Raw genomic sequence first — 60,948 nt, forward strand, 5'->3', positions numbered from 1 at the left:
GTGAAAGTTTGTGAAAAATCGGACAACAAATAAGAAAGTTATGATTCTTTCAAAATCGTGAGAATCGTGGAATCTTTGAGACTAATTGGCAAAGCGGTCGTCATCCCCTCACAATTCACCACTAATCTGAATGACAGAATGACCCAAAATCTCAATTTCTCTCAATGAAATATGAATAGTAAACCTATCCTATATGGGGTTACATGGAAGAACATTATATCAACGATTTATGATCCCAAATAGAGCTCAAGACGCGCCTGCAAAACACTGACCCTGCATGGTCTATAGGTGCGCTAAGGCGATAAAAGCATTCAAGAACATATTCGTACCAGATCCCCATTTGGAACACTCGGGCAAACATGGGAAAAACAGATCAAAGTCACATCAAAGAACATTTCGTGCTGCGGCGGGATTCGAACCCCGAACAATGTAATCTATTACCACGACACGTCTGATAATTATCTGATGGTATTATAAAAACATCTTTAACACGTTTATTTTAGTGAACACATATTGAAGGTCCTGAATTGCAAATTGTTCCTTGTTTGATAGAGATGTCAGCTCAACCTATTTTCTGTACTTTGGTATATGCAGCCATTATCTAGTAAATTCGCATTGTATTTAAGATTTGCTATGCCAAAGGATAACATTATATCTTTCGCTCGAATTAATGATGATACAGTTTCAAAACTATAAAAACTTGGTTTGTACAGTTAGCCAACAAAGTCAAAATATTTCCCTCTTTGCCAATCTTTTCAAATATTAACTACATAGTTTTTCTCTCATTTTAAAACGATCGCAAAGGCTTAAAAAAACGTTAACCTAAGGCCGTTTCAATAGTCATGACTGTTCCTCAACTATTCATGAATTGAAATATATACAAAAAGAGAAATCTGAACGTAACTTATATCAGTTAATGTTCTTGAAATTACCTTTGAGTTATTTTTTTTTTCATCTGTGAGATTTGTTTTTCTTTCCTTTGTGCACTTTTATGACTTCCAAGTTCATCAACAAGCCAGAATCCAACAAGGCCACTCCCCCTCCATGACACCGGCGCCTTTATCCACCAATCAGGAAGCAGCGTCTTACATCGTGACGACTGCAGTCGATCAGGCCCCACCTCCATCCCAACCAGTTCTAGGAAACGCCCAGCTTTCACCCGTCGAGCAACCACATGACGCGAAGAATTAATAGAATACAGACACGCCCCCTTCCACCGCCACACGGTGCATGGAGTGGGAATTATAATGTAACAAGTTGCAATAGACATTGTAGACCAGGGGGGTGTTTCACAAAGATCCTCAGTTGAACTTATCTCTAAGTTGGACTTAACAGTTATGGAAAGCCGTTAGCATCTATGAAAATATTTTGTTAAAGTTATTTTAAATGGCATAAAATGTTGATTCAAATCAATCATATTTTCTATTTTCTATTTCCAAGGAGATTCCATGTTCTTCACGTGGAGTTTATAAAAAGACTAAAATACTTGAATTCTCACTTTTGAATATATTTTATTTTAAGGCTACAAATGGTTTTCCATAATTTTGAAGTCCAACTTAGAGTTAGGTTCGACTTAGGATCATTGTGAAGCACCCCCAGGGCCCGGTTTCATGAAAGTTGTTATTAAATATAAACGCTACGATTATATGACAAATTATTTGTCAGTTTTATGAATCGATCTATTTTGCATTACTATTATGACGATGAAATAATTGTTACATATATAATTTATATATACATTGTGTTTCATATTTTACTGTTGAGAAGGAAATAAATGTTAATAAATACAAATACTAGTGAACAGAAGCTCATAATTTACATGCTACTTAAGATTCAGATGTAGATTCAAGTTCAGATTCATCATAGTTATATAATCTTAGCTTCCCCTGGTAATAAGGCCTTATTATTATTGTTATTTTACTTGTAGTAGTATCACTATTCAATTTGTATTGCTATGTTTTTTTCTTTTTCTATTACTATTACTTTAACTATAAATTACCATAAGAGAGAAAGAAGAGGGAGGGGGTGGTGGGGGGGGGGGGGGGGTGGGAGGGAGGGAGGGGTAGAAGAAATCTATGCGCAATACTTATTATGATGTTATTATATCTGTGTAATTATTTTATTTATTTGGACGCCTGAATCAAAAAGCTAACATAAGCTTCCTACAGGTGCTCCCTTTTCCTTCTACTCATTTTCACAGTTTGTTTAAATTGATTTAACATAATGCTCATGATTTGTATATCTTAAACTGTCTGTACTTAATCACATGTACATATTTGTTCGCTTTTTAACGGAAATAAAGTCTTTTGAACTCGTATTACCATTACTATTAATATTAATATTACTATTACTAATAATACTATTACTATAACAAAGCTATAAATATTAGTATTACTTTAAACGTTACTATTAGTATTACTATTGCTATCTAAAATACTATTACGATTACTGTTACTATTACAATTTATTTTACTATTTACGTTTACTACTTTTACTGTAATTACTGTTTTGTTATCGTAACTGAACGTGAACACGACGAGATGAGAAGATATTGCGAAAGCCTAAAATATTGATTTTTCACACTATGTAAAAGGTCTAGCTGGCTATTTTGTAGGATTTATATCAAAATAAATTAAAAATTTACTTTGTAATACATTCCCCGCCCAAAATGATGAATTGTATATATATTCCAAAAATATTTGATGCATGATAATAAACGATACTGTAAAGAAAAGTACAAGAAATCTTCTTCCCGCTATACCTTAAACACCTAGACTACTGTCAAAATCGTTGTCTATTCTTGACAATATGCATGATAATGTAGAGGAGCGACGAATGGGTTTAATATGTGTGTGCGTGTGCGTGCCTGTGTATGTGAGGGACCACGTGTCCGCACGAGTCATTTCATTTAAGTCCATTTATTTAACACTTTGATATAACGCATGGACATCGGAACAAAGAAAAACATCAAATTCCAAAAGCAACTAGAAAATAGACATTAATTGCAACAGTAACTTAATATAAAGTTTAACATTTTTGAGCAAAAATCGATCAGAAATAGGAATTCGTATGACTTGGTGAAGTTCTTTAATTGAAAGTCCATAATTTTATGAAGCAAATTCGTTTTCCCTGGCTTCCTGCCGTAGCAACAAACAACAAACTCCGTCTTCTATGTTGCTACGGCAGACAGCCAGTGGAATGCATTCGTTTAATAAAATTATCAAAATGCAAGCATTACTTTTAACAAATACAACTTTGTTAATCCTGGCTCATTCTTCTTCATTAAGGTGTCCCATGAAGGGGCAAAAAATGAACTTGCTGAAAATGTAATTTTCTCTTTGAAACTTAGATACCGTTTGCCAAATGACTTTTTGGTACTCTTTCTTCAAATTGTTTTAAATCACTCATGCGTGAAATATGCATCACATGAGTTGCATCAAATGAAAGAGGAGGATCTAAGCTTTACAACTATGTGTCATGAATTAATTATAATTTAGTTATGATAAAACACCAATCTTTCTTGGTTTTGTTTTATCTGGGACGCACTATATATAGGGTGACGTTTAATTGATTTTTTAAAAGGGAATTTATTTCTATTTTTATAGTACAGGATGATAAGGAGGGGAGCTCGCAAGATGCTTCACTAAATTACCAATTTTTGTTTGATTGATGGCACCTTCAAAATTTCAAAACTTTCTTATTTGTAATCAGTTTTATGCTCAAACTTTCACTGAACTGTTTCTCTCTCATTTTCCTGTTTCTTTCAAAACCAATTTAATATCAGGGTGGACTACCCCTTTAAACGTATTGTATCCCTTTTGCAGCCAACATCGAATGATGTAGAAATTTGCAGGAATTATGAATATGTCACGTATGTCCTATCTGTTAAATTTAAACGTTAGCAGTGTCCTAGTATTCAAATTATGCAAGGAAATCCGTTTACTTTCTAGACTTTACTGCCAGACACTATTAAGTGACTGACTGGCTTTTTTCTTCTTTGGGTCATAGAAGGTCGTATTCATGGAAAGAAGAAGAGGGGAAGACCTCGTAAAGGCTTTCTAGCCGATGTAATTACAGAATGTGGAGCAACAGGGTATGAAATGCTGAAACGGATGGCTCAAGACCGAGGAACTTGGAGAGACACTTGATATAAACTTTTGATTGGGTAACTGAACCTGTCATAAACTGACAGATCACTATTGATGATGAATCACATACATAAAATAAGCTGCAAAGGGTGCATAAGCATTTGTCTACATCAATAACCCACTTCTTGTAATGACCAAAATTAAACTGATTGAATCTTTGCGCAGCCCAAAATGTACGATCATTCGATACAAGAGTCTGAAAATCAGACTATATAATTAAACGACCGCGATCTCTACATCCGATTCGACAACTAAAGGTCGTTATTTTCCAACAAAAGGACATTTCCAAGCCCTTTTGTTTTGAGGGAAGTTACATTTTATTGTTATCTTTCAAATGCCGTTGGACTTTAACCCTTTTAATTTCGTGGCCTGCACTGGGTGTACTACACCAGGGAGGTGAGTAGTCCCACCATCCTGATTACACCTAAAGGTATAGGGCCTACGTTTATTCGAATGTTAAAGAAACAAGTTTAAGGGGGAGGGGGAGGAGAAAAAAATAGGGATCATTAGTCGGACGATTCGATATTCCGAAAATGAAACTGCATGTTCTTTTTTATCACTTTTCGGTATGGGAAACGGGGGATTCGACTATGAAAGGGGACCCCCCCCCCTCCCCTCCCCACTCACCCCACTCACCCCATTGCACCGCCACATCAAATAAACTCGTTGCAAGGTGCGCGGTTTTCAATGATTACAGATCGAAGGGTCATACATGTATACGAGAACTATAGCCTGTAATCACGATATTCAATATCAGCTACTGAATACACACACCGTCACACACGTTCATTTACCGTCTTGCAGACTACAGCAACGCTCTGGCAACGCTCACCGTGAGTTCTATAAACAGTAAGTACGATTGCTTTTATATTATTTCATTTTGTTGCGAAAAGACAAGGAGGAGAAGAAAAGGAACATAAAAAACGGAAAATGAGAACAAGACGAAAAGAAGAAGATGTAAAGAGAGAGGATAAAGAAGAAGAAGTAGAAGAAAGAAATAAGAAGGAGAAGTAGTAGAACAAGAAGAAGCAGGAGAAAAAGAAGAAGAAGTAGAAGAAGAAAAATAACAATGATAATGATAATAAGAAGAAGAAGAAGACGTAGAAGAAGTAGTAGTAGACGAAAAAGCAGAACGGCTAGGAGAAGAAGAAGAAAGAGAAGAGGAGGAAGATGGTCGACGACGATGAAGAAGTAGAAACAATTTAAGAGTAATGGAAGAATAAAGAAGAAAGAGAAGAAGAAGACGTAGAAAAAAGAAAAGAAGAGGAAGAAGTAGTATAGTATACTAATGTAAACACATAGGCTATTGCTTCTTTTCACAAACCATGATGAAACAATGAAGTCGGTATTGATACAAAATAATGACGACAGTGTAGTCAGGGGCGTCGCCAAAGGGGTGTGTGTGTGTGTGTGGGGGGGGTGCGACACCCCCCCCCCCCCCACCTGTCAGGATATTGTCGGTAAAATTACGCTGCCGTCGGGAAAAAGAGAAAAGGGGGAGGGAAAAAAAGAGAGGGGAAAAAAGAGAGGGAAAAAAGAAAGGGGAAAAAAGAGAGGAAAAAAAGAGAGGGACAAAAAAGAGGGAAAAAAGAGTGGGAAAGGGAAAGAAAAAAAAAAAAAAAAAAAGAAAGAAAGGAAAAGAAAGGAAAGAAAGGAAAAGAAAGGAAAGAATAGAGAAGAAAGAAAGAGAAAAAAAGAGAAAGAGGGAGGAGAGGAAAGAAAGGAAAAGAAAGAAAAGGAAAAAAAGAAGAAAAAAGAGTGAAAGGGAAACAAAAGAAACGGGGGAAGGAAGAGAGGAGAGAGAGGGGAGAGAGGGGAGATAAGAGTCTGAGAGAGGAGGAGTGGGAGTAAAAGAGAGAAGGGGGTTGTTGGGTGGAGTCGTCTCGTCGAGGGAGCAAGAAAGACATGGGTAAATATGTTGCTATGTCGGGTCAGCTGTGTCGGTATTCTTGCTCGATCCTCGTGTACTATATCAATGCAGAAGTTTGAAGTCGGTGAGATGTATATTGTCGGTCGGCCGACAAGTTTTTTTCCCTACGAACTGTGATTTCTTATCCGCTGTGACGACTTCGAGAGTTACTACAACTACAATACTTGTATTTTCTCGAAGTTTCACTTTCCTATAATACCAGCTAAAGAAATCGGAGGTTTAAAATTTTTGGGGAAACTAAATTTAAACAAGGTTTAAGAGTCAACAACGGTACGACGAATCGTCTTCCTTTCTTTATATTGTACTGTATATTCTTTATATTATATTGTGATGAAACGCCAAAAATTCCGGAGGGGGAAAAATTCATTTAGACGAGTCGAGAACAGTACGACGAATCGTCTTCTTTCTCTAATAATTTAAGGAAACGTCAAAGCTTCCGCGCTTCGCGCGAAAGCGGGAAACTGAATACAGACAAATAGGACTTACTTAAAGTCGAAAACGGTACAACGAATCGTGTTCTTTCTCTAATAATTTGAGGAAACGTCAAAGCTTTCGCGCTTCGCGCGAGAGGGGGGGGGGGGGGGAACTGAATTCAGATGAATAGGGCTTAATAAGAGTCGAAAACGGTACGATGAATCGTCTTCCTTTCTCTATATTGTGATGATAAGCCAAAAATCCCGCGCTTCGCGTGAGGGAACAACTGAATTCGGACAAAATTAATTGGGCTTATTTAGAGTCGAAAACGGTACAACGAATCGTGTTCTTTCTCTAATGATATGAGGAAACGTCAAAGCTTTCGCTCTTCGCGCGAGAGGGGGAAACTGAATTCAGATGAATAGGGCTTATTAAGAGTCGAAAACAGTACGACGAATCGTCTGCTTTCTCTAATAATTTAATGAAACGTCAAAGCTTTCGCGCTTCGCGCGGGAGGGGCGGGGGGGGAAACTTAATTCAGCCAAGGATTACCAGTCGAAAACGGTACAATTAATCGTCTTCTTTTCCTAATAATTTAAGGAAACGTCTTAGCTTCCGCGCTTTGCGCGGGAGGCCCATCACCCACACCCCCCTCATGAGCGCGCTTTTAAGTGATTCTCTTGCTCACTACCGCCCCTCCCTAAAATAAGATCCTAGCTCCGCGCCTGCATTAAAATATATAGCTTTGATGCTGACTAAATTGAAGAAATAATTCGTATATTTATGTCGTCGAGGAAAATGACCATTTTGCGCATATGCAAGTACTATAGATAGTCCATAGGAAAAACAATTTAGCCTTCGGCCCCAGGTTTATAGGGTTGAATTTGTAGATATTGGAAATTTAATTTTGTCGGTAATTGGTGGCTACTTTTTTCGGTAATCGTTGGCCTCTACACCCCCCCCCCCCCTATCCAACTGAAAAATGTCTAGCGACGCCCCTGAGTGTAGTGCATGTCTCAACAGCAGCACCCACTCCCCAATAAATTATACACATTATTAAAATAAAAGAGATTTTGACCACTAATGTCTCAATAAATAAAGCTCAACTTTTCTCGTTATAATTTCGTAGGCAATGTAGTAGTATTTTTCAACCTTCATGTGAAAATTCAAAAGGGCTCAAGCTAAACCATAACTGTATAAGACATGCCATTATGGAATGTTTTAATTGTGTACGTCAGAAGATATCAGGTCAATTAATAAGCAGGCATTGTTTACCATTCTAATAAGCGTAGGCATGAAGAGGGCAAAGGTCAAATTGATAAATACGAGATAACCTCTGACGTAGCAATGCATAAATTAAATAGTATCTTGGTACGTCATTTCCATTTATAGGTTTATTACACGCGCGTGATGTTTGTGTGCGTGTGGGTGTGTGTTCGACTTTCTATTTGCTAGAATGACCAATTGCTAGACTGACCAATAGTGCACTTTATAGAGTCACTCAGTCCGACATAAACTATTAAGAGAGGGCTTTAATCTTTTCAATCTACGTGCAGACTATCTAACTAGTTTTTAAAGTGCTATTGAGTCTTAATTTTCAAAATAAACAAAAGAAAAATAACGCAAAGTGATTGGTGGTGTATGTGAAAATGAAAATAAGTAAGTAAGTAAGGGGGGGGGGGCATTATGACCCCCTTAAGATCTCGGCCGCGAAAATGTGCACGCATGTCAAGTGAAGTGTATAAAATACTATGATAATTTCAATTTTTGGAAAAATCCACTCATTTGCATATTTATGGTAATTTATGCAAATAATGTCATAACAATCACATTTTACCCATAAATCATATATTATTCATATTTAAGCATTCTTTTCACTACATATATTCATTATATCATTTGGAATAATATTTTTTTTTTTTTTAACTTATGTATTTTATTGTTTTTGTTGTTTTATTTCATTTCTAACTACAATTCAACTAGTTTGACTCCCAAAACAACCGCCTAAACTTTAAACAAGACCCAATAACCAATGATTGATCTATCTTTACGAAAAATGACATTTCCATATGTTTTGTACACAAATCACAAAAATGAGCGATTTTCGGGCTGACAGGCAAAGACAAAATGTCACGTGACCTTGTATCTGTAGGTTCGATTTTCAAAAAAAAACTTTTAAAAGATGCGCAAGACTCGAAAGAAAAAGGTCAGCGAGTGGCAGCGCGCCATCCATATGCGTTCCCGAACAATCAGGAAAATCGTGGAGGGGGGATAATGCCCCCCCCCCCGGCCTTATTAGGGTTAACCTGTGCTTGAAACTCCTGTTATTTGTATTATTTCTCTGTTTCCACCAGGTTAAAGCTAGAGGACCAGAACTTCCCTTTGATATACCTTTTTTTCCCCCAACTGAAAATTCGAGGATGATAAAGAAATGACTTCGACCTCTAACCCCGCACCAGCGACGACATGTATCTATGGTATCCCTGAAGGGCAAAAGGGAGCTCGTTCTCCCTATCTTGCACGCATTAAGGTAGGTTTAATGATAAATAACACATCTTTCACTAGAATAGTACCGTTTCGTCTACAACCAGTTCGCCTACTACCAAAGTAGTCTATTCCTATATGGTCCTCACCAAGTCCGTTTACTATCTAATAATTATGTGATTATTATTATTATTTTTTTATGATAACATGATTATTAGCCCATGTGGATAGTAGGCAAAATTGGCATTAGACAAACCTATAATTAGACCGACTGGAAATAAGACTAAATGAGCAAGAGACAAAATGAGAAGTATTTTTATTGGAGATTAGACCAAATTGAAATTAGACCAAATGGCTTTTTGACATAAAGTCCTCGTAACAAAATTGAAATACCCCCTTGTTCCTTGCTTCGGATGGAGATATTGGGAGGCTGCCAAGAACCGCTGATCTCAAAGTCAACAATGTGCATGGTTGCTGGAAAGGAGAAGAGAGATTGACAGATCGCCATAGTAACCCCCATAGTAACCACTGACATCTAGGTCAGTGGTAGTAAACCTAACGTGCCTGCACTTGGTCATCACAAGATAATGGGGTCAGTGTCTTGTGCCATGGTGCAGCCGAACGCGGACGAAGTGTCCCCATAATAACAATCCGCACAGAAATTAGTCCTCCTTAAGAAGCTGAATTCCGTTGCATGAGTATTCACTGATAACAAAATTACATGTTAATATCAATTAAGATATAACAACCTTCTGACACAAGACAGAAAATCGTCAAACAGTGCAGTACGTGTTTAGAGATCTTCTTGTTACTATCAATGCGCGGGTGGTAAGGGGGTGTTTCAAAACCCGAGTTGAGGACTCCTCTGCAGCAGCGAGCTATACGAGGGTCAGACGTAATGGTTTAGCATAAATGGTCATTAGAGCATCTGGATAGTATACGGGCTGTGTGGACCATGTGTGAATAGACCTACAGTATTACAGGTCCTCTAAGAAAAAAACAGCCCGAGTCATACATATCGAAGGAAAAAAAGTTATTTGTAGTCATTTTGTGTGATGTAACAAATGGGAAAGTTGTCTGGCTTTACATTACACCACAGTCAAAGGTTCACATTCGTATAGTGATTCCAACTTTTTAAAATTGATAACTTTCTTATTTTTTGTCAGATTTCGTTCAAACTTTCACCTCTCTATTTCAATGATTAGTTTGCTTTCTTTTAGAGTTGTTTGTATTTTTCTGAATGCCAGCAAACAACAACAACAACAACAACCTGCTCTTGATCTGCCATTATTGAAAATCAATGCATAGATTTCCTGAAATGTTTGCCATTTAAAAAATAATTGATATGACATATCATTCAATGATTTTGAAGATAATTCAGCCCCAGCATCGTTTTTGTATTAATATATATGTACTTCGGTTGTCTTCCCAATGCCTTTTGAACACCACCGCCTTGCATTGCACGATGTTTCCCCCTATATATATTCACTGTTTGTTACTGTTTTCGCTGTTCTCCGTTTTCCGAAGATGTGTCTTCCTGATCAGGTTTAAAAAGGCCGCATGGGTGCAGTATTGGTATAATAAAAAGAATACACAGCAGTGAGGGCATTAGTAAGAAATACCCACACAAGGTACTTTTGGAACAGTCTAATACGCCCGAGGCGGTAGCCGAGGGTGTTTGGACTATTTTGAAGGTACCGAGTGTGGGTTATTTTACTAATGTACGAACAAAATGCTGTGTATTATTTTTTTTATAAGATAATGTTTTATTTGTTACATAAAATGATGTTTTATTACATGATTTGAATAATGACCGGTCATTAGAATTGGATAATTACCGGTCATTATCCAAATTACACATTAGGTAAAGTAAAAGCCTGGTCATGTGTACGCTTTCAACCAATCATTTGATTAGGATCCACGTCATCATCTTATAAAGAGCATTATAAGATGATGACGTGGATCCTAAATGATTGGTTGAGAGCGTACACGTGACCAGACAATGAATTACTTTGTCTAACACGTAATTTTGATAATGGCCGGTCCTTATCAAATGATAATGACCAGTCATCACTAAAATCATGTTATGAAACATCATTTTATAAAACAAATACTACACATCATTTTGTTCGGGCATTAGTCAAAATTACTCACACAAGGTAGCTTTGGAACAGTCTAACACGCCCGAGGCGATGACTAATGCCCTCACTGCTATATATTATTTGTAAACTATTTTATCGTTTCAGGGGACAGCAATCATACAACTGATTGGAGGATGTTTACTCGTTGCCTTGGGGATAGTAGCCATCATCCTCATGGCTGTTTGGTCCTACTTTGCTACAGCCATCTGGAGCGGAATACTGGTAACTCTCTCTCTCTCTCTCTCACACACACACCCACACACTCACACACACATATACACACATATATATTTTACTAAAGGCGTCATTAGAGGGACATTTGGAGTGAAAAATGAGTCATTAACTAGACTTTGTCATTAGGAGGACAATTTGGTTTCATCTTAACGTTTTTTACGTTTTATTCCCCTTAGAAGGCCCAATTTCTTCATATATATCTCTCTATATATGTAATTTTACTAAAGGCGTCATTGGAGGGATATTTGGAGTGAATAAATTAGTCATTAAGTAGACATTAGGGTTAGGGTTACGGTTGGGGTTAGGGTAAGGATTGTTATGATGTCCACTTAATGTACCATCTAGGGTTATTTATATATATCTCGCAGAAAATGTCATGATTAGAGATTTTTTTAAGAGCACATCACTTGATCCAACATAAATTTGCAATTTTGTTGACTCTAATTTTCCGATAAACGAGTTTTGTAATCAGCATGTTTATTTTGATTGTTCTCATATCTCAGATATTCGGAGCGATATTGGCAGGGAATAATGGAAACAAGTTTTTGGTAACCACTCTTCCTCTCTTGAAAGCCTATATATCCTAATTTCTTTCTGTCCTTTTCTTCACCCCCTCTGTCACTAACTCATTCTAGTTCTCTGTTTCTTATAAATTGTTAATCTCGTTGGGTTTGCTCCGTTTTGCCTATTATGTTAATTTTTGTTATACGCTATATTAATATCCTTTTCTTTGAACATTCCAGATTGATACGTAAATCGTTATGTATTTCTTCGGTTGTATCATGGGTATCGCTCTGTTTGAGATGTCTTTTGATATAAGCTACTGAAATATGTTATAAGCTACTGAAATATATTATAAGCTACTACATTAAATGTGTTAGAAGCTACTGAAATATATTATAAGCTACTACATTAAATGTGTTAGAAGCTACTATTAATAAACAATTGGTTATGAGTATCCCCTCCCCTTTTTTAGGAAAGTTCTAAATTAGTATTATCTTTCAAATGCCGTTGGAATTTAATCTTTTCATTTTGTTGGCCTGCAAATGGAACAAAGTACCTTTAAAGGGGTCGGAATGACCGCATGCGTGTTACCAAAATGTCCTGTAAAGGGCTACTTTTCACGCACCAAAGTCCGGCTCGTAGTACACAAAATTGACTTTACACACCGGACTTAGGGGGTGTTTTCAAAAGGAGGGAACACGCATATGCGTATCCTAAATAACACTGAGTGGGGGGGGGGGGGAAGAGGCGGGCTCTCTTTCCAAGGGCTCGAATCGCAGCCAGGCACTAACGTCGTGTGGCAAGACATTAATCCACATTTGACGCTCTCCACCCAGGTGTAAATGGGTTCCATGCAAGTGCCTGGGGAAATAGTAATTGCCGGCTCCTCATGCATGACAGCTCTGTTGCTAATGAGTCTTCGCTGGATAAAATAGTGATTTAAGTTTTTGTTATTATCATCATTATTACTGTTGTTGTTGTTATTATTTTTAAAATATTGTTAATAATAATTAATATAGTATTATTGTTAGTGTCATTTATTATCCTCATTTTAATAAGCAAGTGAGGCCTAATGTTAGGCTCGCTCACTAACTGAAAACTATGATGCAATCAGGAAATCTGTTATTAGTTTCTTACTAGTACATGTTTAATAGACTTCACGCAGTTAGGGGATAAAACTATAACCACGGTACCAGCAAACTTTCATTGCTCTCGACTCAGAACATTTAGAAACAATCTGAAGAAATCGTCGTTAAATTTTTTTTGTAAGCATTTTATTCATTTTTAATTTAGGGGACAGCCATTATACAGCTGATTGGAGGATGTTTCCTCGTCACCATGGGGGCAGTGGCCATTGTCATATGGGCCTTTTGGTCCTACTTTGGTGCAGCCATCTGGAGCGGAATACTGGTAACATCCTATTGAGTATCGTTCAGGGGCCCGTTTCACAAAGCCTTTTTTCAATGACAAGTGAAAATATCAGTGACATATCTGGTGATAACCAATCAGAAGCAAGGATTTCTGTAGCTTTTTACAAAAATTGTCATTTGTCACTGATGACAAGTTTTGTGAAACGCCACCCAGGAGATTTCATGTTATTGATTAATTTATTCAGTCTTCTTTAAAAACACAGAGTAGCCCCATTTAGTGCCCCAATGCCTGCTTTACAAGGGGGCCGCCTGTATCAAGTGGTTATTACAATGTATAAATTTTAAACATAACATAAAGACAAACAAATAAGTACATACAATACATGGCAAATAAAGGAGGCGCGATGGGTCAGTGATAGAGGAGTGGTTTCATAACAGGTCCCGGATTCGAAACCAAGTCGACGCGCTAGTGCCTTTTGGTAAGGCATTAATCCTCATATTTACCAAGTCCCTCGGAGAGGACTTGAAGCCGTCGGTCCCACGGGTGCTCACTTACAAGCATACACATACTTTCTTATCAATCTTTTTTTCTTCAAAATTTGCTTTAGGGTCCAAATTTGCTCCAGCAAAATAATAGTTTTTAATACTTTATGATAGTATGAAGGAGCCCAATGGAGGAAATATCCTTTAAGTGAAATGCTTCAACGGTCTCCCGCATGTGTGTGTATTTTATATGAACAATAACCCATGATAACCTATAATAGATTGTAAACCTAACTTCCGACTCACCATTTTGGTCTTATACAAGCCAATACGTGAACTGTGGTTTAAATATAGGTATATATATATATAGAGAGAGAGAGAGAGAGAGAGAGGGAGAGGGGGGGGGGTGGAGAGAGAGAGAAGAAAAAAAGTGTTTCACCATCACTTGTATATACATATATGTGTATATATATAGGACTATATATAATAATATATGTCAGCTATTTATATTGGTTTTTATCATCTTATATCTAAATGATACAGTCGGATATGCTTTGAAATTCTCCCTCGTTCTGAATTTAATGATGGACCATACCGGTAATTATCGTAACATCTTAACATGAAAAGCATGTCGATAGATACCGAATACCGATGATAATATAATGGTATTTGAAAGGCGGCCAAATCGACTTTAAATCGAATGCTTCAGTTCAGGCGTTCATTAATAAGGTTTTCAAAAGCATATTGGATGATATTAAACGATTCAATTCACATTTACCATCTAGTAATATCTATGTTTGCTTATACTCACATCTCAGGTATTCGGTGTGATTGGAGTAGTTGGGATGTCGGCAGCATCTACCGGAAACAAATGTTTGGTAACCATGCACAGTTTTGGTAGAGAAAATAGGAATTGGAAAGAAACGTGTTGAAATGTCGCGCTGCTCTCCTTGCATTAAAGCCCAACTGCACTACTTGTAACTACTTGCGCCCTCTATTTAGCACACAATAAGAAAAATCGGTGACAATTGTTCCCACATGATCCTCTTTTTTTAATGTTAATTGAGAGCTGATTTGATAAGATAACAACATGTCGGTGACCATGCAGGAAGGTCTTATTCCCCTGGCCAAAATAGTGCAGAGGGGCTTTAATATAATTTATGTACGAGAACATTTGGTATTCTGTCCATGATTTCAAGTGAATTATAGAGTAAAATTTGCAAAAATGGCTTGATAACGGTTACACACTCCCCTACGCTATAGGACAATTGCACTCTGATAGCTCCCAGCACGAAACATGTAAGCGCTTTGCCTGGTGAGGGCGTGGGTTTAGCCCGCAGCGCAGAGCCATCTAAACACAGCGTCTGGCCAACTTGGTTTCACTGGGTCACAATATAGCGTATATTCTTTTGTTTTGTGCTTGCCCAACAAAGCAGTAAGTCGCCATGGTGTGTCCAACTCGAACCGGGTTGGCCGAACTCTGTGTATAGATGGCTCTGCTGCAGCTTATACTCACAGTCCCTATGGCCCGAATTCACAAAGGAGGTTTGTCGACAAACCTTGGTTTTCGTGCGTCATAACAAACCAGGTTTGTAAAAAAAAACGCGTAAAAACGCGTCATACGACGCACGAAAACCAAGGTTTGTCGACAAACCTCCTTTGTGAAGTCGGGCCTATATGTTTTACGTTTTACACACATGTAGTGTAGGTTGCCGTTGGTGGAATATACGTTACATGCATGCTGGGTATCTGAATTACCTCTAATTTGTTTAATCCTTTCATTTGCGGAGGAAAACACTTTCACGGCATCTGCTAGTATGGTATATGTATCATATAAAATCAAAGAAATCTAACGAAAAGTTTTTGAAGGTTAACGAAGACGGACGTGATGCCTGCGTGACCCGGTAGTGTCACTTCATCTACACAGGAGTGACACGTGGTCTTTACAACGGTTTACGGTGTTAAAGATGAACTTCTATATTGCATATTTTCAAGAACAGTTTCCACAATAATATGAACCCTCATTTGCATAACCAAAAAAAATTAAAGGTTTTAAAGGCCCGGTCTCACCGCCAGAACTTTGCTAGAGCGTTCCTGGAGCGGAAAAAAAATTAATCACCGCTCGTAACCGTTCACCACCGTTTAACAGAAGTTGGCCTCCGTTAAGGCAACGCCGTATACGCTCGGCCACCGCTGATGGTCCCTCCTACCGCTCCGAAAGTTTTGAGCTGCACAACATATTGCGAGCGGTGAGGAGCGGGCAATTTTCCGCTCCGGCAAAGTTCACCACCGCTCCAACAACGCCCAGTCAAAGTTTGGCACCGCTAGACGCAAGTTCGTGGACGCTTTGGTCCGCTAGGCCAACGCAGAAATCTTGAACGCTGGACCACCGCTGCTTCGCCAGCTTTGCCCGGGCGGTGATTAAACGTTGCACAAACTTTGGTGGAGCAGTTGTAAGCGTTTAACGAGCGGACACGGGATTGCTGGAACGGTGTCGGGCGTTGAAGCAGCGATCCATTGCAGTGATGAACTTTGGTTTGGCGTTGGTATGGAGGTGTCGGAGCGGGACCAACGCTCGCTACCGTTAAACCAACGCTAAAGCAACGCCGGCTTCAGCGGTGCACCGCTAAGGCAACGCCCGTGTTTTCGATTTGTTTCCCATTTTGTGCGCGGTGACGAAATTCGGCCCCCTCTCCCTACCGTTCAAGGAACGCTCCAGCAAAGTTCTGGCTGTGAGACCGGGCCTTAACCCTACGTGGCTAATTAGGTTAAAGAAACAAAAAATTATGTTTGCAAAGACATGCACAAATACCTTATTCACATCTACAATCGTTATATATGTCCCATCTTTGTGAAATTTCTTACTCTTCCAATCTTGATAATAATGATAATAATAATAATCATAGTAATAATAATCATAACAATAATACTAGTAATAGTCACATTTGTTTATTGGCGCCTAATATTAAATTTCTAAGCGCTTTACATTGAAATTATTATTACCCGGTCGATGGATTCACTTGCTAATCCAGTGATGGTATTCCGTATTAAGCGCTATATAGATCCAGGGCCCTGTGTCAACAAACCTGTTATCAATAACAAAAAATTAAAACAAATGCTGAATTCATATGTCAAATTAGCTCCCAGCCAATCAAGGACCACGATTTAAATAGCTCACAACAGTTATTGTAACTTGATATTGATAACAAAAAGAAACGGGGCCCAGATTGATTGTGAGATAACTAGGCGTTGTTGCATGCGCCTGTAATCCAGTTATGGAAGTTACAAACTGATTCAGCCGAGGACGCAGGTTCAAAACTGAGTCACGTCTTTCGGATGGTGGCGTTTAAAGGTCAGTCCCCAGACTTAATTCATCACATCTGATTGATTGATACACGTCTTAAAAAACCCAATACACACAAACACACACATATAGTGAGATATGGTATATTTGTGTAACGATTTCATCCCAGATCCGGACCTATCTTGGCTTGTCCATTGTTGGCTGCCTCGCGGGGTTAACACTCTGTGCAATGCATATTTTTGCAGCTATTTCCGAGGAATTTAGTAATATCGACTATTACTGGGAATGCCAGCCCGGCGGAATAAATTCCTGGATTTTCAACTGCGCTAAATCAAAGGTAAGCAAGATAAGAAGGTTAGGTTATTCATCGAAAATATAAAACCCACTACCCTAGGATTATCGTACGCTAACCTTACCGATTGAGCCAATGATAAACCTAACTCATAATAATAATAATAATGATAATAATAATAATCTTTTAAAGTCCACTCCAAATTTTATTAAACCGAAACGGAAATTCTTTATGCCCAATTGATCGTGAGCCCGGCAGCGAATTTTTTTTTCCCAAACAGGTTTACCTATGAGAGTAAAATCGTGCCTCCTGATTGGTTCAGAGGTATACGCGTCATGAATATTCACGAGCTGAGTTCACAGCACTGTGGCTGAGCTGCAGTACCTAGTATATGTATTACGCATGCGCGTGGACTTCAGTTTTGCTGGCCATTTAGGTGTACAAAATGTATGTGAGCTAGCTGTGGTGCGAGGGGATTTTTATTGGGGGAAGGGGGGGGGGGGTCTGTTTGTTTTTGAACATTTCTGGTTATTCTGGTGCTTGGTTTATATAGTTTTACACTGAGGATTTTTTTTCTCAAAGAGTTCACTTACAGTACACACACTAATATTCCAATTTCACACATAGGCTATACATACAAACACTATCTTTCTCTCTCTCTCTCTCTCTTTCTCTCTCTCTCTCGCTCTCTCTCTCTCTCTCTCTCTATAAACACACACACCCACCCACCCTCATGTATTTACAAACACATAAGCAACAAATGCACACACTAGCTGTCAAGAATACACAATAGACACACACAAGGGGTATGAATTATCTTATCAGGATGGTCCGACATGAGATGGTTGGATGTGGGTCAAAGCCACTGTGTTGCTCCGAGCATGATATCTTGACAAACATTTAATATTATCACCCGTAACTGAAACCAACACACAATTAATATCACGGTATTAGTCTCTTTTTTGTTCCACCAAGCTAATTTTTGCACCTTGCACAAATGCACTTCTCAACATGAAATATTTCACTAAATTTGTTTTGTTATTTTCACTCAAAATTAATTCAGCCATGCTCACTTTTAATCACTTCACTTATATCTTGTTTAACATTGAATACAATGCAGTTGCATGGGTTGTTCTTTTATTTTGTTAACTCGGCAGAGGCCACGGTCATGTTCAAGCATTTACGCTTACGACATGTGGTCTCCTGCTTTTTCCTTTTGTATGAAACTTTTATTTTAACTAGAAACAAATTTTGTCAAACTTACATGTTATTCATTATATTTATTTGTATGTTTCTTTGTATTAATATGAAAAAGTGGAAATAAAACAAAACAAACAAACATATCAGTGGTTCTGGTTCCTTTGTGACAGATGAACCTGGCCAAAGAAAACAAAGGACATAAAGTAATATATACAGGCTCTACACACATGCCAAAGACAAGCTTTTATTATTAATATGCATACCAAGTGCACATTACACTGATTCATCTCTTATTTAAATATGAATATCTGACTAAGTCCTTTTCAATCTTTATATCTTCAAACTTCTTTTCTCAAGATTATCTTACTTAAATCAGAATCAAAACAATATTTAAAGGACATCCATTTCATTGCATTAATTTGAGCTTTCAACAATAAATACAAACAGCAGGTTCATAACCTTTGACCTACTTTCATGAATTTAAACTTGATATGACATGCACAGGATATGATTTTACATTTTCTGTTATTAAGATACAATCCCCACACACATTTATTTCACTGCCTCTGTCAACTAAATTTGAGACTCCATATAAATTATATTGCATGCATGTGTCACTGCTTTTGAGACTAATTCAGAATACATAATAACATAACCTACTGACACTATATACTGACAATTTCAAAGCATTAAAATAAAAATGGGATGGGCCGATTTACAATTTCACAATAATATTGTGGTACTTACATAAAGACTTGTATGGTTCTTGCAGAAGAAATCGGTATTCTCTTCTTTAGAGCGACCAAAATTGCAGAGAGTTGTACTTGTAGACTCCGCCATAATACTATAGCTCATGTAAAAGTTATAACTTAGAGCCAATCACTGCGCATGCATATCCATGCATGCAGTGTATAGCCTACGTACTATAGCTGCGCTGCATCAACGAACTCAAACTTGGATTTCGATGAGCTGCATGAGCAGCTTCGCCTGGTGTCACGCGCATGCGTAATACTACTAGTATCTTTCAGCTCAGTCATGAATATTCATGATGCGTATACCTCTGAACCAATCAGGAGGCAGGATTTTACTCTCGTAGGTAAACCTGTTTGGGAAAAAAAAAATTCGCAGCCCGGCAGCCACTGAGCAGCGCCAGATCGACGTTGCTCTATCCCTTATTGTTGAACGCCAAACAAGGTAGCAATAACTCCCGTCTTTTAACCACGAGATGAGAGGGATTGATAGTCTGTTTAAAAGATGTACTGACCTCAATTAGTTTCAAATTATATTGAGCTCATTACTTTTTGTATAATTATATTATGACAAATTGAAATCAATTTTATCTTGGAACATTTGTAATCTTGTTCCTGGGATATCGACAGTAACCTGAAGACATATTGAACTTAAAATATTATTTATTTATCATTATGCCTTGATAGGGACTGCGCGGGTGCATATTGTGCACCATCCAGCTTCTTCCACTCATAAAGGTGTACATTTTAATAAGCCGCTTTTAAAATATACTGCAGATCAGCACCCTCTGCCAAACACGCGGAGGTACATGTTCAAATCTACACCCCAATTGTACCTTTATTTCTTAGTGTGTGGGGGTAGTACTGTGAATTTTAGTGAATAACAATCCCTACCTCCCGAAAGGTTTGATTTAACGTTAATGAAATACACCTCATATCGCCAAATTTTATCGAAAATCTATGAATAAACCAGATTACTAGATAAATAATCCCAAGAGTTCGTAACAAAATGCTAGCGATCGACACTTCGTCCTTGTATGTCATATTTTCACAAATGTACATGTAAAAACAAAGGCTCTATTATCTCTAGGACCATTTTTGAATTAAATGTGATTAAGATGCATTCAATTTACTCGGCCTTTCATGAATATGGGTAAATGCTTTCATGAAAGTTCGTGTAACCCAACAAAACGACCCGACGCGAGAACAAGTTGAACGAAGTAAGCCGACAAGTTTATTCCTTTTTTCCAGTTTATCGTTATTTTTTATATCGATCATTATCATTATTGGCTAATCCTGACCATAGATTTAGAGAGATAGTTGTGACACGCACATGCGTGTGCACTCAAGGTTGAATTCATTGAGCGCTAAGTAGTTCCCGCCTACATACAATCTCGATGATGAGAACTATATTTGTGTTAATTTTCAGCGCTCCATGAATTGAACATTGAATGCGTGCGCGCGTCACAACCGGACAGAACTAACTATTTTTACGCTATGGGACTAACAAACCATTAGACTCATAATGTATATTTATGTCTACGTATAGGCCGCAAGGCAGGTGGTGGACGCCCTCATAGCGACTATTGCGTTGATCCTCTCAATTTCATGCATCGTTTCGGCATCGTTTGGTTGCGCTGCTACATGTTGTGCCAGCCAGGGGCGTACGCAGGATTTTTTCAAGGGGGGCGTTTTAAAATCGGGCCCAAAATTTCGCAACGACTCAGCCAGCCGCTGAATAAGCGGGGGGGGGGGGGGGGTTAGGGTTAGAGGACATTTTTTTTTCTTTTTTTTCTGGTCTCGCAATTTGGAAATTTGACATTTTTCTTTGTTGGGGGGGGGGGGGGGTAAGGTCACCTCTTTTAGGTCAGCCATGGGTATAATTTTTTTTTTTAATAATTAAAAAAAAAAGGGGAGGGGGGGTTTTAGGGGGGTTACACACATAAAAATACCAAAGGGGGGATCAAACCCCTAACCCCCCCCCCCCTGCGTACGCCCCTGGTGCCAGCTGCTGTAAGGGATGTGGCTGCGAAGAGGAAGGCTGCTGTCAAGGGTGTGCTCTACCGCCTGAGCCTGCCAAGGTAGGTCATAAGGTATGTCCTCATCAGCTCGAGATAGCCAAATATCGTGATATTTCAACTATCCCGATCGTTAATTATCCAGTTAATTTGCGTCTTCATCAGCCCGAAGTTGCAATTAGCGGGATATGTGGTCGAGACAATCATCCTAAGATATCTAGGGCTAATTTGCAAAATATCCTGCTATTTGTCCGGACAGTCTCACACTATGCTCGAACGCTGAGCAAAATATCTCGAGCTTATTTCTCGAGGTCGAGTCTCGAGCTGTTGAGGACGCGATTTTTAACTTCGGGATTATTTCCCAAATCAAAAATAGCGGGCTATTTGGCAATCTCGAGCTGATGAAGCCATGCCTATTAAAGTCAGGAAATTGATCCTCTTCATGTTTATTTATTTGTTTATTCCGCATATTGAAATCAATATGATTAATCTGGTCTTCAATCAAGCCCTGTAATATGCAACAAATATAAACATAAATGAAAAACATATTTGTAGAGTGCTTGGCTCAAATTCTTTGCTAGTTGATTTTATGTATACGAAGCTTAAAAATGCGATCCCAAAAATGTAGATCGAAAGAATTCAAGATGTTAATTACGCACATGACGATAAAACAAATTCACAATTCGAAGGCGACTTATACGAAATAAGAACACTTGATTTTATAAGACTATCTTCAATGAAATCTAGCCATTTCTATAGCCTATTGTGTGACTTTAAGAAAAGAGAACCAGCTGTATTAACATTTTGGGAAGGTAAACTGAACCTTGTCATTGATTTTGATTGGAGAGATACATTAAAATTTAAGTTTAAGACATTGAAAAACAATAAAATAAAACAACTCAACTTTAAGACATTTCATAGGATTTTACCCTTTAGATACAATCTGTGCAAATGGAAAATTGTAAATGAAAACCTTTGCATTTTTTGTAAAACAGCAGAATCTTTCGTTCATGTTCTTTTAGAGTGCCCGAGCGTAAAGCTTTTCTGGAAACGTATTGTGGAATTGATTGAATTGAACTTTAAAGAAAAAATTATATTAAACGAAGAATTATTAATTGCTGGTTTTGATTTCAAACATGCAAATGGAGCAGATATAAATACAATCGTTGCATATGCTCAATACGCAATCTATTTGATGTATATGTTAAATTATTTTCAAGGTAAACCATACAACAGCTTTTTCATATGGCATGTTTTTAAATACGAGTTACTCTTGGATAACATCTCGGATGTTGTTTCAGGGGCTCTCGGGACATAGTATTTTTTTTTTGGAGAGTTTTTGAGAGCTTTTGAAATAGCATCTGGGAACTAAGGAAAATCTTCGGGGATATTTTATATCACTGAAGATTTTCTCTTAATAGTTTAAGAAAATACTTAAAGTGAATGAAAAATTTTGTTATGATGTAATGATTTGTGTGTTGGTTATTTTTGTAAATGAATAAAGTACCTCTGACAAGAGGAAAAAAAAAATAAATAAATAAATAAACATAAATGAATTACAAACAAAGACCCCTTTACAAATCGACAAAAATTTCGAGGGCATCTTACCCCTAACCCTCTCTAAATAAAAGCAACAAATGCCCCTAAGCATACACATTTCTCTGTGTGTTATGAGACATACTAATAGTAGCTCTGTGGCCTAGTTATGTATATATTTCGTTCCAGTTCTTTTCCGGGGGGGGGGGGTTACCCCTTTTAAGCCTTGTACAGGATATGACGCTGCTATAACAGTAGGGACCTCCGGAACAGCGGAAATAATACCGATGAGGCTCTGAAATTAGAAGATATCGTCACTATCATTAACGCCTCGTTCAGATATGACGAGATAAACCGTTTTTTTTTTTAAGTGATGTAATAAAATAAAAAGTTTTATGCCTACCAAATTAGTTTTTCTGAATATTGTATTGGCCTCTTTCGTCAATATGCAATAAATATAAACTTGAATAACCTTGCACATGAAATTGAAATAATTGTTCTAACATCTTTTCATGAACGATTATGAAAATACGAATTACCCTGGAGAGTTTATTCCTCTTCCCAAAACTTTATTGTTCAATCTCTATGACTCTTCGTAGATTGATTGATCAATAAATAGAACAAGTTCTGAGAAGCTAATTTACACTTTATCTATCGAGAACGATCTGTATTGTCACAATTAGTTCCTGAAAAGACGTAAAATAAAACATTTCAACTTTATGAGCAACAGTGTACATTACAAATGTCCATTTCTTCGGATTTCGCTCGGTTAAAATGTTTTGTTCAAATGAAATTTGACATATCGAACGATTAACCCTTTTTTCCCTGGTACTTTTTCAGCCCCAAAGAACATCATGGAACAAGGAAGGTATGTGTTATAAGCTACTGTTATATGCTACTGTTATAGGCTACTGAGATTTCATGCACCGCTGTTCGACATATGTGAGGACTTTGATAATAGCTAAACAGTAGGCAAAATTTAATAAAACATTTTCGTAATATAATCAAATTTAATGCAAACAAATTTTGTTAAACGGGAAGTTAATCCTACAATTAAATCGGATTTAATTTAAACAGAAAAATTGGAGAAACAATTCGGTGAAAGTTTGAGAAAAATCAGACAACAAAAAAGAAAGTTATGATTCTTTCAAAATCGTGAGAATTATGGAATCTTTGAGACTAATTGGCAAAGCAGTTGTCATCCCCTCACAATTCATCACTAATTTGAATGACAGAATGACCCAAAATCTCAATTTATTTTAATGTTATTGGAATAGTAGACCTATCCTATATGGGATGCATGAAAGAACATGATATCAAAATGGAATTTAATAACATTTCTTGCTTTCAACAAAAAGTAAAAGGTAAGTGGCTGACATATTAATAGACCGCGTTGCCAAATTGACTCACAGATTTGATGTAATTCATGAAAAGTTAAGGATTTATAACCTTCTTATTTATTATCAGATTTTTCTCAAACCTTCATTGCTTGTCCTACCTTACAATACGAAATGTATGCAATTCATCTTCTGACTATTGGTATACCATATTCGTCACAAGTAATTGAACAAATTTGTAACGGTCGAGCCGTTTCACAAAGATTTGCGCATTAAATTTCATTAAATTACGAAAATGGCCTTTGGCACACATATCAATCTCAAATAGAGCTCAAGACGCCTACAAAACCCTGCAAGGCCTAGGTGTGCTAAGGCGATAAAAGCAATCAAGGAACAAACTCCTACCAAGTCTCCATTTGGAACACCCGGGCAAACAGTGTGAAATACAGATCAATGTCTCACCAAAGGACATTTCGTGCTGCGGCGCGAATCGAACCCCGAACCATATGATATATTACCCCCAACACGTCTAATTATGTGGTGGTATTGTAAAATCACCTTTATCAGGTTTATTTTAGTTAACACATATTGAATGTCCTAAAATGCAAATTTTTGCTTGTTTAATAGAGATGTCAGCTCAGTACTTTGGTATATTCAGCCATTATTCAATAAGTTCGCATTGCATTTAAGATTTGCTATGCCAAAGGATAACATTATATCTTTCGCTCGAATTAATGATGATACAGTTTCAAAACTATAAAACATGGTTTGTACAGTTAGCGAACAAAGTCAAAATATTCCCCTCTTTGCCAATCTTTTCAAATATTAACTACATAGTTTTTCTCTCTTTTTAAAACGATCGCAAAGACTTAAAAAAAAGTTAACCTAAGGCCGTTTCAATAGTCATGACTGTTCATCACCTATTCAAGTATTGAAATATATACAAAAAGGGAAGTCCGAACGTAACTTATATCAGTTAATGTTCTTGAAATTACCTTTAAGTTAATTTTTTTTCATCTGTGAGATTTGTTTTTCTTTCTTTTGTGCACTTTTATGACTTTCAAGTTCATCAACAAGCCAGAATCCAACAAGGCCACTCCCCCGCCAAGGCAGCGGCACCGTTATCCACCAATCAGGAAGCAGCGTCTTACATCGTGACGACTGCAGTCGATCAGGCCCCGCCTCCATCACAACCAGTTTTAGGCCACGCCCAGCTTTCACCCATCGAGCAACCACATGACGCGAAGAATTAAGAGAATACAGACACGCCCCCTTCCACCGCCACACGGTGCATGGAGTGGGAATTATAATGTAACAAGTTGCAATAGACATTGTAGACCAGGGGGGCGTTTCACAAAGATCCTCAGTTGAACTTATCTCTAAGTTGGACTTAACAGTTATGGAAAGCCGTTAGCATCTCTGAAAATATTTTGTTAAAGTTATTTTAAAATGGCATAAAATGTTGATTCAAATCAATCATATTTTCTATTTTCTATTTCCAAGGAGATTCCATGTTCTTAATGTGGAATTTATAAAAAGACTAAAATACTTGAATTCTCACTTTTGAATAAATTTTATTTTAAGGCTACAAACTTTTTCCATAATTTTGAAGTCCAACTTAGAGTTAGGTTCGACTTAGGATCATTGTGAAGCACCCCCAGGGCCCGGTTTCATGAAATTTGTTATTAAATATAAACGCTACGATTATATGACAAATTATTTCTCAGTTTTATGAATCGATCTATTTTGTATTACTATAATGACGATGAAATAATTCTTACATATATAATTTATATATACATTGTGTTCCATATTTTACTGTTGAGAAGGAAATAAATGTTAATAAATACAAATACTAGTGAACAGAAGCTCATAATTTACATGCTACTTTAGATTCCGATGTAGATTCAAGTTCAGATTCATCATACTTATATAATCTTAGCTTCCCCTGGTAATAAGACCTTATTATTCTTGTTATTTTACTCGTAGTAGTATCGTTATTCAATTTGTATTGTTATGTTTTTTTCTTGTTCTATAAATATTACTCTAACTATAAATTACCATAAGAGAGAAAGAAGGGGGAGGAGGTGGTGGTGGGGGGAGGGAGAACAAATCCATGCGCAATACTCATTATTGTGTAATTATTTTATTCATTTGGACGACTGAATCAAAAAGCTAACATAAGCTTCCTACAGGTGCTCCCTTTTCCTTCTACTCATTTTCACAGTTTGTTTAAATCAATTTAACATAATGCTCATGATTTGTATATCTTAAAATGTCTGTACTTTATCACATGTACATATTTGTTCGCTTTTTAACGGAATAAAGTCTGTTGAACTAGTATTACCATTACTATTACTATTAATATTACTTTTACTAAGGGGAGCCTTCCAAAGTTGCGACTGTGCCGCGACGCGTCGGGGCGCAGAACAGGATATGAGAACAAAGGAGGCGCCTTTATGCGCCCATTAGCGCCTTTTTGCGTCGGATAGGAGAGGACTTCAGTTGGTTGCCAGCTCATTAAAATCTGGCTATTGTTTGGAGTCTCATTGTTACGAAATTACCCCGCCGGGGCGCGCCCCGGTGAAGCACTTGACATTTGTGAATGGGAGCTTAAACTTTGAATAGCTTTCGCGCCCTTTCGCGCCCGGTCCGGCGCATTAGTTATTCATGTAGTGCCCGCTTGTGTGTCGCTCTCGTCTTGCGAGATTTGACTCTGAAAAGCATTACTTTGGCTACTGATTTGTTTTAATATTATTTTACATACATGACATTGGTTACAATGTTTGTTCTGATTGTTTATTTTCCTCTCAAAATCGGAGTTCTGTAGGCGTTAACGTTGGCATGATTGTTCATTTTTTTCATCTCCTCCTGTTCTGTTCATGATTGTGTTCAATATACTGTATCAATTTTAATACAAATTGATTTGTTCACGAAAAAAACAAATTTATTTTATACTTACCCCACTCTCTCTGACATTGTTTTCCTCGTGCATGTTTTGACACTTTAATTGTAATTTTATATTTCCTTATAGCGATGTTATCGCATGTTTCGATTTTCTTGTTTTTTTTTAAACAATTTTTGTTGCATCTTGTAAACAGTTCTGTCGTATGATCATTATAAATCATATAATTATATCATCAGTCTGTTATTTCATAGATCCTTTGAATCTTCTTAAAATTAGAGAACGTATTTTTAAATCCGTGATGTTGAAAATGATACTTAATCCAGAATGTCGTAGTTTCTCCATGAATTGGATTTAAAAAGCGTTTTATCTGTATTACGATGTTTTTTTAATGCAAATGATATCCGTATTGTCGGGAACATCATCAATATGTTTCGTTAGAAGGAAGACGCTCATTTTCAGAATGTTCTTTCTTTGCAAAACACTAATGTTACGAACAAAATTAAATAGACTGTGCCCGTATCAAAGAATTTTATCGAATATTTCTTTGCGACGAAGGGGGGGGGGGGGTTACATTCGCGGCCAGTTTTAGATCTAGGTCATTGTTAAGAATAACTAAAATACGTATATATTGTGCTGAATAGGGGCCACGTGTTATCGAAAGAGCGTAGTGCGTTCTAGAACAAATACAAGCCATGGCAATTCGTTGAATTGCTTCTCGTAACAGAACTGTCTCACCGTCTAAATAAGGATCCATCCGGGGGATCCATCATGCACGTGTTGGTATCAAGTAGTAAACGGAATTAATAATGATTGCGTTGTTTTGGGACATTTTTTTTCGGGGGGGGGGGCAGGGAGCCCTTATTCTTCTTCTACTGGGTCATCAAGAAACACAAATAGTGTTGAAATTTTCCGCAATCCCTTTAGCGCCGAGGGTAGAAAAGCCTTTAGAAAAGTCAGCTGGACAATAGCAATTTAATGTTGGTCAAACAATCAGCGAGAAATACTGGGCAAACAGATATTAGCCCACGTCTTCAATATAACCAGGGAATCCCGATATAACTAAGCACATGCTCACAATATGAATATCAAATCTGGCTATTGTTTGGAGACTCATTGTTACTGTCTGGTAAAGGGGTATTTTTCACGCACCAAAGTCCGGCTCGTCTAGTACACACAAATCCGGCCCGTATTGACTTTACACACCGGACTTAGGGGACTGTTTTCAAAAGGAGGGAAAATGCATATGCGTACCCTACCTAACACTCATTCGGGGGTGGGGGGGGGGGGGGGTGCGCTTAAAGGCGAAGCGCTTTTTGTGAATTGTGAATTTGTGAATTTGAAAAGCTTTCGCGCCCATTCCTACGCATTAGTTATTCATGTAATCCTCGCGTGTGTGTCCGCTCTCGTCTTGAAAGATTTGACTCTAAAATTTTCACGTTGGCTACTGATATGTTTTATTATTATTTTACGTACAAGACATTGATTTAGATTGTTGTTCTGATTGTTATATTCCTCCCAAACATCGAAGTTGTGTAGGCGTTGACGTTGTTATGATTGTTCATTTCTGTTCATTAATGTGTTCAATACTTGTATTAAATTAATTTCTTCACGAACAAAACAAAAACGATATGTATAATTGTATTCCTTCTCTATGTTTTGACACATTATTTGGTTCATATTACATTTATTTTGTTCTGTCATCCGATCAAAATAGGTCATATATCTATATCATCACTCTGTTCTTTCTCATGCAAGATCGATTTAAAGAATAGAAACGTAGGTTCTCTAAATCTTCGCAAAATCAGCTATTGTATTTAAATACCCGTGATTTAAAAAATGATACTTATAATCAAAGAGATTTAAAGATTCTGCTTGAAATAAGATTATAGGGCGTTTATAAATATGTTATACAAAACAAACAAACATCTGCAAATTAAAGATATTACAAAAATGATAGTCGTATTGTCGGGAGCCTGCATCATCAAAACGTTTCGGTAGATGGAACAATTCGAAATCGCCTATCTGTTCCAAACATGAAATTCGATCGAATATTTCTTCGCGAAGAAACTTTATTGGTGGTGTCATTTGTCTTAAAGTAGATATTCATTGATTTTAAATCTAGCTTTATTTTCTTTATTGCAAAGTTGAAACTTTGATTCGACAAGGTTATCAAAATTCGATGCTTGGAAACATTCGAAGTAAATTACAAAACGCTTAAATACAGCCCCGGCATAGCACCTGAATAGCTCTCCGAAGGCTGCTGAGATGTGTGAGATCACAGCAGGGACATGATTTGCACAAGCAGACGATGTCCCATGACATCTCACACATTTTCAGTGCCTGTGTTTTCATCTTCTCTTGAGTTCTTTCTCTTACTTCACTACCGTCAGGCTAAATATGTAATCTATTGCCTCACTCTAAACCCCGCGCATGGTTTTATTTTGATGACAAATGCAGCGATACAAAAATAAAGGAATCTGTCGCTTGTAAACAAAATAAGACGCCATTGTATATTCAGCTGCAGACACCGCGGTATGTTCGGCGTTTTAAGAGGGAACAAATGCCGCCCTTAATATCAATCCGGGGGCTTTTCAATTTGAAAGTCTGGTTTCTTTGATTGTTAATTAACCCCTATCCTGTGTATTTACAAGTAAAAGATTTTAGTTATCAGAATCGGGTCATGTCCCCTTTTGATCCGTTTGACGTGCCAGTACATTTATATACACTAAACTCATTATAATTTGACAAATAATAGCTTTGCAATTATGTTCATTCCCTATGGGATGTCGTCTGCTTGGGCAGTATTGGTCCCTGTTGTGACGTCATTAAAACATCGTTATTTTTCTGGCGAATCTCTCGTATATCCCAGGTGCTATGGAGGTGGTTGTATTTTTATTTTTATAAATCACCCGATATGTAGCTGACCTCAAACTTGTACGATGGCCATCTGTTAGCTTACCAGTTTCTAGTGATACATTAGTTGACATATTTGTGATTTTCTTTGAATTTCACCTTTAACAATTTGTTATCTTCAATGTTCGTGACGTTTTGACGTTGCATATTTGTTAGCTAGCGCTAGTAAAGTCTTTTGTTTTAACGTGCACTGTATATAGTTATAAGGCCTGAACACGTCATGTTCACATTGGGTGTTATATAACATACGGATATTATAGTACATGTAACTTTTAAAAGCACTTTATTTTTGCAACGCAATGACAAAAGACAGCTCTTTGAGCAGCTAATAGTTGTTGCGCTCATAGGCTATTCCCAATTACCGGGCATTATTTGTTATTGTATCATTAGTTAAGTTTATTAATCTATTCATGTTTTCTATTTATTTATTTAGTTTTGGGGAGGGGGATGTCGTATTACGAATTCATGACCCTTATACATAATGACCATGTTCTCAAATTACGAATAGCGGTCTTCATGAATAGTTGTCCAATGAATAGCGGTCCTTATAACTAGCGAGCAACCTTAATGTGTAGCTAAACAAGAATCTATAATAGCAAGTCGGACAATTATAGCGATCAAACAATAGTCTTGCTCGGCCGCGTGAAATCCTGCCACGGCATTCTATGTTTTTACCTTTAGAGCGAACTTTTCTTTTGTATTCGCTCCATAGAACTCTACTTTATCTTACAGCGAGGTGAAATGAAAAGAGCGTCATCATGAGTAGATCTATTGTTTGATGTTATCCTTCTTCTCCCTAGTTAAGCCAAACCTTCAATTTAGGCTTATCCATAAAAGGTAGCTTCCTGTACCGTTCGCTTTTTTTTCCTGACTGCTATATGAAGCATGTGTATGCTCTGAATTAGGCAAACAGGGGACCGGCGGGTTTAAGATCCTCTCCGAACGAAATGTAATGTTGAGTTATGCCTTATAATAGCATATCGACTTGGTTTCTAACCAGGGAGCTCCCGGTTACGAGCTGCTCTGCTCTACCACTGGGCTATAGCGCCTCCCTCCTTTTAAAAAGATCTTTTAAAATTTGCCGTTTTTTTTTTTTAGAATAAGAATCAAAACATATTTGGTATGTTTTTTGTATCTGTGCATTAAGATTTCAAAATTTCACTTTCGCCACTTAATTATACAAATCTACGAATAAATGATTCGAATGTTAGAGCAGAAATCAATGTTTGCATTTGTGTCGAATGATTAATTATCATCATGAACTGATTAATATTTTGTATTGCATTTCCAATTGCTGCTCAACTTTATCACCATCAGGCTACGCTTTTTTGTTTACATCTTCATGACACACGTGTTTTATAATCTCGATATAGTTCCCGGACTCTTTTTTCTATTTATTGCACTTTTAAAAAGAGCTATGGAATTATTATGATTTAAAACGCCTTTTGGACGGGCAATTTTCGAAGGCAAATCTCGGGCGTGAAATCCTGCCATGGCATTTTATGTTTTTTTTTCCCTGAGGCCACTTAACAAAATATACATGTTTAGCGTTCCCGCCTGCTTCCTTTTTTGGGGCCGCCTCCTATTTTTTATTTTTGGGGAAATTTGTTTTAATTTTTTGTTTGAATTTAATTTAAAAAAATTAAAAAAAAATTGAAAAAAAAACACATGAAAAACAATACTAAAATGGATCTATTACTGATTTTTTTTAAAAGTTAAAAGATTTCGGCGGCCATCTTGAAAAAAAGCCCGACTGTCAGGGAAAATGTACCGAGCGGCCATTTTGAGCGGCCATTTTGAAAGAAAAAAAAAAGAAAAGAGAGGGCCTCCTCCTTCCTAGTTTTCGAAAAAACAGGACACTAATAAATCATTTTTTTATTTGGCCTTAGAGCGAACTTTTCTTTTGTATTCGCTCCGTAAAACTCTACTTTATCAAACAGCGAGGTGAAATGAAAAGAGCGTCATCTTGAGTAAATCGTTTGTTTGATGTTATCCTTCTTATCCCTAATAAGCAAACCTTTAATTTATTAGAACCAAGTCATGGGAGGAGAAAAAAAAAGGATTTGACTGACAAAATATAAATTCTTCCAAGCTCAGGCTGTGGCGATGTGCAACGCGTAGCGTGAATATTATTGACGGGAGAGAAAGATAATTCCTTTGTCCATTATACGACGCTAGAATCATATCGCGATGTGGGAATTATACAAATATGTTGATAATCATTCAAATTACAAACATACACAAGCGACCCAAACAGTAATCAATTTGCCGACTATAACCGCATACATGTGGTCATTCACATCATTCGTCTTTTATTTTTTGTTGTTGGGGACAATTAAGCTCGCAATTAAACAACCATTAATCGTACATAGTCATCTTTATTTCACATTTCATACAGTCGTCACAAAAATTAAAAGGAGGCGTATTAAACCCAACAAAAATAAATCATAATGTATTCTGATCAAGATGAACGAGTGTGTTGATTGCCCCCCCCCAAAAAAAAAAAAAAAAAAAACAAAGACGATCCCACCAGAGAAGTTCATGCTGTGCTGTAGTAATGTACATCGCAAAGCTTCGCCACAATGATTGGAAAGGTAATACCCCGCCCGTTACGACGCAAAACGGCGCGAGAAGAATAGATCGCGACGCGAGAAGAATACATCATTTTTGTACAAACAATGGAAAGTTTATCAGAACGAAAACCGGAGGAGGGGAAGTCAGGCTTTGGCCGACAAATACTTTCTGTATATCAAGTTTAAGCTGTACCGCGCATCACGAGCGAGAACAATGACGGGAGAGATAATCTTCCATCGCCTGGTGGGGCGCAAAAGGGCGCAAGAAGAATAGAGCGGGTTTATACTAACAATAGACGGTTTCTTTTCATATGCAAGAATCAGGTGAGGGTGACTATTGCGCCCCTTCGCGCCCCTTTGCGCCTCAATGCGTCTCTTGGGACGCGATTGTTCTATTCATCGCGCCCCGACGCGTCCGGGCACAGTCGCAACTTTGGAAGGCTCCCCTAATACTATTACTATAACAAAACTATTAATATTAGTATTACTTTAAATGTTACTATTATTATTACTATTGCTATCTAAAATACTATTACGATTACTGTTACTATTACAATTTATTTTACTATTTACTTTTACTACTTTTATTGTAATTACTGTTTTGTTATCATAACTGAACGTGAAGACGACGAGATGAGAAAATATTGCGAAAGCCTAAAATATTGATTTTTCATACTTTGTAGGTTTTATATCAAAATAAATTAAAAATATACTTTGTAATACATTCCCCGTCCAAAATGATGAATTATCTATATATATATAAATAATAAACGATACTGTAAAGAAAAGTACAAGAAATCTTTTTATTCCTGCTATACCTTAAACACCTAGACTACTGTCAAAATCGTTGTCTATTCTGGACAATATGAATGATAATGTAGGGGAGCGACGAATGGGTTTAATATATGTGTGTGTGTGTGTGTGTGTGTGTGTGTGTGTGCGTGCCTGTGTGTGTTCGGGACCATGTGTCCGCACGATTCATTTCACTTAAGTCCATTTATTTAACACTTTGATATAACGCATGGACATCGGAACAAACAAAAACATATCAAATTACAATAGCAACTGGAAAGTAAACATTAATTGCAACAGTAACTTAATATAAAGTTCAACATTTTTGAGCAAAAATCGATCAGAAATAGGAATTCGTATGACTTTGTGAAGTTCTTTGATTGAAAGTCCATAATTTTATGAAGCAAATTCGTTTTCCCTGGCTTCCTGCCGTAGCAACAAACAACAAACTCCGTCTTCTATGTTGCTACGGCAGACAGCCAGTGGAATGCATTCGTTTAATAAAATTATCGAAATGCAAGCATTACTTTAAACAAATACAACTTTGTTATTCCTGGCTCATTCTTCCTGATTGAGGTGTCCCATGAAGGGGCAAAAAATGAACTTGCAGAAAATGTAATTTTCTCTTTGAAACTTAGATACCGTTTGCCAAATGACTTTTTGGTACTCTTTCTTCAAATTGTTTTAAATCACTCATGCGTGAAATATGCATCATATGAGTTGCATCAAATGAAAGAGGAGGATCTAAGTTTAACAACTATGTGTCATTAATTGATTATAATTTAGTCATGATAAAACATCAATCTTTCTTGGTTTTGTTTTATCTGGGACGCACTGTATATAGGGTGACGTTTAATTGATTTTTTAAAAGGGAATATATTTTTATTTCTATAGCACAGGACAATAAGGAGGGGAACTCGCAAGATGCTTCACTAAATTACCATTGATTGCACCTTCAAAATGTCAAAACTTTCTTATTTGTAATCAGTTTTATGCTAAAGTTTCACTGAACTGTTTCTCTCTCATTTTCCTGTTTCTTTCAAAACCAATTTAATATCAGGATGGACTACCCCTTTAAACGTATTGTATCCCTTTTGCAGCCAACATCGAATGATGTAGAACTTTGCAGGAATTGTGAATATGTCACGTATGTCCTATCTGTTAAATTTAAACGTTAGCAGTGTCCTAGTATTCAAATTATGCAAGGAAATCCGTTTAATTTCTAGACTTTACTGTCAGACACTATTGAGTGACTGACTGACTTTTTTTTCTCTTTAGTAATAACTAACATAAAATGAGATTTAAAGGGTACATGAGCACTTGTCTACATCCATAACCCACTTCTTGTAATGACCAAATTTTAAACTGATTGAATCTTTGTGCAGCACAAAACGTACGACCATTCAGTACAAGGGTCTGAAAATCAGACTATATAATTAAACGACCGCGATTGCTATATTTGATTCGACAACTAACGGTCGTTATTTTTCATTAAAAAGACATTTTGAAGCCCTTTTGTTTGGTTGATGGAAGTTCTAAATTAGTGTTATCTTTCAAATGATGTTGGAATTTCGTGGCCTACAATGGGTACATTACACCAGGAAGGTGAGAAGTCTCACCTCCCTGATTACACCTAAAGGTAGGGCCGACGTTTATTCAAATGTTAAAGAAACAAGTTTAAGGGGGAGGGAGGGGAAGACAAAATGAAATTGGGATCGTTATTCCGAAAATGCATGTTTTTTTTCTCCACTTTTTCGGTGTGGAAAACGGAGGCTTTGACTTTGAAAAGGGGGCACCCCCTCCCCCACTCTCTCCGTTGCACCGCCAAAACAAATAAACACGTTGCAAGGTGCGCGGTTGTCAATGATTACAGATCGAAGGGTCATACATGTATACGAGAACTATAGCCTGTAATCACGATATTCAATATCAGCTTCTGAATACACACACCGTCACACACGTTCATTTACTGTCTTGCAGACTACAGCAACGCTCTGGCAACGCTCACCGTGAGTTCCAAAACAGTAAGTACGATTGCCTTTATAATATTTCATTTTGTTGCGAAAAGACAAGGAGGAGAAAGAAGGAACATAAAACGGAAAATGAGAACATGACGAACAGAAGAAGATGTAAAGAGAGAGGATAAAGTAGAAGAAGTAGAAGAAAAGTTAGAAGGAGAACTAGTAGACCATGAAGAAGCAGGAGAAAAAGAAGAAGAAGTAGAAGAAGAAAAGATTTTTTTTAAATAATAATGATAATGATAATAATAATAAGAAGAAGAAGAAGAAGAAGAAGAAGAAGAAGAAGTAGAAAAAACAGAAGTAGAAGAAAAAGCAGAGGGGTAGGAGAAGAGGAAGATGAAGACGATGAAGAAGCAGAAAAAGTAGAAAGAGTTATGGAAGAATGAAGAAGAAGAAGAAGAAGAAGAAGAAGAAAGAGAGGAGGAAGAAGAAGACGTAGAAAAAAGAAAAGTAGAGGAAGTACTAGTACAGAAGTAGAACACATAGGCTATTGCTCCTTTTCACAAACCATGATGGAACAATGAAGTCGGTATTGATGCAAATAAGGATTAGAGTCTAGTGGGTGTCTCAACAACAGCACCCCAATACATTATATGAATTATTAAAATAAAAGAGATTTTGATCACTATGTGTTAATTAATAAACAGATGTTGAACACTAATGTCTTAATGAATAAAATTTCAACTTTTTTCGTTATAATTTCGTAGGTAATGTAGTAGTATTTTTCGACCTTCATGTGAAAATTCAAAAGGGCTCAAGCTAAACCATAATTGTATCAGACGTGCCAATATGGATTGTTTTAATTGTGTACGTCAGAAGATATCAGGTCAATTAATAAGCAGGCATTGTTTACCATTCTAACGAGCGTAGATATGGAGAGGGCAAAGAACAAACAGATAAAGAGAAGATAAACTCTGACGTAGCAATTCATAACTTAAATAGTCTGTTGGTACGTCATTTCCTTTTATAGGTTTATTACACGCGCGTGATGTTTGTGGGCGTATGCGAGTGTGTATGTGTGTTCGGTTTTCTGTTTGCTAGAATTTCCAATTGCTAGACTGACCAAAATGCACTTTATAGAGTCACTCAGTCCGACATAAACTATTAAGATAAGGGTTAATAATTATGTTCAATCTACGTGCAGACTATCTAACTAGTTTTTAATGTGTTATTGAGTCTTAATTTTCAAAATAAACAAAAGAAAAATAACTCAAAATAATTGGTGGTATATGTGAAAATGAAAATAGGTATTAAGCAATTCAACCTTTGCTATACACTCTGCACGGTAGGTCAATTAGTGTATACAACTCGTTTACTATTGATCGATGGTGCAAGGGCTTGGCAGAATGGACTTTGTGCATATTGTGCTCGTGCATTGCAATGGAAGCAAGAGCCCATGTCCATCGCACTTTAAGGGTTAATTTTTGCAATTAATATTATTAAATATTAACTATTCATGATTAATAAGTAAATATTTAATGCGCCTCAGAATAGTTTACTAGAACAATAGCGCATAACAACTGCTGTATTTATAATATTATTGTAAGGCGTTCACTGCCAATAACATATCAATCCAAATGGCGTTATTAACAACCTGGCATATCGGGGGTTGATGGGGGAGGGGTCGTACCTAACAAAATAACTAACCAATAGAAATAAAAGCCCATAAATAAGCACCAATTTAAAAACCTGTGCTTAAAATTCCTTTCTCTCTTATTGATCAGATTATATATTTTTTTTCTTTCCACCAGGTCAACGAGGATCAGATTTTCTCTTTGATACACTTTGTCCCTCCAATTGGAAATTCGTGGATGATATAGAAATGACTTCGACCTCTAACCCCGCACCAGCGACGACATGTATCTATGGTATCCCTGAAGAGCAAAATGGAGCTCGTTCTTCCTATCGTGCACGCATTAAGGTAAGTGTAATGCTCTATGCCAATATTGCACCCATGCGGCCATTGTTAACCTAATCAGGAAGACTTAACTTCGGAGAACCGAGAACAGCGAACACAGTAACAAACAGTGAATATAGAGCCTTCATCGTGTTAAAAAATATCGGGAAGACATGTTGATATATAACAATTACAAAAAATGATGCTGTGGCTGAATTATCTTCAAAATCATTGAATGATAAGTCTTATCAATTAGCTTTTAAATGGCAAATGGCAAATATGGCAGGAAATCTATGCACTGGATTCATTTAAAAGAATGTCAGATCAAGAGCAGGTCGTTGTTGTTTGCTGGCATTCAGACAATTACAAACAACTCTAAAAGAAAGCAATCTAATCATTGAGGTAGAGAGGTGAAAGCCTGAACAAAATTTGACCCAAAAAAGGGAAAATTATGAATTTTAAAAGTTGGAATCACTATACATTATGTGAATAGACCAATAGTATTACAGATCCTCCGAAATGACTAAAATAACATTTGTTTTCTTCGATATGTATGAGTCCGGGCTGTGTTTTTTTAAAGGACCTGTAACACTATTCGTCTATTCCCATATGGTCTACATCCAGCCCGTCTACTATCCACATGGTCTTGTAATCAGTTCGTCTATGTATCAACGGTCTAAAGACTATTTATTCTAAAAGCCATTTAGCCTATGAATTTCAATTTGGTCTAATCTCCAATACAACTACTTTTCATTTCGTCTCTTGCTCATTTATTCTTATTTCCAGTCGGTCTAATTCCAAGTTTGTCTAATGCCCATCTTACCTACTATCCAGACGGTCTAATAATCATGTCATCATAAATATTAATAAAAAGCATCAAACAATTATTTGACCATGTGGATAGTAGACCGACTTTGGTGAGGACCATATAGGAATAGACTACTTTAGTAGTAGGCGAACTGGCTGTAGACGAAACGGTACTATTCTAGTGAAAGATGTATTATTTATCATTATAGATGACGTACATCATAATCAAATGATTGGTTGAGAGTGTACACGTGACCAGGCATTTATTTTGTCTAACACGTAATTTTGATAACGACCGGTCATTATCAAATGCTAATGACCAGTCATTAGTAAAATCATGTTATAAAACATCATTTTATAAAACAAATAAAACATCGTCTTATAAAACAAATAAAACATCGTCTTATAAAACAAACAAAACATAATGTTATAAAACAAATATTACCAATTATTTTGTTTGGGCATTAGTAAAATTACCCACACAAGGTACCTTTGGAACAGTCTAACACGCCCGAGGCGATTACTAATGCCCTTGTTGCTGTGTATTATTTGTAAACTATTTTATCGTTTCAGAGGACAGCAATCATTCAACTGATTGGAGGATGTTTACTGGTTGCCTTGGGGATAGTAGCCATCATCCTTATGGCTTTTTGGTCCTACTTTGCTACAGCCATCTGGAGCGGAATACTGGTAATGTGATTATATATACAATATATATACATGCAATCACATACACACACGCCCACACACATAAATATATATAAATATATATAGTATATATATATATGCACTCTCTTTCTCAGACACACACACAAACACACGACCATATATATATATATATATATACACACACACACAAATATGTACAACTTTATCTCGCAGAAAATTTCATGATTAGATATTTTTTTCTCCAAGAGCACATTACTTGATCATACATAAAGTTCCAATTTTGTTGACTCTAATTTTCCGATAAGCGAGTTTTTTTTCCTTTATCAGTAATTAGCATGTTTATTTTGATTGTTCTCATATCTCAGATATTCGGAGTGACAGGAGTGATCGGCATATTGGCAGGGAACAAAGGGAACAAGTGTTTGGTAACCACTCTTCCTCTCTTGAAATCCTATATCTATCTTAATTTTTCTCTGTCCTTTTCTTCACCCCTCTCTCACTAACTCATTCTGGTTCTCTCTTTCTTATACATTTTTAGTCTCCTTTGGTTTGCTTTGTTTTGCTTATTATGTTAATTTTTGTTATACGATACTATTAATACATGTATAATTCTTTTATTTGAACATCCCAGATTCATATGTATATCGTTATGTCTTTCTTCGGTTGTATCAGGGGAATCGCTCTGTTTAAGATGTCTTTTGATATATTAGCTACTACATGAAATGTGTTAGAAATTACTTTCAATAAACATTCCAGATTCAAGTCCAGTTTTGTCATAAGATACGTATTTTGTATCCCAGATTTGTTATAAGCTAATATTAAAATAATTTAATTTCTTTTAAAATCACAGCCGATTCATACTGTCATGTTTAGGTCTATCTTCGGTCGCCTAATGGAATTCGCTCCGTTCGTGAAATCATTGTTATAAGCTACTGAAATATGGCATTTAGCACGTAAACCAATGGATATCGCAGCAAGATTTTATTATTTTCCCGGTAACTGGAATTTTGCCGGGATTTTACTTTTCGACTATTAATTGGTTTTCGCATTTTTCGTCTCTTTACGGGAATGGCTAAAATCACGACTGCAATTTCTACCAATCAGATGGCTGGATTTCTTAAGTGAGGTATATAATAGATTATATTGTTTTTAACATTACAGATTCGTGCCTACCTGGTAATGTCTATCTTAGGTTGCGTCATGGGATTCGCTCTCTTTGAGATGCATATCTTCGCCGCCATTTGGGAAGGCAAGGGACGTTGGGACTATAACTACTACTGGGGATGCCAGCCCGGAGACTATTACTCGTTTATTCCAAACTGCGCTAAATCAGAGGTGATTTGCATACCACTTCAATCATGTCCATCATTTCACGTAACAAGGCTGTGTCATTAAGAATTAACAAGCCTGAAAATGCAAAATAAACACAATGATAGCTTTATATGTAACATAGAGAAACAATTATGCCAAACATGGGAAACGTATTAAAGAGGAAAACCTTGCATATAATTGGTTCCCTTATGAAATATAAAATATCGTAACTGAAGTGGGATCGGTACTGGAAAATGTGTATTTATTTACTTAGTATACTTATACTCTTACTTCAGTATTTATTTATTATCCAAGTGGTAAAGTATATTGCATCCATTCAGTTTTGTGTTCGCTTATAAATACAAATATTATGTATAAATATTGTGGCATAGTGGTTCATTTACTTGACCCTCAATCCAAAAACCAATGGTTCGAATCTCAGCCCGGTACTAACATCATTTGGCAAGATGTTTATCCGCATTTCGCACTCTGCACCCATGTTTTAACGGCATCTGGTAATCGCTGGAATGATAATGAATCGCAGGGCCCAAAAAGAACAGTATTGAAGCAGATGAGGCTTCCCCGGCTAGGTTTAAACAAATTCATTATTATTAGGCTATTATGTCATAACTTTTGCTATTATAGCTCTGTTCATGGATTTTTTTTTTTTTTTTTATATATATATATTCCTTTTCCTTATAATTTTGTTAGGCCGCAAGAGTTACATTTGATGCGCTGATTACGACTACCGGGTTCTTCCTTTTCGTGACGTGTATCGTCTCGGCGTCGTTTGGATGTTGCGCTTTCAAGGGTTGCGAGAGTTGCTGTAAGAAATGTTGCTGCAATGGTAGCGGCTGCAGCACTCCAGCTCCTCAACCCATCACGGTAACTGTCAAAATATTCATGACCACTAAAGGCTCGTTCAGATATTATTATGACGCGGTTAATTACCTGAAAATCTACCGCGGTTTTTTTAAAATTTAAACGGTAGTTCAGATATGACGAAATTAATCGCCACTATAAAAATTAAAAAAAAAAAAATTAAACGTGTAAATGAATGGCAACTGCACCGATCAAAGGTCCTGTGCGAATGTACTGAGCTCAATCTGTGTGTGTTTGAAGATACAGAAATATGATGCGTGTCACAGTTTTCGTCATCATAATAAATAAACGGTTTGCCGTTGCATAACTGAACGAGGCTTAATAGTTTAAAGAGGACGTCAACCCTGAAATAAATTTGGTTTTGATAGGAGCCGAAAAATGAGAGGAGCATGCAGGTCAGTGAAAGTTTGAACCAAATCTTATCCAAAACAAGAAATGTATGATTTGTTAAAGGTTGTCATCATTCAGTGAAACACAAATTGGCAACACTGTGACGTATTTTTAATAATGGGTAAACGCAAGCTATTTTGTCACAAGTTACCGGTCTCATCTAAAGGTGTGCTCAAATCTCATCCAATATGGAGGTTTTATTGTCATCACTGGCAGTAGGCATCATGCCTGTATCTTAGTTTGAATATGCCTATATATGTAGGTTTATGTAACAGTCGTTACTTGGCAAACGAGAATGAATTTGCCAAAATTCAATATTTTTCTTGATTTCGGCTTGTTTTAAAAAAATGCATCTTTCAATGAACTTAGGTCTGAATGGAGTTCATAGTTTAATTAATAGCACTCTTTACCATATTTTCCAGGCCATCTTTCAGCCGCAAGGACCTACCAATACTACACCGGGGCATCAGCAAGGTATGTGCTGTCATAGGTTATTGTTATGATCAATACAAGCTACTGTAGCCTAAACTATATTGCAAGTTGAGTTATGATGATAAAATAGAATGCTATAAAAAATGGTTAACCATTAGCTGAATTGGAGCATAAAGAAATTCATTTTAATTCCTTTGAACTTGCATCGGTAGGCCTATCTTGTGTGACAGTCGTCAAATATGTAGTCACAATAATTGAAGAAGAAGAAGAAGAAAATCATTATGTAAATAGATGATTAGAAGAAAAAGAAAAAGAAGACGAAAAAACAGAGTAAGGAGAAGAAAGGGAAGTAGGGAAATATCCGGATATCAAACCTTATGGCCCGAATTCACAAAGGAGGTTTGTCGACAAACCTTGGTTTTCGTACGTCATATGACGCGTTTTTAAGCATTTTTTACAAACCTGGTTTGTAAAGAACAAAAGGGGGTTTGTTGACAAACCTTCGTTGTGAATTCGGGCCCATATGTTTGATTCCCCCGTGACAAGTATAAGAATAGTCATTGTAAATCACATGGATATAAAATAGTCTTTTTGCGTATAGCATGGCAATTCCATTTCTATCCTCCAATACCTGTCAATCTAAATTATCGAGTCAAAGCATTGACAGGTTAATATGCCTATATTTCTCCCTTTTTGTGAATTTCTCAACTATATGCATTTCAAGTTGTAATATTGTTCTCTCTTTTGTGTATTTTCCTCCGACGTCGCAGTTCATGTTCAAGCTGGAATGTACATCGTACAGCAAGGACCAGCTCCCGTCATGCAGTACCCACAAGTTGCTATGCCAATGCCTGCAACCACCAATCAGGGCCAAGCGCCTTACTACGTGGTGCATCCAGCCACTCAGGCCCCGCCCCCACCACAGTCGATCCCCAATCACACGCATGCTCAACAGCCCAACCCTGTTGCTCCGCCCACTTACTACGTCGCCGGTCAATTCCCCCCTGTTGAGGTACCTGAGAGTAAGGAATAACGAATGCAGCCCCTCCCTCCTCCGTTGCATGACAATATATATAAATTGAAATGTGACAGAATTAAAAAGAAAAGGCTAGGTTGATTACGTTTTCTTTATGAAATTGGCCACAACAAAAATATATTTTCATAGCTACATGGTTGTAATAAAATGTCACGGTTAAGAAAACGATACAAACGGATATGTTCAAAGGTTTTAATATGTCGAGTTCTTTATGATTTCTTTTGAAGGAATGGTGATTTAGAAACTCACAAAGTGTAGCCTTTTAAAGATATACATCAAAGCTTATTTTCCTTTTTAAACTTCCTTGCATCAAATGCAAAGTGGCCATGCAGTATAATGACCACTTTTCTATGAGAGCCTTAGTTGATTTTGTTTAGTCTAAATATTATGTTATTATGTTCTTTGATATATATATTGTGTATCATTTACGGCCAATGAAATCATTGAATAAGAATAATAAATACAAATAAGATTGTTGTCAGTAATTGTTGAAAACGCAGATCACAGTCATACACTTTCCAACGTCACTCTTAAAACCAGAACTTAATTTTTCTTCAAATTGTTTATTGTACCTAAGACATATCATGCTACCGAAATGCATTATTGCCAACCATCACAACATCCGAGATAGATATAAGATTACACCTCCAAAAACATTTGTGGAACTTCTCTTTTATCTCGCCAAGAAAATTCAAAGCAACAATTAAGTTAGAGAGTAGAACAAAACAATTTATATTGAGGTTTTGTTTCCCTACAAGACGGATCTTATTAGTAAGTCAAATATGACAACAAATCAAGATCGTTTGTAGTATATTCTATATTCTATGAACCTTTTAAATATTACCGTAAATACTTTCATCAATGCTTTTGTCTTGCTTCTATACTGTAATATGCATTTTGTATGCTGATGATTCTTAATGAATGTGAAATAAAGTATAGTTTATGCTTAACTGATATACACGTTCTTATCGGGTTATTTCTGCTTTCCATCGTTTAGCCTCAATTTGCTTGTCATTTACAGTGTGTTTCTTTAACCCCCTCCCCCCCCCCAAACCTCGAAATTCCGCATCGGCAATAACAAATATATATCTTGTCCTGAATAAGTCTCACTATACATATCAATGTTCATTTATCCGCCTTCATAAGATACCAGTTATGTGATAGTAGTTTGTTTATGCAAGAATAAATCAAAAATATTCTTTTTAAATAAGGGATATCTGAAGTAGTTTGCGCACCATAAGTGATGCATACACATAAACAAAAGAAAAGAAAATTTAGATACTGACCAAAGATAACTGATATATCATTATTTTGTTTAATTCACATCCCAAATAAAATAAAGAAATCGTATTTATATTATAACAAACATTTAGTTTTTTATACGTATCCCGTCCAAAATGATGAATTGTAAATTCCAAAATCATTTGATGCATGATAATAAATGCTACATCAGAGAAAAGTAGAGAGAATCATCTGATACCTGCTTATACTTTATACACCTAAACTCCTACACTACTGTACTGTTGAATTCGGTGTCTATTCTTGACAAGTTGAATGATATGTAGAAGAGCGAGGAAGGGGTTTAATATGTGTGTGTGTGTGTGTGTGTGTGTGCGTGTGCGTGCCTGTGTATGTGTAGGACCATGTGTCTGCACGATTCATTTCACTTAAGTCCATTTATTTAAAATATTCATATAACGCATGGATATCAGAACAGACAAAACATATCCAATTACAAAAGCAACTATAGAAAATAAAGATTAACAGTAACAGTAACTTTGATAGTATGAAGTGTAACGTTTGAGCAAAAACAGATGAGAAATAGGAATGTTATGACTTTATGAAGTTATTCTAATTGAAACTCAAATTGGCAACACTATGACTTATGTTGCGAGCTCCTTTCCAATTTGTTCTGTAAAGAAATTTTCATGATTTCTCATCTTCTTAGTTATTGATGACGGAATAGATTTGTTACATACGGGGGTTGTAGAAAAACACATTTGCAATCATTGTACTCTGTTGCTCATGATTTTGGGACCGGGGAAAAATGCAATGAATTATTGATAATTTATTGCATTTTCATTGTATTGTTTTGTATTTGTAGGAAGTAAGGACTCAGTAAGTTATATTCATTAGAAGAAAAAGAAGAAAAAGAATATAAACTGCAATGCATTAGGATTCTCTCTTCTTTCTTTTTTTTTTCTTTTTCATTTTTCATTTTTTTTTTTTTTTTTTTGGGGGGGGGGGGGTAATACATTTTTTTTAAATTACAAAAATCAACCAAGGTTTGTTATTATAGGTGCGTTGCACCTAAAGGTAGGGCCAACGCTTATTTGAATTTTCAAGAAACAAATTTACGGGGGAGGAAGACAAATGAAATAGGGATCATTATTCCGACGATTCGTAAATCAAAAATGTAAGCTGGTCATATTCTTTTTCGCTATTTAGTTTAGAAAGCGGAGGCTTTGTCTATACAAAATGAGGGATTCCCCACCCCTCCCCTTTCTGGCTGGTGCACCACCACTACAAATAAACCCGTTGCAAGTGCGTGGATGTCAATGATACAAATACCAACGTCTCAACTCGAGACTATCCATACACGCATTAATCACCTTACCGACAGCAGCAACGCTCACCGCAAGTTCCGTATACAGTAAGTACGATTGCTCTTATATTATTTCATTTTTGTTGCGAATAGACAAGAAGAAGAAGAAAAGAAACAGAAAAAGGAAAATGAGAACAAGACGAAAAGAAAAAGCAGAAAATAAATATATAAGGGAGGAGGATAATTAATAAGATAGCTCTTTATACGTTTTATTCCAGCAAATGCCAATTTATTTGTTGGCTGTTTCGTGTTGGTAATGATACGCACATTAATTAATTAACGGTCACCATATTTTGGGGAAAATGGAGCTGAACTGGTAGGATCGTATTCAATCTAAAATTTCGAGGTCTAACATTACGTTCAATGCTATTTTAGGTTCTAAGAGGGCACTGCAAATGTCATAAATAAAAATAAGAGCAATAACCATGCAATTCTACTGTATTCATGTGCGTGTGTACATTGACTGTATATTCAACAATGATGTGTAATCGTCCATGACCTAGCATCGTTTTTCCATTCATGAATGAACCTGCATTCAATCAGCAGATGTATGAGATTTATTGTATTATTACCAACGCTCCTCCTCCTCCTCCTCCTCCTTCTCTCCCCTTTCCTTTTCTTTTCTGCAAGTCACTCTTTTTTATTTTTATTTTGTATTGTTGTATCTAAGTTGAGGGCTGCCGGCACGTCAAGCTACTTTGCTTATTTCTGTAGCCCTCCTGCATCTAATGTATGTTAATTATGCATTCAATGTATATGTTTAAATTCAATATATTTGTTTAATATCGTTTATTATCTGTATAAAATTATATACACTTGAAATATTCTATCAAGCCATATTATGTTCATGAAAATGTAAGATGAAAAAAAGAAAAAAGATGCAGAAACCAATAAATCAAATCAAATCAAATCAATATGAAGCCATTTGCGGTCTTATACCAGAACTCAACTATCCCTTAAACACCAGCAAAAAAAAAGAAAAAAGAAGATACATTAAAAGCACTGAATAGAAATGAAATATCTTATAAAATATATCTGAGCTGTCCTTGTTATAGATACGTATGTAATGTGTTGTAATATTATTTTACGATCTTCATGTGAATTTCACAAGAACTACTGCTAAAACCATAACTGTTTAAGACGTGCCATTATGGATTTTTAAAATTTCATTGTGTACGTCAGAAGATATCAGAACGATTAATTAGGAGGCATTATTTACCATTCTAAAAAAACGTAGGCATGAATAGGAGCAAAGGTCACACTGATAAAGAGAAGATATCCTCTGACGTAACAATGCATAAATTAAATAGTCTCTTGGTATGTAATTTCCATATATAGGTTTATTACACGCGAGAGTCATGTTATCAAACAAATAGTACACATCATTTTGTTCGGGCGTTAGTAAAATTACCCTCACTCGGTACCTTCGAAACAGTCCAAACACCCTCGGCTTCGCCTCGGGCTTGTTAAACTGTTCCAAGGGCACCTTGTGTGGGTAATTCTTACTAATGCCATGACTGGTGTGTATTATTTGTATTCTACTGATCGATGAAGCAAGGGCTTGGCAGGAAAGAGTGAATTTTGTGCATATTACGTGTGGACGTTCGTGCACGGCACAGTTAATTATTGCAATTAATATTATCAAATATTAACAATATTTATGATTGATAAGTAAAAAACTAATGTTAGTCGGTATTAAAGGCATTTACTGTCAACACATTAATGCAAATGACGGGATTAACTTCCTCAATGGCAGATCGGGGCGAATAGCGGGGGGGGGGGGGTCGGCCCCCCCCCCGAAATAATTATCCAATAAAAATAAAATCCCCATAAATATGGACCACTTGTAAAACAAATCGGCACTTTTGTATGGAGTTTATCGCTTGCGTTTTTGTTCTGGCTCGTTTTCTGCTTTTATATATTGTTTTTTTTAATTTTTAATGATTGATTGACTGATTGACTTATCTATCTACTTGTTGATTAATTATTTATACATTTATCAAATTTATTCTTCGATTGATTGCACAGATTTGTCAGACTTTTTCTGTCTAACAAAGTGCCAGAAAAGACTGATGAACCATGAACGGACCAATAAAATGCAACAGTCGTGTGTGAGAAACGCTTTGCTTTTGGAAACCCTACTAAAGCTATATAGTTGAGTGTAGACATACTATAAAAACAAGAAGAAACAGAAGCGAGGATGATGACGACGATAAAGAAGATGTATTTTTAAAAAAGAAAAGAAGAGGAAGAAGTATAATAGAACAAACAGCAATGAGGAGAAGAGGGAGGAGTTGGTAATAGATCTGTAAACTAAAGGTCACAGGTCTTTCCTTTAGACGTTCTCCTTAAAAATTTGCTGAAACACCTAGCTCTTCCATTGATCAGATTATATCATTTCTTTGTTTCCACCAGCTCAACGAGGACCAGAATTTCTCTTTGAAACGCTTTTTATTCCCCCAATTGAAAATTCGTGGATGATATAGAAATGACGTCGACTTCTAACCCAGCACCAGTGACGTCATTTGTCTATGGTACGCCCCAAGCGCAAAATGAACCTTGTTCTTCCTACCTTGCACCCATTAAGGTAAGTGTAATCATGGACCTACTAGTAGGTCCATTATGTAATGCTCTATATCAATACTCCACCCATGTGGCTTTTTAATCTTTTTTGTTTTTACCTCAGTAGGATCAGGAGGGCCCTCATCGTTCAATACACGGCAGTTGTGTTCAAAAGGCCTGGGAGAAGTTGATTTTGATATATATTTTAGGAAAACCAGATGCTGTGGCTGAATTATGTTCGAAATCATTTCCTGCAATATTTCCCATCTAAATGTTAATATATTCACTTTTGAATGGAAAATATTGCAGGAAATATATCACAGCATTAATTTAAAATATTCACTTTTCAATGGGAAATATTGCAAGAAATATATTACAGCGTTAATTAAAAATATTAACTTTGAATGGAAAATATTGCAAGAAATATATCACAGCGTTAATTTAAAATATGCATTTTTGAATGGGACATATTGCAGGAAATATATCCTAGTGTTAATTTAAAATATTACATTTTGAATGGGAAATATTGCGGGAAATATATCCCAGTGTTAATTTAAAATATTAAATTTTGAATGGGAAATATTGCAGGATATATATCCCAGTGTCAATTTAAAATATTAAATTTTGAATGGGAAACATTGCAGGATATATATCCCAGTGTTAATTTAAAATATTAAATTTTGAATGGGAAATATTGCAGGATATATATCACAGCGTAAATTAAAAATATTTACTTTTGAATGGGAAATATTGCAGGAAATATATCCCAGTGTTAATTTTAAAAAATGGCATATCAAGAGCAGATTGTTGTTTTTTGTTGTATTTTTTGGAATACAAGCAACTCTAAAAGAAAACGAACAAATCAGAGATTTAGAGTTGTGACAGTTTGGACGATTTCTGACAAAAAGTAAGAAAATTCTGAATTTTAAAAGATAGAATCACTATCCGCATTGAAACATTAAACTGGCTGAATCGTTAAAGGCCAAATCCACTCCAAAAAATAACTTACTTTCAATAGAAGCAGATTTATGTCAAGCTTTCGCCTTTTCCCCTGATTTTTCTGCTTTGATTCAAGTGAAGTTATTAGATGGGTTCATTTTCCACGATGTAGACACGTTCTTGCATTGGACAATGAGGGCTAGTTGACTATCACTATGAACATGACGGACAAAGAAAGCAGACAAAATATACAGTTCCTCATTCTACCCTCAACAATTGCTGTGGTAGACAAAGGAACATCCTTTCACTGTAGAACAGGTGTCACATGCATATTCGCCTGTTCTACACATTTTTAAGTAATAGCAGTGAAGGGACGTTCCTTTATCTACCAAAGCAATTGTTGAGGGTAGAATGAGGACTGTATATTTTGTCCGCTTTCTTTGTCAGTCATGTTCATAGTGTATACGTCATTCACTATTTTTGAAGTATCAGCCTGTTTTCAGTTGTCCTAAGTTGTGTCTGACGGTTCATCAAAACGGAAATTCTATAGATTCCCTAAAAAAAAAAAAGACTCAATCAGAACATTATTTTATCGATTGAGAAGTTACACACTGAGATAATCGTGAAATATGTCTTTTTTAAATGGCACGCCCTCACGACCTGCATAACATATTGTTTTATATATTAATAATCATATAACTGGTTTCATTTGAATCTTCATGTTATTGAATTATGTATATCTTAAGGAATCATGTTTGTCTATGTATATTTATGTATTTGTATGTATATTTATGTACTATCCCGTAGACTAATTAGGAGAGCCTTCTATAGAAACTCAATTTCCTTTTTATAATCCACAGGCATTAGTTATAATGGTCTGGTGGTCTAACAAACATTTCGTCTACTTATCGTTTGGTCTTTTGCTGATCTAGTCTAATTGCCAGTCGGTCTAATTCCTAGTTTGTCTAACACCTATTTTCTCTACTATCCATATGGTCTAATAATAATTTATTCATAATCAATAATCATCATCACATGATTATTAGACCATGTGGATAGCAGACGGACTTGGCGAGGACCATATAGGAATAGATTATTTTGGAAGTAGGCGAACTGGTGGTAGACGAAAGTCACGTGACTGCAATTCACCAATGAAGGTACCTATATTAAAGAGAAAGGTGTGTTATTTATCACTATCTCATCGTTTCAGACGACAGCAATCATACAACTGGTTGGAGGGTGTTTACTCGTTGTCTTGGGGATAGTAGCCATCATCCTCATGGCTAGAATGTCCTACTTTGCTACAGCCATCTGGAGCGGAATACTGGTAATGAATATCCATATATATAAATATATACACACACAAACACACACACACACACACACACACACACATATATCTCGCAGGAAATTTCATGTTAGAGACTTATTACAAATCACATCACGTGATCAAGCACAATGCTGCAATTTTGTGGACTTTGTTCCCCGTAAATTTATTATTTTTGTTTGGGGGAGGGGGGGGGGTTCCAACTATGTTATAGTTATCTGAAGCGGTATGTTGGTTATTTATTTATTATATTATCCCTCGCAAGAGACATTGGTCAAAGGTGTATCACGTGATCAAGCATATGCTACTATTATTCACTTGTTTGGTCTCGCTATGTTACAGTCACCCGAAGAGGAATAGTGTCATATATTTTGTATATATCGTTCACAGCAGTAAATTTCGTGTTGTATTTTGATTTATTTTATTCTGCAACATACAAATCAAATTACATTTCAGCAATACCCCAAAATATACCAAAATACAACCGTTTTTGTAAACGTGTACAAAATATGATGGTACTAATTATTGGCGTTAAAACAAAATGTTGCTGATAACACACTAACACTAATTATTCATTAAAACAATATCCAGAAGAATCCTCTGTGTGGCCATGCCTTGAACCATAATGCATGGCCGTACAGAGGAATTTTTCCTGTTGGGGGAAATTATTGATAATTTATTGCATTTTATTTTTATTTTATTTTTATTTGTGGGGGCTGCCCCCTACCCTAGTCCCTGCTGCGTACATTCATGATTCAGTGGCAAAGCAATGACTCGTAGTTGTAAGCATAATAGCACACACATACTTAAGCAGTTACGCGAAACAAACACTTGTAAATTATTATTCAATAAAACATGACAATGTATACTAGTATCTAGATCTATTAAGAATAAATCATTGTCGAAATTGGGGTAAAAACTAATTACTCCACCATTATGACCAAAAGTGTAGTTGGGAGAATTAAGGAATCGATCAGATCAGTGTTTCCCAAATTGTTATCTTTAGTAATGGTCTGTTACTCTGTTTTCGCTCAAACTTTCGGATTTTCTTTAATTGTACATTTAGCATGTAAGTCACTACCTTAAAGCTTATATGCCATAGTTTACAGAAGGGATTAGACCGCACTGCAATGCCACTGGACAGGTGGTTATCTCATCAACTCAGCTCTCAGTTAACATAAGAAAAAGAGGATCATGGGGGACAAATGGTCACCGATTAGGCATTGTTTGTTATATAGATGGCGCAAGTAGTTACAAGTAGTGCAGTGGGCCTTTAATTAGCACCATTTTCTCTCATCTGAACAAAAGGGACAAAGTATCTTTAAAGATAAAGTTGAGTTTTGGTCATGGGAATGCATTGTCAAGGAAACGATGTGGAATCGATTAGAACAAGTTGAACATGTAGCATGTATTGGTGTGTACTGCTAGGTTCTGGACTCGACGAAATAATAAGAAATTTACATGTGGCATAAAAATGGTCCTCATTTTAAAGCTATTAAATGTCATATTTAGAATATGAAGGCATTTGAAGAGCCATGCTTTTCAGGGAATTTTTGTTCTATGATATTCTTCCACACTTGCATAATAACAATAAAAACACTCACAAATGATTTTACACCTGTTCCCCAAAATCAACCTTCCCTTTAATGCCATTAAACGTTGATATCGGACTATGTAAACGTCATTCTAGGCAAGTATGCGAGTGATAGGATAAAGGTACGCATTGTATTCATTTATAGCGTTCTGGACACAGGTTTAGAACACAGGAAGCTTGTAGGATTAAATCATTGTAAAATATGTCATTATGAAATCCTGGTGATTAATTTAACCATTCATGTTAGTTAGATCGATGCATTATATACACTCAAACTTGGCTATAGTGGCCACCTCTCTATAAAGTATAAAGGTCACTTTGCCTTATTGTGGCCATGCATTTTGTTTCCATCGAGAAAGAACTGTGTGTTGTATAACCTGTTTAGAAGGTTTGACTGTATTATATTACGTACAGTTCCTATGTATGACATTTAATGTCAGTTTCTTCTTCAGTAATTAGCATGTTTATTTTGATTGTTCTCATATCTCAGATATTCGGAGTGACTGGAGTAATTGGCATAGTCGCAGGGAACAATGGAAACAAGTGTTTGGTAACCATTCTTCTTCACTTGGAATCCTATATCCTTTCTCTCTGTACTTTACTTTACCTCCCTCTCTCTAACCCACAATGTTTCTCTCTTTCTTATAATATATTAATCTCTTCTGGTTTGCTTTGTTTTGCCTATTATGTTAAAGTTTGTTATACGGTACTAATAATAAGATTCTATTCTTTAAACATCCCGGATTCGTACCTACTTGATATTGTCTTTCCTGGGTTGTATCATGGTGTTCGCTCTGTTCGAGATATCTTTTGTTCTAAGCTACTGAAATATGTTATAAGCTACGGAAATATGCTATAAGCTACTGAAATATATTGTAAGCCACTAAATTAAATTTGTTATAAGCTACTTTTAATACAATTCTATTCGTTAAAATCCCAGATTCATACCTACTTCGTTCTGTTCTTTTTTTCGGTGGCCTCATGGGGATTCGCTCTCTTTTATATGATTGCTGATCTTCTGATATAAGCTGCTAAATATTTTTAAAGCTACAATTCAAGTTTTGTCAGAAGGTACTAAATATATATATGTTTTTGTATTCCAGATAAATAAGCTACTATTAACAGAATTATTTTCTTGTTAACACCACACATTCATATAGGCCTACTTGATTAGGTCTATCTTCGGTTGTATTATTGGATTCGCTCCGTTCGAAGATATATATATATATATATATATATGCTACTGAAAAATGTTATAAGGTATTATATTCCACAAACTAAGAATCTTGCTATACGATTGGTCAAAAGTAAATCACGTGATGAAAGATAGTTAGCCCGTCATTGATGGGAGAAGCAAAAAGTTCGTTACACTGTAAAGCAAAGCACTTTCACTGAAGATAGAAGTCCTATGTACACAGGGCAACGCACTTTAATTGTATACGCTGCGTATTGCTGTCCTCTTTAAGCGCTTTTAGTGTTAGAACGCGAACTTTGGTCACGCGCAAACTATAATATGGTCACACCACCATACTGCATACACTGTATGGACGTGTGACCAAAGTTCGCGTGTGACCTAAGTTCGCTATCTCGAAAAATCAGTAAGATTTCGAAAATCTGATATCACCAATGGAAAGAGGAACATAAAATTACTCAGAATTGAAATTTTCTTTGGAATTGGGTACGAAATTGTTAAAATATTGACAAAAGATCGGCAAATTTTGCAGTCTTTTGCGTCCGTTCCGAAAATTTATCAACTTACCGATAAGGGTCTGAAAATCTTCAATTAGAGAGCAAATTTCCTCAAAATTGTAAGTAAAAAGTGGTACCAACTGATTGTGTGATATCTTGTCTGAACAAATTTGGAGTAAAAAACTTTGCCGTTCATTTGGTAGTAATTGAAATAAATAAATTTGTGTAGAATATGAGAAATCATAGATCAAATATAACATTTTGTAATATGTTCTAAAATGTCCGCGAACTTTGGTCACCCCTTCATACGTATCGTACACCGTTTGCTAGCTGTTAATTGATGACTTGTTGCTCTAAAATGACAGAAGAAATGAAATGTTTCCGATGTGGAATATAAAGCAAATAATCACCTTTTGGTTTCAGGCGATGGCAAACTATCACTTCCTCGGCATTCTGAATGTATACGCTTTTTTTCCTCAGCTTCGCTTCGGAAAGATAGCTACATCCAGATCGCCTCGGAAGTGATAGTTTGTCGCATTACCTTCACCAACGGTAATCATTTGCTTTACTATTTAATTTTTTGTATGGGCTACTGACATGTTACATGTATAAGCTATTATTAATAGATTCTATTTTTGTTGTGACATTCCAGGTTCGTACCTACCTCGGTATGTCTATTGTCGGTTGTCTCATGGGGCTCGCTCTCTTTTTTATGTATATGTTCGGCGCCATCTTGGAAGGGCAGTGGCGTTATTCATGGGAGAATGGCTACTACTACCCCTGGCCTGGATGCCAGCCCGGGAACTATTATTCGTGGATCCCAAACTGCGCTTACTCAGAGGTGATTTGCATACCACTTCAATCATGTCCATCACCCACTTTGTATTTTTGAAGGAGGCGTGATGGCTCAATTGGTAAAGCAGTGGTCTCGTAACCTGGATGTCCCGGGTTCAATACTGATTCGAGGCATTAAAGATAAAGACCAGTTTTGGTCATGCGATTGCATTGTGAAGGAAACGTTGTGGAATCGATCAGAAAAGGTTGATCATCTAGCTTATAAGTATTGGTGTGTACTGCAAGGTTCTGGAATCATCAAAATGATAAGAAATTTGGCCCAGTCTTCGTAAAGTTACAAGCACTGTAAACAGAAAGATGTATATGGGACTACACACACGTGCGCCACACGTGCGTTTATCTCTCACACACCAATAGATAACTAATTTACCAAATATATCAATTAGTAGGCGGTTTCCCGGCAAAATTGTTATCATCATGTATTAGTCAAAACATACTCTTTCACATAATTGGTAATAAGAGCTTCCATTTCATTTTTTAAAATTAGGGCGCTTCCAATACTGGTCGTTACCTTTAATCCTCATTACCAAATCCCTCGGAGAGTATTAAAGCCGTCGATACCTTAGTTGCTCAATACTTACAAGCACACGTGTGCTTTCTTAGAAGTCAGGTAAAAGAAAACCCCGGCAAAAGGGCAGTTTTATCAATTGATTCTATAGTTCAGCTTACTCTTCTTTCAGCACGATTATTTACAAGTGATTAAGGTGTGTTTTTGTATATATTCGATGTGGACAGAAAATAGGCTTTCGTGCAAAGCTTTTGTAATAAACTGAACTTGAACTTGAACTTCATTTTCAACATTCAAAAGATCAACGCAAAAAAAGTAAATACGCATTAAAGATATACATAATGAAAGTGCATTCAACTATCATTGATAATATTGGATGGCTTTGGGTGTGATACAAGAATAATTGATCGAGCTATGACAATATTGGACGAGTCTAATATTGTCTTGGCGAGAGCAATATATTCTTGTATCACACAAAAACAAAGCCTTACAATATTATTAGTATTATATATCTTAGTCTGACTAGCATAATAACAGTGGCGGATCTAGCTTTTGGCTGTTTTGTGATTTTTCTTGACATCATTCTTATAACATGCGGGGAATCGCCCACGAGCCGCGTAGCGGCGAGGCGATTTTTTTTATTGCCAGTTTGAACCCCCGTAAGTGATGTTTTCCTGGCATCTAATAAGTTAAACATCTACTAATACCTTGTGGGGCTGGACACATGAAGGCGTTTTTTTATGCGCATCACATTTTCACCCGAACCCCCCCCCCCCCCCCCCCCTGTAGATCCGCCCTTGAATAACAAAATTTAAGTTAATCCCTCGTTTAATATGACTTTGTTTTCGTGTGAAATCGGTATGATATCGATGTCGAGTTCCCGGATGACTGAGCAATACGAAAACAATATTGGTCAGACATCCGGGTACTGCACTAAAGATATTGAATACATTGATTTATTGTACCACGATAATTCAGGCAGTATTAAATTACTACGTACGAATCAAAATTCAATTTGTAGAGTACTAAATGTTCAAGAAATGTCACGTTTAGAGAAAAACACCCCAACTGCCCCCGCCCACTAAAAAATACAAAACAAACAACAATAAAAACAAAACTACAATAATGTGATTCAATAAGTTAATTATTAAGATGTTTGTTTTTTGTATTGTTCCACATTTCACATCACAAGGTTGTCTCATTCATAAGCTTTAAGAAGAGAATGCATTATAAACACGTTGATAGACGTGACAACATTGAGAAATGATAATGTCAAACATTGGAAATATATTAGGAGGAAAAGCTTGTTGATTTTTGGTTCCAAGAATAAAGTACTAAATATCGTAGCTGAATTGGAATCGGAACAGGAAATTCCGTATATGTACTACTGCAACTTTTCATTTAAGAAACATTTCTCGAATAAGAAGATACACTGTCGCTCATAAAGTTGGAATATTTTTGTTTTACCCCAATTCATGGAATTATTTTTAAAAATAAATTAAAAATAATAGATCTAGATAATAGTAACATTCTCAGATTTTATTGAATGATAATTTGACAATGTGTGTTATGCGTGACTGCTAAAGCATGTGTATGCTACTATGCTTATCAACAAGGGGACCTACGCCCTTAAGTCATAAATGACAGTAATGAGGATTAATGCCCCACAAAAGGGCACTTATATAGCACATCGACACGGTTTTGATCCTGGGGCCTCACAGTTACGAGGCCATTGCTTTGTCACTGAACCATGACTGTACGCTGTGGGGGCTAGGGTAGGGGGCAGTTTCCAGAAATAAAAAAAAAACACACAGAAAATGTAATAAATTTTCAATAATTTATTGCATTTTACCCTGGTCCCCAACATAACAAAATCCTCTGGACGGCCATGCATTATGGCTGAAGGCATAGGCACACAGAGGATTTGTACTACTGCAACTTTTCATTTAAGGAACATTTCTCGAATCAGAAGATACACTGTCACTCATAAAGTTGGAATACGCGTGCTTTACGCGTGCTAAAGATGCAAAATTCAAAACTGCGCGAAGCTCTGGGCGTGGGCTTCACACACCTTCACACAGCGCCTTGCCTTTATCAGCACTGATGCATAGTGTGCGTGCATAGGCATAGGCTTACAAATGTTTCATTTCAGCTCTAACATATTTACCTTTAGCAAATTTATTACAGATCCAGAAATATCAGCATTTGGCGCTGTGTGTACGTGTGTGAAGCCCAGGCCCAGAGCTTCGCACAGCTTTGAATTTCGCATCTTTAGCACGCGTAAAGCTTGTCATTGACAAGATGAGCTCTGATTGGCTGTATGCAAATGAGTTCATCCTGGGGGTCCCGAGCTCAAGTGGGAAAAAATTACGCTGCCCGGCAGTGCCTTAAAAGGACGTCACATTACCTTAAAAGGATGTCACACTTGGCGGTCTACGTTCTCGTCGTGTAAATCTAAAAGTCCCTATTAATAATAATAGGCCTAGGCATTTTTATAGCGCCGTCTATATAGACATTCTATTCCGAGGCGCATTTATTATTACCCCGCCTTTAGCCTAGATGCCATTACAGCGCTCCAGCATTTCAAGGAATTAATTCCTGCCAGCATACAGGTGCGTGCAACATACGCGAAACCGAAGAGTGAGGAGAACTTCGGTCTGTTTCGGGAACGCTAGCGCGCTGACCCAGTTAACCAAGTCCTTTCTCTTTTTTCTTTTTTTCAATGATATTTTAATTTCTCCATTGCCTTTCACAAACAATTACAAAAAAAAAACAATAAAAAAATCAATACATAAAATAATCTGCATGTTAATATTATTATATAGAATATGATTTTACAGTCACATCTTAATAATACAAGTGAACTTTTACTATTTACATAAAATAAAGCATGAAACATGCATGCATGAAGAAGGCATTAACATACAAAGACATTAAAAAAAAACACACAGACACCCACACAAACACCCACTGAAAACGTTTACGTGCAGTCGTCCAAAAGAAGACGTAGATGGCGTTAACCAGTATTTGTTATGCTACACCCCCTTTAAGGGTTTAAATCTCAGCCCAGCGCTAACATCCGTTGGCAAGACTTTAATCCGCATTTTGGATCCGGGCCCGGGTTTTAATGGGCAATCGATAGGGGTAGTAATGATTCGGAGGGCGCTCTGAAAGAATAGTAGCGAGTTTTCGCAACCGGTGACGCGGCCTTCTACAACGATAATCTTAGTTGGGGGTCGCAAATGCACTCAGAACTAAAATTTCCGCGTAGCATCCAAACCTACGACGGTAGTCAGCTGTATTAGCGTCTGGAGTCGAGCTAGTACGGGGTGGCGAGCTCATTTAAATACTCCGTAGTCAGCACTTGCGTCGCTGTGCGAAAACTCGCTAGTATTGAAGCAGATGAGGCTTCCCCTCCTAGGCATAAACAAAATCACTAAAGCTAATAAAAAGTTTTGGTATGGGGTCATGAAGTTGGTTCAAATGAACATATTGGAAGCATATACGATCCTACTACAATATTCAGTGATCGTGATGAAATTGCAAATAATAAACTATTTATGTTGTATAGCTCCCTCTCAAGGTCAAGATATTAATTTAGCTATAAAACAATCTTTCTTGACTAAAATCGACCGATTGGCTATTCCCGTTTGGAAATATCATATCACAATTACATATTCTGAAATGTTCATGGTCGCAGCTACCATTGTGTGAACGCAGGCGCTATTTGAAATTTATCAAAATTTACCGGGATCGAGCACCAGTAAATTTTGATATTCACGTTTTCTCGAAAGCAGAAGTGTTTGAGGGCCTTAATTTTCTAGTGCTTATAATATATCCACAGGAGCAACCAAATATATCAAAATTGTAAGGAATCACTGTCTAGCCAACTTTCAAAATTTACCAAAACTTTGTATAACCTTTAATATTAGCTATCATATTAAAACTTTCGCAATTGAAACTCTGTCCGTGTTTTTTCTGTTTATATTCCTTTTCCTTATAATTTTTTAGGCCGCAAGAGTGACATTCAATTGCTTGATATCGATCACCGGGTGTTTGCTTTTCGTGACCTGTACCGTCTCGGCGTCGTACGGATGCTGTGCTTCTTGCAAGGGTTACGAGAGTTACTGTAAGAAATGTTGCTGCAATGGTAGCGGTTGCGGCCAGTGTTGCACCCCAGCTCCTCAACCGGTCACGGTAACTGTCAAAATAACCACGTTCACTAAAGACTCGTTCAGACATATGACGCGGTTAATTACCGGAAATTCTACCGCGTTCTTTAACTTGAAAGCTAGTTCAGATATGATGAATAAACCGCCGCAATATTTTTTGTTAACGGTTAAATGAATGGCATCTGCGTGCAACAAAGGTTGTGTGTGTATTCAATGTGCTCGATCTGTACGAGTTATAAGATACAGAAATATGACGCGTATTACATTTTACGTCAGCGTAGGAAAGAAAAAAACGGTTTACCGTTGCATATCTCAACGAGGCTTAATATTTTAAAGAGAAAGTCCATCCTGACAAAAATTTGATTTTTAATAGAAGCAGAAAAATGAGAAGAGCATGCAAATCAGTAAAACTTTGAACAAAACTAACTTATCGAAAATACGAAAGTTACGATTTTTTAAATTCTTTATCAGTGAAACACTGTCACATGACCTAAAGGCAGGGGCATACATCATCCAACATGGAGGTTTTTTTTATCGTCACTGACAGCATTCTATACCATATTTTTTAGGCCATCTTTCAGGCACAAGGACCTACCGTTGCTACACAGGGGCATCAGCAAGGTATGTGTTGTTATAAGCTACTTTTACAAGCTACTGTTACAAGCTACCGTTACAAGCTACTGTAATAGCTCAAACTCCTGTAAGTTGAGTTATGATAAGGAATATAGAATGCTGTAAAAAGTGTAAGCCTTTATATCTGAATTAAATCATATACCAAAAAATCATAATAAATTCTGTAGAACTTACATCGCTAGACCTTATTTGTGGAACAGTGGTGAAACATGAAGTAAATAATTAAAGAAGAAAAAGAAAACAAATGTAAATAATAATGATAATAATATTGATAATAATGATAATATTAAAAAAAAGAAGCAGAAGACAAAGAAGAAGACAAAGAAGCAGACAAAGATAAGAAAGAGAAGGAAGGGAAGAAGGCAAATGTCACGAAAGTAAAATTTAAAATGTTGGATTCTCCCGGGACAAGTATAAGAACAATCGTTGTAAATCACATGTACAGAAAATACTACGTTTCGGTAGCAAGGTGATTTCATTTCTATCCTCCCTCTCCCTGTCAATTCAAATTATCGATTCCAGAATAATACTCTTATATTTCTCCTTTTTGTTAATTTCTCAACTATACGCTTTACAACTTGTAATATTTGTATCCCTTTTGTGCACTTTTCTTCGACTGCGAAGTTCACGCTCAAGCTGGAATGTACATCGTACAGCAAGGACCAGCTCCCGTCATACAGTACCCACAAGTTGCTATGCCAATGCCCGCAACCACCAATCAGGGCCAAGCACCTTACCACGTTGTGTCTCCAGCCATTCAGGCCCCGCCCCAACCACAGCCGATCCCTGGTCACATGCATGCTCAACAACCCAACCCTGTTGCTCCGCCCACTTACTACGACGCCGGTCAATTCCCCCCTGTTGAGCTACCTGAGAGTAAGGCATAATGAATGCAGCCCCAACCCCTCCCTCCTCTCGTGACTTGCGCCCTGTAATACCTTACACACCAAATGTTACGATTATTGTATCTCCCCGAAATCAAAAACCGTATCCTTCTATCAAAAATAAAACCTTTACAAAAAAGTAACTTACGATTAATTACGCTGTCGCTCATATAGTTGGAATATTTTTGTTTTACCCCAATTTATGGAATTATTTAAAAAATAATTTAAAAATAATAGATCTAGATAATAGTATACATTCTCAGATTTTATTGAATAATAATTTTGACAATGTGTGTTTTGCGTGACTGCTAAAGCATGTGTATGCTACTATGCTTATCAACTAGGGGACCTACACTCTTAAGTCATAAATGAAAGTAATGATGATTAAAGAACAAGTCCACTCGA

General features: G+C 36.6%; 3 protein-coding genes and 1 long non-coding RNA gene across 5 annotated transcripts in view; all 4 read left to right on the plus strand.

Moving 5' to 3' along the window:
- Nucleotides 1–1,321, plus strand: part of LOC105443831 — a 13,255-nt gene extending 11,934 nt beyond the window's left edge. The window contains exon 8 of the mRNA XM_030992600.1: nt 1,004–1,321. Within this exon, the coding sequence (XP_030848460.1) occupies nt 1,004–1,191 (188 nt within the window). The 3' untranslated portion in view covers nt 1,192–1,321. The remainder of the gene's footprint in view (nt 1–1,003) is intronic.
- A 19,941-nt stretch (nt 1,322–21,262) lies between these two features.
- On the plus strand, nt 21,263–25,582 carry LOC115927458. Its single transcript, XR_004065656.1, has 3 exons — nt 21,263–21,334; nt 23,648–23,675; nt 25,210–25,582. It is a non-coding gene; the product is annotated as an uncharacterized LOC115927458 (long non-coding RNA).
- Nucleotides 25,583–35,309: 9,727 nt separating this feature from the next.
- On the plus strand, nt 35,310–42,800 carry LOC100891969. The gene is made up of 8 exons (XM_011672478.2): nt 35,310–35,354; nt 37,103–37,272; nt 38,629–38,745; nt 39,090–39,149; nt 39,886–40,059; nt 40,747–40,920; nt 41,730–41,781; nt 42,510–42,800. The coding sequence occupies exons 2-8, from the start codon at nt 37,174–37,176 to the stop codon at nt 42,770–42,772; spliced, it is 939 nt and encodes a 312-aa protein (XP_011670780.2). The 5' UTR covers nt 35,310–35,354; nt 37,103–37,173; the 3' UTR covers nt 42,773–42,800.
- Nucleotides 42,801–47,801: 5,001 nt separating this feature from the next.
- Nucleotides 47,802–60,725, plus strand: LOC100889319. 2 transcript variants are annotated; one of them, XM_011677455.2, is made up of 7 exons: nt 47,802–47,967; nt 50,092–50,208; nt 52,293–52,352; nt 54,144–54,332; nt 58,866–59,051; nt 59,596–59,647; nt 60,284–60,725. In XM_011677455.2, the coding sequence occupies exons 1-7, from the start codon at nt 47,869–47,871 to the stop codon at nt 60,544–60,546; spliced, it is 966 nt and encodes a 321-aa protein (XP_011675757.1). In that variant the 5' UTR covers nt 47,802–47,868; the 3' UTR covers nt 60,547–60,725. The 2 variants fall into 2 exon arrangements, with proteins under 2 accessions (XP_011675757.1, XP_030848461.1); XM_030992601.1 differs by having other exon boundaries at nt 60,296–60,725.
- Nucleotides 60,726–60,948: the final 223 nt, after the last annotated feature.

The sequence above is a fragment of the Strongylocentrotus purpuratus genome, unplaced genomic scaffold (assembly GCF_000002235.5).
Source record: "Strongylocentrotus purpuratus isolate Spur 01 unplaced genomic scaffold, Spur_5.0 spur5_scaffold_20, whole genome shotgun sequence".
NCBI lineage: Eukaryota > Metazoa > Echinodermata > Echinoidea > Camarodonta > Strongylocentrotidae > Strongylocentrotus > Strongylocentrotus purpuratus.

What these genes read in the sequence shown, in the direction of transcription:
- LOC100891969 (XM_011672478.2), top strand. Translation starts at nt 37,174, where the DNA reads ATGACTTCGACCTCTAACCCCGCACCAGCGACGACATGTATCTATGGT. An exon ending in CCTATCGTGCACGCATTAAG is followed by an intron (nt 37,273 to 38,628) that starts GTAAGTGTAATG and finishes TTATCGTTTCAG; the next exon opens with AGGACAGCAATCATTCAACT. An exon ending in CAGCTCCTCAACCCATCACG is followed by an intron (nt 40,921 to 41,729) that starts GTAACTGTCAAA and finishes CATATTTTCCAG; the next exon opens with GCCATCTTTCAGCCGCAAGG.
- LOC100889319 (XM_011677455.2), top strand. Translation starts at nt 47,869, where the DNA reads ATGACGTCGACTTCTAACCCAGCACCAGTGACGTCATTTGTCTATGGT. An exon ending in CAGCTCCTCAACCGGTCACG is followed by an intron (nt 59,052 to 59,595) that starts GTAACTGTCAAA and finishes CATATTTTTTAG; the next exon opens with GCCATCTTTCAGGCACAAGG. An exon ending in TACACAGGGGCATCAGCAAG is followed by an intron (nt 59,648 to 60,283) that starts GTATGTGTTGTT and finishes TCGACTGCGAAG; the next exon opens with TTCACGCTCAAGCTGGAATG.